The sequence below is a fragment of the Diabrotica undecimpunctata genome, chromosome 1 (genome assembly GCF_040954645.1).
Source record: "Diabrotica undecimpunctata isolate CICGRU chromosome 1, icDiaUnde3, whole genome shotgun sequence".
NCBI lineage: Eukaryota > Metazoa > Arthropoda > Insecta > Coleoptera > Chrysomelidae > Diabrotica > Diabrotica undecimpunctata.
In genome coordinates, this window is record NC_092803.1 from 66,580,223 (window position 1) to 66,641,170 (window position 60,948).

General features: G+C 33.5%; 1 protein-coding gene across 1 annotated transcript; it reads right to left on the reverse strand.

Moving 5' to 3' along the window:
* Window positions 1-11,878: 11,878 nt before the first annotated feature.
* Window positions 11,879-60,439, reverse strand: LOC140450315 (trypsin-1). The gene is made up of 6 exons (XM_072543883.1): window positions 60,185-60,439; window positions 42,343-42,502; window positions 39,768-39,930; window positions 18,470-18,675; window positions 17,763-18,014; window positions 11,879-12,023 (listed from the first exon to the last, which is right to left on the reverse strand). The coding sequence occupies exons 1-6, from the start codon at window positions 60,260-60,262 to the stop codon at window positions 11,905-11,907; spliced, it is 978 nt and encodes a 325-aa protein (XP_072399984.1). The 5' UTR covers window positions 60,263-60,439; the 3' UTR covers window positions 11,879-11,904.
* Between the last annotated feature and the right edge of the window lie 509 nt (window positions 60,440-60,948).

The window sequence follows — 60,948 nt, forward strand, 5'->3', positions numbered from 1 at the left end:
TCATTAGTAACGTGTAGGGTCACTCTCCTAGTAGACTTATTATCTACTGAGATCTTGGAAAAGTGTCTACCCCCTACCCATAAGTTAAAACATGCACATCAAATACAAAACAAGTTCATTGGACGATATTTTGAATTATCAACTTATAACAAGTTTATTCTATACCTAGTCTTGCCAGAAATATCGATAAAAGATATTTAACTAAAAAAATTTAATCTACTGAGTTGGTTTGCAAAATTTTTGCACAATTTATTACTAATATAATGAGCTACAAGCTACAAAAAAGTATTCAAAATGGCCACTATTTGTCTGAATACAGCGCCGAAGTCTCATAGGCCATTCGTCGATCGCTGTGCGGACGACATCTATAGACACATTGTCCACAACTTCTACCAAATCCTGTTTTAATCACTTGATTATGCTGACGTCTTGTACAGACCATGCCCTCTAAAAATAACCACAATTAGTAATCGAGTAGAATATTAGTAGTAGTCTGGGCTGGCTGACGGCCAATGTTCACTACTAATAAATTCGGGTATACAATTTTTAGCTACTATTGGCTGTTTTCGCCTTAGGCACAGATGCAGAGTCTTGTTGGGATATCCATGGTCTATTTTGGAAATATGTGGTTAAGAAGCTCTACTACATTTGGTAAAATGTCAGGTTAATAATTTGATAATTTCTTGCCGCTGTTTTTACACCCTTTTCACATAAATATAGATGTCAGTATAAAGTAATGCAGTCATGACACTCCACTCCAAATCATTACTGATTCAGGAAAATGTCCTCGTTTGATCCTTGGTACCAGTTCGTGGTCTTCTTTGGATGATCGTGCATAAACTACATCGTTTTGTTGATTAAAAGTTTTGCCCAGACTTAACTTTATTTTTATTTGTAAAGAGGATTTCTTTGTAACGCGCTTTACCGTACAACCACAACAGTCGTCTTCATTTTTTTCTATTTTGTTTTAATGCAACGATAAGGCGTTGTCTTCTTTATCGATTGAACACCACAAGTCCCAAGTCTTGTTTGATAATGGAAGTCATGGTTTTCGTCTCAATATTTATTTCCCGAGCAATATGTTTTGGGGCAGGATTTTTGTTAATCTGTGACTTAAACGGCGTTAATAACCTGTGACGCATGAGCCACGCAAGGCCGGCTTTATCTTTTATTGTCACTTACTCCCCCCGTATCCAAAATTTGTACTGTTAACAATTTAACAGAACAATATACATAAACATGCGTAATAGCTGTGTCTATTCCACACTTATGAAGAGCAATGACAGCAAAACGGTTCTCTTTGTCTGTCAACTCTATCGTAATGGCTCAAACTAGACTGTTGTGTTTATAGTGCACATATCAACAGTCAGAAATGTCAATCTAACTTTTAGCTGCGTTCAGGTTGACAGCCGAACAAGCTTCGTTTACAATTGTATTAATATTTATGACAGGACTATGTATAAGCACTTCCAATTTAAAGTTATCGTATATAGTTACGAGGCTGAGTCAACAAATCATTCAGACAATCCAATATTTTCAGTTCAAAGTGAATAGTTCATTTCCTTGGTATGTGCATAGAAGTTACTATCATCGTAATCTGAATATCTATATATTAACAGGTATACTCGTATGTGTGGAATATTAACAGAAGACTTAAAGGGATAAAATCATTTAATTTTGTTACATGTTCGAACACTATATGATTCCTTACAAAATACCTTGGTCTTAAAATATCTTTAAGTATGTTAAGACAGATCAAAAGTTAAATAAGTCTATAAGAGTAAATATATAAGCATGTAATAAGCAAGGAGCACTCCATTACAGATTTCCCATAAAAAACATAAAATAGTACCATAAAGGTAAGATGGTGAATCGATACTAACTCCGAAGCCAATAATCTCCTGTAAATCACAATTTACATTTATCATAAAACCTTTATGTTCTATAGATCTAAGACCCTTTCATTTTGTGTAAATTTGCAGAAATAATGCGCTTTTAAGATACTTTTTAGAAAATGATACTCCACCAAATTGGAGGTGATTCAGGATTGTGGGTATGCCCGCTATTAATTGTGTAGATTAGCTTCCATATTTTATAAAGTTGTTACATTAGCCAATATTATTGAATTCAATAATTTTTGTAATTTTCTTAGTTATATGCAATTTGGTCTTATTTACTGACAGAACCAGTTCAGAAATCATTTATTCTTCAACTGAATTACTTTCTACCGGACTATAAAAAATATATTGTTGTCTTGGTTTGTTTAACAGTTTTGTTTGGTCTTCGTTTGTTTTCAAGGCTTGCTTGCTTTTCGGAATTTCATAGTGCGTGTGGGCGAAGCGACGTTGGTACATTTTATTGACGACACGTACAAGTGAAAATTAAGGGAAAGTGGTCCCGATATATGTGACGGCAGGCAATGTTTGCATATAAAAGATGATAAAGTGTTGAATGTGAATGTAATTACTAGGTACCTTGTGGTGATGGTAAGACTGTTTGTTGGCACATTAATTTGGAAGCTATTTTGCAGAAGAAAGCTGAAAGAAATATTAATTTTTTTGATTATACGAGTAGTTTTCACTAAAAATGAGTCTTTTTTGTGGTCGTTAACAGCTAAAGAATTCGGTGTTTCTAAATGAAATTAGTGTCTCAGATAAAGCTAATCTACCACTTTCGTAAATATAAATAATCATATTAAGGATTTAGCATGTGTTACCAACCATTTAGATTTTAATGGTATTTTAGCAAACATTTTCTCATTATTGCTTTCACCATTCAGCAATTTGGTTTTGGTTGACAGATTGTTCCAGAAAACTGCCACGCTTTCATCGACACGTCATTTTCACTAAAAGCATGTAGGCATTTTTTATTAATGATTCGAGTCATCCAAAAAAGAGAAAACGTATTAAAAGAAATAAAATACGATAGACCAATTAACTTTCTATAAAACTTTCAGTCTTAGAAAATTCATGACAACCGTTATTTTTTATCGACAACATCATACACAATATAAATATAGAGTAGGATTACTTACGGAAGCTGATATTCGTTCATCTCGTGTGGAGTGCGTTCTGGAAAACCAAGAGGTGATGCTAGGTGAATTTCTTAATATAGAGACAACACTTTCTACGAATTAATTAATGGTAATTCGGCTAACAGAAATAGACTAAATAAGTTGCATGTGGATTCTGAGCGGCCGAGTGATATAAGCAACGTTACTGGGAATCTGGTCATGGATAAGATAATCGCTAGACTCAACAACGGGCGACATCATATTCTGGGTAATTCGGATGATTTGGCTATTGATAAAACATCTAATATTGAGGTCCCTCGCACTCAAATTTTTTCTAACCTTACCTGCACCATAGTATCATCATCATCATCAATGGCGCTACAACTGCCTATTTAGTTTTTTCAAATTTTTTTTATTGGATGAGCGAATCGCCCATTTCCAACACACTTCATTACTTTTTAATTCTTTATTCATTCCATAATGTTTTGCTGGCAAATAGTTATTACAAAATGAAAGTGAAAATAACTTTAAACTCAAGTTGGTTTTTCCAGAAATTATAATCTCCTGCTCGAGGACCAGTTGAGTGTTGTTATTAAAGTACTGTAATTAGCATCGGTAGAAATTAAGGGTAGGATAATTTAGTACCTACTCGGGGATGAATTAAAGGCCTACCACTAATTTATAACCCACTTTTTTGTTACACCTTACATATCCACTGTTACTGGCATCCATTAGGTAATAGTGACCTTATGGTATTCGAAACAGTAAGAATTACGGATAAATCTAGAATGTACATATATGAAAAAAATGATCAAAATAATAGAAGACCTAAAGATGGAAAACTTTATTTACAACTATAACCTCACACGTTAAACGCTACGAGGAGCAAGTGTGCCTCTTAGTCACTGAACCTACTGACGCCATGAGAAGCACCGTTGCATCTCACACCCTTAGTGTATTTCAGGCTGCGTGGTACATCCGTGCTTCACAATACCCATTCATTTATTTGGAATACAGTTTCTCAGTAGTCTAAACTCTTTTATATATTTAGCCTTCATTTGTAGGATACTAGTGTCTAGCAATAAAACAATATTTTTTTAATGCAAAAGATCAGTAGATGTTCTTTAGAATTAGCAATGCATGTTTGTAGTTAAGAAATAAATGAAAAATATAATATATGTGTATATACAAATGTCTATAGATTACATGAATACACCTCGTTTGCAAAAATACGTAACATGTAACACGTGATATAATAGAATTTATTGCACTGAATGCACCTGAAACGAGAAAAGGGAGTTTTAGTTTGTTCAAACTTTCTACCATTATCTGCTGAATTTTTTGCGTAACATGTGACATACCTTCTTGTGGTCGAACTTTGCATTTCCTCTTCAGGAGCATGTGGCATCTGTTGCTCTGGATTAGTTAGTCCAGAGAAATCTACCAGTTGACAAACCAACTCTTCCTTGAAAAATGTGATGGTCATGTTACTGTTGGTTACTTTTTGGTAAATTATATAGGCGTTGACAATTAATAGCTGACCCTAGAAGGAGCTCAATTTTGCTATTTTACGATACCGTTTCACTGATTTTTATAATGCTGTAGAATAAGACTTGTTGGTCGGAGATATCTACAAATCCTGTGCTCTTATTGTAGTTGACAACAGAAACTGGCTTTTTAAGTATTCGTCCCCTTTGATGGAGTCTACCATTTTAGCTGTATGCTTTGTACTCAGCCTGAGCACTTCCCGTTTGGCCTTCCACTTAGTTACTACTACACCTGTGTTACTCTCCATCCCAATAATCTCCCCTTTCTTTAATTTTGTACCTGTCACTTCTTTCAGATTTAGTTTTCTGTTTTGTATTTTTGTTTAGCAACCTATGTGCTAATATAATGCTAGTATAAAAATTGTCTGTGTGTATAGTATGTCTAAAATCTAATGGGTTATTAGCTAAAAGAAACACAACACTATCCGGAACTGACATATTTTCGGTTTTAACATTACCACAATAAATTTGTGATTGAATTCAATCCAGAGTTCAATGCCCAGCCTTATCACTCTTTAAAAATTTTATACCAACTTAGACTTTATACCATCTAGACAAGAATGGCCAACAATGTCTTTATTTCTTCGATATTTGTATCTACCCACTTATAAAGTCTAGCTTTTAGACCGTGACCACCTATATTAAACTTTTGATGTGCATATCGATTAGTTTCTTACACAATCCACTCAATATCGTCATTCACAAATGGTTAAAAATAGTCAAGGGGAGTTTTATCATAGATCTAAAAAAACTCAGCTTTGATACCCGAGTCTTGAACACTGAATGTAATATTTTTTAAGTTCGGACAATCTACATTGTTCCATATTAAGGGTTAAGGGTAGGGATGGCGGTTTTTGACAAAACACCGTATTTCGGTTATACCGGTTTTTTTTGCTTACGGTTTAACCTGGCGGTTATAACCGGCCAAAAAAAAACCGGTTTTTCCAAAAACCGGTTTTCGGTTTTTTTAATCCAATAATTACAAAGTTACATTTACAATGCACTTAAGTTTGCAATACTTCTGTCCCAGAAATGAACATATCATTTTAAAATATAAAATAAAAATATTGTTCTTTACACTTTTCTTAGTGTAGAATAAGTAAAATAGTCACTTTATGAAGTTTGCTCGGAATACCCGACTGGTTGGCGCCACCACAGCCTCTTAAATAGTTTTCACACCTAAATACAAGAGGGGTAATCTTCTCTTAAAGTTCGCATCAAGTAGTATTAGTTCAGTTTTGTTCTCACACGCCCTTGAGGCAACACTCTCAATTCACGTATAAAATATATCTCTACGCCGAAATCGGGTATTTTTCTCATAAATACGGTTTTCTCTTTTACGTGTGATAAAGAAAGAATTATTTGATACTGTATAGTCAGCTAGAGCCGTGTTGAGGCTTGTTTACTCTAAAAATAGTTAATTATAAGTCGATAAACTAAAGGTGATTTTATTTCTCTGGAGTTATATTTGCTCATATTAACAATCCTTATCCTTCAATGGTCACTGAAGAACCAAACCTATGGAGATACATCCATTCACAAGTCCTTTGAAGTAAGGCTTGGAATCAAAAGATTTCCAACCCTCGAATATAGGGAGCCAGTTAGAAGGCTCCCCACAACTTCATTCGACTCGATATCAATATGATCAAAATTAGTACTATCGAAAGAACATCAATATCAATATAAATAAAACACAATTTTTAATAAAACCATTTTATTCTATTAATTATTATATTTATTTATTATTTTAATATTAATATATATTTAGTGATTATTATTAAATATAATATAGCGTAAGATTAATATAGACATATTGCAATAATATACAATAAAAGAATATGAAGTCATATTTTAAGTAAAGAAGTATAGGTTAGAAGGTTACAAATAGGTTATATTATATGAAATGGATTTAGCATTATGTTGGCCAGTATTTTTCATGACGCCTATTGAGAAAACCTCGTTCATATATATGTTGGTCGGTTAAGTGGCTTCTCTCATCTGACACAATATCATTCAATGATGACACCAGTCTCTCTGATGCCACCGAACTTCCGACCAACGACATGTATTTTTTTAGCTATAAAAGCCAAGCCTGGTATACGGGTTCTGTTCTGATCCCAGAATGAAAACGGATCACTTGGCAGCAAAGGCCGCTGCAGATATAGAGTCAGTTCATTTGAAAAAGAACTTTGAATCTGTGTGTCCTGAGAATTTGAACTGAAACCACTGTTCACCAACTCCAGATCGTGTGAAGACCAAAGAGGGTTTGATTTTAAACTCACTTTGGCTTCTTCATTCTGGAAGGAGCAGTAAGGAGAAAGTTTTCCGATTTTGGTAAGGTACGTCCTAACTTCCGAGCCTAAATTGGATGTGACTGTCTCCGCTATATACGGATTCAGATATAGTTATTTTGAACCTCGGGTCCGTGATTGTAGCATGGCAAAGCAGGGGATTTCGTAAAAGCTTAGTGCCCCTCTCTTGAAGGCTAGTTATAAGCTTATGGCATAACTTTTGAGCTGTACTAAGGTTTGGCTTGAGATTTTTTAAAAATCTTTCGATAATAGACACAAGGGGGATAACACGGCTAGCAGTAATGTACTGGGAACCCGAGATCTCCTTTGTGGCCTCATCGAAAGGCGATAAAATGCTTACAATTTCAGTGATTACTTTTATATCTGAACCAGAATTCATCCTTGGTGCTTTTTTAATCCAGGGATCTGCCAATATTGCAGCTATATATGGGGACATTAGTGTGAATCTTTTAAGCATATGGTAGACAGAACTCCATCTGGTTGTAGTCAGATGCATAGAGCAGTAAACCATTACTACCAAAACCAAAATTATTATACTACTGCTCAACAGAGAGCGCTAAAATAATTCAGGTTCTATTGTCAATGAATATAATGAGAGTAGAATATAATATGCAATTATTGTATTTAATTAATGATGCAAATTTAATTTACCATTTAAAAATATAATCCTCTAAAATACCGACCAATTTTCCTCTCCTCCCAAACCCAAAAAAATTCCCCACCCCAACCATTTCAACTTATAAAAAATTTCCCAGACTCTTTCAAACGGGATTTTAAAAAAAAATAATATCAACATAAATAGTTTACTTAAAAATAAATTGAATAATGCAATTCATCTTTTATTTTTACTACCATCAGAAAAAAAATTATCATGTATTACTTTTAACACGTTTGTATATTTGTATAATAGGTACATTTTAACTCATTTAATACTTCCTGTATGGGTGTATCGTTTTGAAAACGTAGGGAAAGCCTTGGAGAGTCGTATTCGTAATCGGTAATTCGATATTTATTATATTTATAGTCAGAACATTATTTTTGGTAATCAGAAACAGCCATTCACCCATTTTCACTGTCAAGAGTCAAGTGTGAAAAACAGATGATGTACCAGATCATTTCTTATGTAAATATTATGATTACAAATACCTTTTCAACGAAATATTATAATAAAACTTAATTGTTTCTGGCTGATGAGAGTTTGCACTTTCAGTTTGCTTCTGTATTTATAAAATAAAATAAAATTTGAATTATGGTTTTGTTTGGAATAATTACTTGAAAATAATAATTATGATTGGGATCCAAAATAATACCTAACCTAATCCTAATCACCGTAAAAACCTAATAACCGGTTCTTACTTTAAAAATAAAAAACCGGTTATAACCAGGACAAAAAAACAACCGATAAAACCGGTTATTGCGAAGTAAAAAAACCGGGTTTCGGTTAAAACCGGTAGGTTTTTGTCATCCCTAGTTAAGGGTGTGTTATGATCAATCGCAATGTCTTCTGAAGAGCTTTTATCCTCTGGCAGTAGATATTGGGAAATAATATTTTCAATGGTATCATCTACTGTTCTTGAGTTTTGCGATGTTGAAGGTAAATCTTGTAAATTACTTTGCACTTTTATCTTTTGCTTTCCGGAACACCTTGATTTGACGAAGAACTATTTATTCGTCATAACTATCTAATTCAAAATTTTTATCATGTACACTGTCATCACTCTCTTCATTAGAAAAAAACTCCTCCACAAGCTTTTGTAAACGCTTTTGCTCATTTTCATATGACATCTTGAGAACTGATAATACACACTACAACGTCGTCTACCGACAACTAACTAATAAGTACCACTTAGTGCATTTGTCTAGCGGATGTAACGAATAAAATAAACAAGTTACGACAGGTCCAATCTTGTCTTTTACGAGAAGCATCACATGGCTCCAGGAATTCATAACTTAGTTGCGGCCTCAATTAAAATAATGCTAAAAAACAATAAAAATGTAAGATTTTGTACTCAAATTAAAGTATCACCATCAAAAATGCATAAACTATTACTGTAAATGTATTTAATATTTAGGCCCACATAACTTTTTTTTACTATGCATTGTGGCGTTTAAGGTGCTAAGCTTGCTTTTGAATGTACCTCAATAATGTTTTGGACTTTCGGGTCATACACACATGTCGTCCTTACATAGAAAATGTTACATAATTTCAAAAATTTTGTGTTTTGTATAAATTTTACACACTATGTTCATACCTCTTTTTTATAATTTATTACTATTATAAAAACCAGATACTCTTATATTTCAATCAATTGATAATTTCTACGAATTATATTTCTGTTTATTTTTTTTGTGTAGCTAAAGCGAATGGTCGCCAACAAGAGAACAATCAACTCAATTTGTACCTATCTTAAAAACCAGAATTTCATCTCCACAATATTAAAATGCAAATTGGTAAATCTGGTTGGTACAGATCATAAAAAATTTAAATTGGGCTGTTGAACTTATCCTCGAAAAATTTAATTTAGTCTCGTTGACAAACTGGTTAGTTTAAGTAGAAAATTGGTAATTCCTTAATAAAAGTAAACAGTAATAACTAATTTGTATAGCTTGAATTTTCTGTTGTAAAATCTGTTTTTCTTCGAAGTCTTGTTTACGAGTAAGAATCAATCAGCATTTTTATTTCAGAAGAAAAAAGGCTCAAAATGGTAAAATTAAAAGTAAAGTTTTTAAAATTTTTTTTGATAAGACAATAAAACGTAGTTGGGTAAAGGTTTCTAAAATATTGCTACATAATTTGGACAAATTCTTAGCTGAAACTAACGACACCAATGTAATATCAAGCAACCAGAATCTACGTTATAATGAACAAACTAGAGCGTTGTTTGAACTTAATATAAAAAATAATTTAAATATTGATGGAGCTGAAATGAGAAAAAATGTTGCAATATAGCCTTATATCACTATAGCCTTATTATATACATCTGTCTTAGTTAAAGTTAAAAATATTGAGGTATTAGTCAGGAACTAGAAATAAACACTATCAGAACAAATTAATCGAAAACCAAGAAAATACTGAATTTAACGAGATTAATTTCCAAGAAAGAGATTAGGCAACCAAATAGAGACATAAAATATATGTAACTCATAAAAAGTGCATGCTTATGTGGCAAATAGGGTAACTCCTTTCCCTACTGTTGCTACTGTAACTACTCTACTGTAACTCCTACAATGGGTGCGTGTGAAAATAGTTATATTGTGAGAAGTACCACACTTAACATAGTCGAAGTTTATTCAAAAAAAGAAAACCCTAATATACACAAAAAAATCAATTTATAACAACATTAATACATAATCTGATAAACACAATAATTACAGTTTATTTAAAATATCACTAACCGGAAACCTTAAGACTTCGAATAGGGAGTTGCTTTCCGGTTAGTGATCCATTTTTATCGGCATATTGCTGTATAATTTAATACTTTTAATTATGCTCTCTTCAATATAAACCCAACCACTGTTTGGTTTTGCGGTTAGTTACGCAGGAACTCAAAAAGTTCACTGAATATGGACTGATTAGTCCGAAAACGTTCTGAACTTATAGATAATCCATTTGGATTTTTTTATCTAATTTTACAACACTTACAACAGAAGTTTTTTACTTTAGTGTTCCAGGTTTTTAAGTAGTTTTATATTATTTTTGTTAATATTAAATACAGTCAAAATATTAAGTCCACGCCACTGTCATATGTAGATCTCTTACGTGAAAATGCTGTATTGGAAGAATACATGTTCTACAGTCCAGGTCAAATGAGGATATTGTTAAGTTGATAATTTTATATTTCAGATGATATTGTTATTCTAGACTTTGTACTTGTAATGCTTTGTTCGACAGGCAAGAAATACTTTTTTGTCTGTAGACATATAAGTGACGTGGCGCAGTCAGTAGGATTGACATAAGGGGATTAGCGAATATTATTACCGGTGCGTTTCTACGTTTTATTGGTAATTCCATCATTTTTTCTCCGCTAAAAAGTTCCATTTAAGTGAATTGAGTAGCTTAACGGAAAGATACGGAAAATACTTTCCAAGCGCATATTAGAGGATTTAGCTACTACTCTTCCCAGACAACTTCATGGAGTGGACACCTCTTCTTTTACTTTAAGTGCATTTATTTATGTCATATCGAGAGAATATTAATATTTTTAATTCTAATTATTCAAATAAATTTTAATTGATTTTCTGAGGATTCAAAGTAATAATAAATTTTATAATACTACAGATTTAAATGATTTTAAAAATTAATATTTGGGGCCCACGATTTTGTAAAGAAAACAAAAGCGTGGCGAAGTTTCAGGTGTTTAAAATAAAACAGGCGTAAAAATTATAAAATGGACTGATAAAAGACAAGTGGTAATGATGACCACTTTAAAAGGTCATAAAGGTAGAACCCCTCTGTGCTGGGAATCCAATAAGGAAACTAAACCATTTCATATAACACTGTATATAAGATCGGACATGGTGATTATGCTTAGGATCAGGAATAGTTTTATCTTCTGGATCTTTTGCTTCTTTGATAGCTCGTGGACTGTATATTTATTTTTTCTATAAGGTTGGTTAAAGGTAACTGCAGGCTCAATTGTCTAATTGGCTAACCTTCAAGGGTTAGTTAGTACAATACGTTCAAGGTTAGTTACTAGTATTTTGTCTTTCCTTTTAAGGTCATTATCCTTCACGCGTAAGCCAAACGTGGACAAACATTATATTATTATAAACAAATATACTACTAAAGACACGAGGCACTTGATCAATATCTGGTTAATATTTTGAACAACTGTCGGAAAAGGTGTAGATAAGTCAGACCAAGTTACTACTACATTATCGTTATAACAATTAGACGACGCCTGGAAAAGAGTACCATTATGAGAACAGGAAGAAGAAGAAGGAGCTGGAAAGTATTTGATTTTTTTAGGTAAAATAAAAAACGACCATAATCATTTATTTTTAAATAAATAAATAAATATCTTTATTTGTTTTAACTGCAAAAACAGCTGTCTTCTAAGGTTTTCCTAAGCCAATTGACATATTTGAAAACTCTTGTATATACACCAGGATATCCCGGTCTTCCACATCCAACACCCCATGAAACTATACCTGAAAAAATAGAAAATATAGTTAAACTTTGGTATGTTAAATTATTGATAAATGCGATATAGTTTTTAGTTACGTTTTTATTTTTAACTTCGCCTACATTGGGGAGATTGAGTTGTTCAAATATATTTTTGTCGGTTCTTAGCTTGGAGAAAGGATAAAAGTCTTTGGACATGGTTATCACCCTTAGTTAGGTAAAAACACGCTATCCTCTACCAGAAACCTGCATCAGAATACAACATCAACAACGATTTTTCTCCTTTAGGTGTCGTCTCCTAATCAGAGGTTAGATATCATCATTACTATCTTTACTTTATGTCCCGCTGCCCTAAAGTGTTCTATTAAACTGTCTCTAAACCAGTCCCTTAAATTTTTTAACCATGAAACTTTCCTTCTTCCTTACTCCTTCCTCCTATTATTCTTCCCCGTATTATCGATCTTTGCATTTCATATCGCTGTTCCCTTATTACGTGTCAAAGACATTGTAACTTTCTTATTTTTATTGAATTTATTATTTTATATTCTATGCCCATTTCTCGCAATACTTCTGAGTTCATTTTCTTCTTTGCCAATGTTATATTAAGCATTCTTCTGTAGCACCACATTTCAAATGACTGTAGGTTATTTATGTGTTCTTGCTTCAGTGTCCAGCAGAAGGTCCAATACTTTGATCGTATAATGATAGGACCTAAATATCGCTTACTTCGGTTAATCATTCTGGGCAAAATCGAAGGAAAATGCTGAGTCGAAAGTAAACAACTGTCCTGGCTGCGTAATTTAGACAATGGATAGGTCGAACAGTCGATGAATTGTTTCATCTAGCTGCCGACCGAAAAGCATTTCATCAGCTTCAACAAGCACGGCACACAAAGAAGATATTTATTAAATAGTAATAAAGATATAACTCATCTCTGCGTAATTCCTCTCCTAATATCAATTTCTGAACAGTTTTCGTTATCTACAATTGGTGCTCTTTGATTCCAGTAAAGGTTTTCTATTATTCTAAGTCCATTTTGTCTGGGCTTTTTGTCTTTAAAATTTGGACTAATATATTTTCATATAACATATAACATATATTTTCATTTAACAAATAAAGAAGGGAGTAAAGGAAGATTTAAGGATCTATAATGAAAACAAGGTAGAAAAAATAATAGAAAAGAACCGAGGCCTAAAATGCTTAAGGTCAAACAGGAAAGCCTATAATAATCTCATTTAAGGATAAAATGGAAAAGAAATAAGAGAAAAGAACGAAATCCTAAAAGTTACTCAGACATTTTACCGTGATTTATATTCCTCAAACAAGAACCCAGATAACACTTCAAAAAAAGATCTTAAGAGAAAGATAACGAATGTCAACTCAGAAATACTCCCTAACATAGAATCCTTCGTAATAAAACAAGCTATGGCACAACTAAAGAAAAATAAGGCGCCGGGCCCAGATGGAATACTTGTAGAAATGTTGAAGGAGGGAGGGAGAATATTACTTGAACTTATACATTGGCTTCGTTGATTATGCAAAGGCATTCGACTCCATAGAACTTTGGGCAATAGAGAGAGCTATGAATAACTGCAGGATAGACTCTTGATACAGAATGTTCATACATAATATTTACAAGCTACAATAAAAATACAAATAGATGCGTAAGCCAAAGCTATACCAATCAACAGAGGAGTCAAAATTTGAGGCAAACGTGCCTCAAAAGCATAAAACTCAAAAATCTATGAAAGACGCACCCGATCAGTCTAAATTAACCGCCTCATCTGTTCTCACAATCAATAATCTTTATCAAGAAAATCTAAACTTATTTTCCTTACCGGTTGAAAATTTTCTTGCCTTTCTAGAAAATTCATTCGGCAGTAATAACCCTCTACAAGAAACACAGCAGTTCACTCAAAATGTTCAGTCATTACTCGATATCATGTTCAAAATATACCTCTAACTAGAAGATAGAACAATCAAAAATGGATTTATAAGACATTCTAAGATAATCAAACAGGAACTTAATATAGACAATTTAGAAATTGAAAGTACAACATCGCAATTTACAAATAATGACAATGATTATCTTACCGACTCTACTCTGACCTACCAACGTTCTAAGTTAAAAATATTTTCTTTTCACGTTAGTGCAGTGATACTGTGATGGATTGTACCCTCGCTTAGAACGCTTACAACAATTAATCAACAATACAGAAGCAGATATCATCTGTCTTCAAGCAATCAATATTAAGGAAATATATAGACGTGAACTTAAAAATTTTGAAGGTTATCATTTTCTTACAACGCTTACAAGAGCAAGTGGGGGAACATCTATCTTTGTGTCTAAAGATTTATTTTCTTTACATTATATCGTAACTACCAATTTGAAGACCATAGCAATAACTGTCTGGTGTACCGACAAAATAACCATATGCAGTACATATATTCCACCTTATTACAACTTAACAGAGATCGAGTTAGATGATTCAATTCACCAACTACTCAGACCTTTTATACTGGTTAGAGATTAAAACGTTCATAATACTATGTGGGGCTCTAAGAAAACATGTGGTGGAGGAAAAACTGAGTATTAAGGTGGAATAATGCTTGTATGATGAATAGTGGAGCCAGTACATATTTTAACATTGCATCAGGAACTTACTCTCCTATCGATCTAAGTATATGTGATCCCAAGTCTGCCGATTCACTCTTATGGCATACTTTAGATAGCTTGTATGGTAGTAACCACTTTCCGATAGTCATAACATATAGCGATAAAAATTTTTGTACCATTACTAAATGGAATATCGTTGGAATAATTTTCAAACTAGCCGCGAAAATTATCTTTTATTACTCCAACAATCTGAAGATATAGACAGATCATATAAAAAAATAACAATATATCCCTCTAAAAAAGGAATACCATGGTGGAATTCAGAATGCGAACTGGCTGTATGTCAATGCAAAATGGCCCTCAATACATATCGAAAGAGCAGATGTCAAGAAAACCTGATCTTTTAAAAAAAAACTAAGAACCATAGCGAAATATGCCCCTTAAAAAAGCAAAAAACATGGCCATTCAAAATTTTGTTTGTACACTTACTAGTGTTGCTCTGCCATCTCAAGTTTGGACAAAAATAAGACTAAATGAAAGGTCATAAACCTCCTCTAAAAATTCCAGCAATATTACTAAATTGAAAAGTTATCAGATAACCAAACAATTGCTCAAGTCATGGCTGAAAGTTTTGCATGCAAATTTAGGTCTGAACTCGAACAGATTGAAAGTACAAATGACCAGAATATACAAATTTCTCTTGCTCCATAAATACACGACATTGACGCTATTAAACTTCCTTTTACTCAAGAAGAATTAGCACTTGCACTAGCTTCTTGTAAAAACTCCGGCGCTGGACCAGACAATATCCCAATTATATTAATCAAAAACTTATTTCATTCCAGTCTAACAACACTGCTGAATCTTTATAACAGGATGTGGCATACTTAGCAATTACCCGGAGTGTGGCTTGACTTAATTATTATAACAATAAAGAAACCCGATTTACCCGCAAACTTAAAAAACATATAGACCTATCTCCCTTACCTATTGATGATGTAAACTGTTCGAGAAAATAGCGAATTCGAGATTAATATGAATTCTTAAAAAATATGCAAAAATTGACGCAGCCCTATCCGGTTTCGTGCGTCACCATTCAACTCTTGACAATTTAGTGCTATTACAAATAAAAATAGCTTCGACTCTTTCAAATAAACAGGATCTGATTGCTACTGTCTTTGATATAGAAGGAGCTGTCGATACTATTTCGCGACCAGCTATTCTTCAAAAGCTTCGTCAATACAAAATAACAGGAAATATTTACTACTTCATAAAAAACTGTTTACAACAAAAAACGTTTAAAGTGAAAACAAACAGGGAAATTTCAGCGATATACGGGCAAAATAATGGGGTCCACAAAGTTCTGTACTCAGTACAACATTGTTCATTCTCACAATAAATGATATTTGTTCGAGTGTCTGTCCATCAGTCTATCACTTAATATACGCAGATGACCTTATTTTATATTGCCAGGGAAAAAATACAATCGCTACATGCAACGTGCTCCAGACCACCGTAAATCAATTTAGCGAATGGTCCAAAAAAACTGAATTAGCTGTTTTAACTACTAAATCGAAATTAATACGGTTTAGCAAAAGACTCTGCAGCCAAAGTCCAATTACCACCCTTAACGGAACTCCATTGCAACCCGTTACTCACCACAAAATACTCGGCTTGACGTTTGATAGTAGGCTAACTTAGAAACAGCATAATATTGCAGTAAAGAGCAATGCAATAAAGAGACCCAATATCATCAATGCACTACCACAGTACACATGGGGTGAGGACCAAAGCATCATAGAGCTTTAATCGGTTCAAAACTGGACTACGACAGCTTCATATACAAGTCTGCAATAAAATCTGCGAGGCTAATAAATCACCTCTCTGGATTCGACGAGATTATCTTCTACAATCTTACTTTGCTTTCATATCCGCAAATCTATCCACTTCAGTCTATCGTTTAATTACCTCCGAAGACCCCGCAAAAGATCTAATCAATAATAGATATCCATTAACTCTGTAAAAAATCATCGACCTTACTAAAACACATCCTTTACCAATCACGGATACTCCTTCTTAAAATAGATGAATCCCACATTCAATCACTTCTCTTTTAGCATACAGTAAACATGAATACTCAAGCCTTCTCATAAGACAACGCTTCGAAGAAATCATAAGCAGGAACCATTCCAAAAAATGTTGTATATAGATGCCTCCAAAAGCGAAGCAAGCGTTGGATGTGCCATTGCCACAAGTGATAAAATAATAGAATCATCTTTATTACCGAATTTATGCGACTTATACACTGGAGAACTCTATGCAATACTAGAAGTTTTTAAAAACCTAAAATCAGATAATAAGAACCAAGTAATATGCACAGACTCCCGCTCGACATTACACTCGATAAAAAGTCTATACGGTCAGCATCCCTTAGTTCGAGAAATTCATAGCACTTGCAGTATACTCACTTTTTCAGATGTACATGTCATTATCATTTGGCTACCATCACATATCGGCATCCCCGGTAATAAAAAAGCAGATTCAGTTGCCAAACAAGCTTGTTGCATAAACAGTGAACACTCAAAAGCACGACATATTCACAGTCACAGAGTGGATATGGTCGTTTACCCCATTTGTGCATCATGTAATCGCATCTGCCGTGTTGGGTTCTGATTCGGTTCAGCATAGTCCATGTGTTGCGTGGTAAGTCAAAATCTGGTGGTTTTCGTGTGATGCAGGGTAAGCTAGTGGGGTGTAGAGCTAGTTCGCGTCCGTAGTAGAATACTACACGTGCGCCCTGGGTAACACTAAATGAACTAGCAAATACTGGCGGTCAGATAATCTCAGGATCTCCTGACCAGAGACACATTGCAGACAATGCCATTAAACGTTATCAGAAGGCAAATTAACAATAATACAATTGACCCTTCTCAGGACCCAATGACTAGAAAACTCGGACCTATGATCCGAATTTGTCACTTAAATGTAGAAAGCATATGCTATTCAAAGAGCCAGTACTTATCAAAATTTCTAAAAAGACAGAGACCAGTGGACAAGACGGAGAAGCCTATGTCAAAAATTGGATAGAATAAGGATTGATAGCAATATAATTACACTATATTAAGAAAACATGTATTCTAATTTTTACCTGCAATTTCGTATTTATCTCCACTGTGTATTAGGAGAGGACCGCCACTGTCACCTTGGCAAGAATCTTGGGCTCCTTTTCCCGCACATAGCATATAATTCGTTATCCTAGAAGCTCTATATTTCATACTTTTACATTGAGTCTGTGTCAAAATAGGAACTTCAACTTCTTGTATTATATTGGGTAACATACCACCTTCTGAGGTTCTACCCCATCCAATCACTGTGCCTGTTTTTCCAGATGGTTCTCGAGCTAAAAAATAAGACGTAATTTTATATAGAAACTCCAATCAGTGTAGCGTATCTATAATTATGGAACATATTCCTTGTTAACCTTAAAAACGAGCTCTGATAAAAAGTTTAAGATCCCACAAAACTGCTGCTATTTTGAACATAAAGCATAAGACGATCTCGAACCCAAAATTGTCGTAAGAATGTGTATGAGAATCTTTTGAAAATTTTTGTTTCATCTGGTATGTAGATGGTGTAAAGATGGCTGAAAACTCTGGTATGGTATTAAAAGGATCTCGATTTGGTTGCTTCGAAGCAATAATAATAATTGGTCCTATTTTCTAAGCGGATGTAACAGCGCCAGCGTGTAGTGAAGCAATTAACAGTTGTATGTTCCAAAACAATAAATTATAAATTAACAAAACTAATAATTATGTAAAAATAACTAGTAAGCTTAAGAATAAAGTAAATAATTACTCTTTGGTAGACAAACTGGCCTTATTTGTTTGGTAAATTGGACTTTTTTTCTTAATTTTAGAAGAGCTATGTCATGATTGAATGTGTCACCGTCAAATCCTTTGTGTCGTACAACAGCAGATACAGCTCGCATCATTGCTGGGATTTCTGCTGTCGTTGAGACGTCATGGTCCCCAAGAATCACTCTAATTTTAGATCTCTTAAGCCTAAAACAAATAAATGATTATTACCATTTTTTTACGTATTCATAACATGAAAATTTAAACAGTTTAGTTCAGTTGCAAAGTAATAAACCATGGAATAGTTTGGTCTTTAATAATAATTTGATTTTATGACACGAAAACTCATACGAGAATATAAAGAATGGGGTTTAGAAGTGAGTATGGCAAAAAATAAATACATGTTTATTGAATGAGAACATAAAAAATGGACAGACAATTTAACAATGTGAGAAATATAATAACCTAGCTTTAAAAGTTACAAACGTACATTAGACGAAGCTATAAGGTACAGGAATACTTTTGGTAGGAGATCCATCCCACAATTAAATAGTATTTTATGAGACCAAATAATATGCAAGGACAATAAAAGAAGAATTTGCACCAAAGAAAATACTTAACAGAACCGAAATGGATTTCTGGCGACGCTCAGCTGAAAAATCAAGGCTAGAAAAGGTAACAAACTACCGCAGAAGAGAAATCATGGGTACAAAATATACATTAGCAAACAATGTTAAAAAAAAACAATTAAGATGGCAAGAGCGTATCGATAAAAAGAGGCGGGAGATGAATCTGGAAGAAGACATATGAGAAGAGAGGGATCAATGGAGACCACGGCTAGGACTAAAACTATATATAAATATATATATATATATATATATATATATATATATATATATATATATATAAATATATATATATATATATATATATATATATATATATATATATATATATATATATATATATATATATACATATATATACACTCGCGATCATAAAATCCGGGTCACCTTGAAAATCACCGATATTTCATTTTTAACGAGCTTTATCGTAAATAATAATAACACAAATACAAACTAATGCATGTTTCTGAGAATTGTTGCGGTTTCCTTTGTAACAAAGAATTCCAATAGTGCCGATTTCACGGTAAAGTGCACACTTACCAAAATGAACGCTACCTCTAACTCCGCTTGTTTTAAATGTCTCGTGTGTACTTCTACTTTCTGTTCAAATGCAACGGACAAAAGTTTATTATTGCCACCATTAGTGTTTATTAGTGCCATTATTAGTGTTTATTTTTTGACAAAAATGCCTTTGACTGTTGTTGAAACGGCACAAATTTTTGCACTTGTGGAAGACGGTTACACTTAATGGCAAGTCGCAAGAACTGTTGGCGTAAGCCTTTCTACGGTTCAACGAGTGCTTCAACGCTTTCAGGAGGCCAGTTTGCTAACCAGGCGACCTGGCTCTGGACGAAGAAGAACGACCAAGGCACTAGATGACCGTTTCCTTGTGTTTCAGGCTTTACGAAACCGGACCTTAACTGCGGTTATGCATCAAAATCGTCTAGAGGAAGTACGAAATTGCAATTTTAGTGTTGCAACAGTCAGAAGAAGACTTCGTTCTTCTTGACTATCTTCTCAGGTAATGACTAGAGGACCGCCACTTCGCCGGGTGCCTCGAGTTGCACGACTAGCTTTTGCTCGACAATACGCGCATTGGGGAATTAACGATTGTAGCAAAGTGTTATTCTCAGATAAATCCCGTTTCTGCCTAACTGGATCCGATGGACGTGTAAGAGTTTGGAGGAGAACCGGTGAACGATTTTCACAAGCTTGCATTGCTCCAAGAATGTCATTTGGTGGAGGCTCGGTCATGGCTTGGGGAGGTATATCTTCCGACTTCCACACAGAATTACCCTTCATCGAAAATGGGTCCCTAACTGGACGAAGGTACATTACGGAGATTCCGGAAGAACATGTTATGACCACCATGACAGGGCTTGGAGAAGACGCAGTTGTTATGCAGGACAACGTTCGACCGCAGGTTGCCAGGATCAGTATGCAATACTTGGACAAGGTTGGAATTACGAGGTTACCTGGCTAGCTACATCTCCAGATCTGAATTACATCAAACATCTCTGGGACGATTTGAAAATACGTATTCAAACCCATACACCTCCTCCTAACAACGCACAGGAGCCTAAGGATCTGTTAGTGAGAGAGTGGAATAACATACCACATCATGTAATCCGGAGAAAAATTGAGAATATGGCCCGTCGTCTGCAAGAGGTTATTAGAGCAAAAGGAAGCAATACACGATATTAGTCATTGAAATTCCACCGATATTTTACCACGTTCTGTATTTTTCATTTTTTCTTTCGTATGTCTGTTTCGTCAATTTGGTTTGTTTTCTGCTTTTTCAATAAAAACAATAAAAAACCCGTGTTTTCTTTCTTTCAGACAAACATTGATGACAAATAAAAAATACATTAGCCTAAAAAAAAGGTTATTACTGCACCAGATGAAAAAATATTCAAGAAACTTGAAATTTTCAAGGTGACCCGGATTTTATGATCGCGAGTGTATATATATATATATATATATATATATATATATATATATATATATATATATATATATGTATATATATATATATACATATATATATATATATATATATATATATATATATATATATATATATATATATATATATATATATATATATATATATACGCACCAGTGGATAGCTCCTCCTTATATAGGAAATTTACATATAATAGGTCCTCCACTGTGGTAGGTCCTCCGTATACGGAGGACTTATCGCAATCATTATAAAAGAAGTCTAAACGTCATTCTAAACCATTGAGCAAAATTTCAGATGGATGAGTTATTGCATGTTTTTGTACGTTTGAATACTTTAGTTCAATATGATCGCCACATTACTTGTTGTGTCGCCAGCGTCGGCGTATATTTCGTTACGTATATTCAAATTATAGTTTACCGACATTAGTTCTTCCTATTTTTATATTACGGTGGTTTAGTCCTCCTCTGGAATAATGATTCGAAAACTACTTAATAGTCTTCCAATCTTTCTTTAATATTTAAAGTAATATAATATATATATTTTAACAAAAAATCTGAATCAAAGTAGACAGTTTTTTGTTCACAATAAAAGTGATGGTGAAAACGAAAAATGAATTCAAATGTAATGTATTTGTTATATTGTAAACGAATCTGATTATTTAAGGGCTATATATATATTATTGATAATCATTTGTAAATTTTTAACAAGGTCTAACGAAAAAAAAACATGTATATATGTTCGTTATAAATATTTAATTTTAATCATTATTTATATTTAAAAACAAATAATAAAAATATGAACAAAACTGAATATATAAACACAAATAAAAATACTTAACGAAAACTCAGAATATATTGCAAAAACTGAATTTCGAAAAAAACTTGACATTTAACACTTTTTATATTCATTTTGAACGAAGACCTTTATTTTGAGCCAATTTTTATTTTTTAATATATCAGGATTTTTTAAAATCAGATCTTCACATTCCGATTTTTTGGGGAGCCTCTTTTGTTTAATGTGGGTTTTAAAATACATTTTGACTACTTTCTTCTGATTTTCTGTCCACGGAACTAAAACCCTTTTTTTATTTTTTGCCTTCATATCCAATATTCCCTTTTTTTCATTATTACAACTTTCTGAACCTTTTGATTCAATAACATCATTGGTTTCATTTTTTTGTTCCCCAAATACCTCGTTATTATGTCCATCATCATCTTCCATAATGTCTTCTTCCAAATTTATCTCTATTTCTTCTAAACTTTTTCCCTTGAATTGACCTGCTTTACCTTTCTCCATTAACAGGAGCAACTTAGAGATCTTTACAGTTTGATAAATGTCATCGGGGAGTCTATATGAAGATCGATGAATTCCTAATGTGTGCCCCATAAATGAAGCCAGTTGCTCCATGTCATTTTCCGACATGGTAAACAACTGGGTTAGCGTTGCTAGATGTTTTCTCAGCCTTGTACATGTAAGAGCACTAGGATTTTTAGCTCCGCATAATTTAGCATATTTTGACATTACTTCATACCCTCGAATTGGTTTATCAAATTTTGGATTAACAAAAAGGTAAATACTAGGTGTTTTTAAAAGTAAATCTCTACATTTTGTAATCATTTCTAAGTGTTCTTGTACATCCTTACTTACTAGGACGGGTACACCACGTCCCCTTTTACCTTTTATTACTATTCTTCTAAAACTTTTCATTAAAATTCTTTCGGTTTCTGAAATTGCTTCAGAAAATTCTTCATAACATTGATTATCTTTAGCGCTAATGTAACTCTGTATGGTCATTCTTTCTAATTCACCAGGGCGCCTTCTATTTAATAAGATAAGACGGCAATATATAGTTTCTAACAGAAACACGTAAGAATTAATATCATTATTATTTTTCTGTAATTTATCACAAGATTCATTTGCCCTTCGCACGAGATAGTTTTTCAATAGCTTAAGGTCACTTGCTAGTGGTATTAACGTCACTTTGTTCCATTTTTCATGTCTAAATCATTTGCAGCTTGACTGGAAATATCATATTTCCAATTTCCTTCTATTATTTGTATTAAAGATTTTAAGTAAGCTTTAGCGCTGGCACTTCTAAATGTAAACTCAGACTTTTTCGCATTAAGCATAAGTGCTATATCACAACACTGTTTTAATGTAGTGCCAATATTTTTAGCAAATGATGGAGCTTTAAAAGTTTTGCTCTCGTTATCATATTTTGAAACTATTTTAGTAGCAAAAACTAAAGAATCGTAATATTCTGGTTTCAACGAGTCAAAAAGCGTTTTGATTGAGGAACTATTTTTTCTTAGTTCGATAACAATTTTAGCTAATTCCCTCATTTTTCTTGACGCTACTGGTATAAAGTGTTGTTCTCTATGGATCTTCAAATATCTTGAGCCAAACGCACAAATGAGCGGATCTTTTATAGCCACGAGTGATACATTGTCTGCTCACATTCGAGGAAAAACAGTTTCTTTTAAATAAGTGTCCAATTTAAGGTGCCTTAATAAGAAATTTTGTGCTTGTGATTGGGAATTTCTGGTTATTGAATCAGGATTACATATTTTTCTGTGGCGCCATAAGTTTTTTGCCGAATACATGCCGAAGCAGTGGTCACACGGTAGGTAGTTTGTATCTGCAGATCCTTTCCTAACTGGTTTTAAATTTGCAGAACCTAACAAATAGTTTCCCTTTTTTCTCAAAGCAAATAACAATTGCTTTCTCGTTTTACTTCTTGGAGGGTAAACCAAAATTTTTTGAACTTCTAATTCGCTTTGATGATTTCGTAGTATATGTCTAGGAAAATTTAATACAACTGATTCACAAAAGTAACAAAAAACAGATTTTTTTAAAGACTTCGTATTTATATTGCAAGTTTCTTCCACATGTTGATGGATATTTAGGCTGACAGAAGACGAAGGTGAATTAGATTGTTCCTAAAAAGTATGTGCTTTAAATTATATTGCTAAAATATTTGAAATAAACTTACCTCAATATTAAACTCATCTTTGTTAACTTGTTTTGGACAAAAGTGGGAAGAAAAATTATTTATTTCTGGAGAACCTGAAGACTTTTCCTAAAAACCCAATTAAATAAATATTATATTTTTTCTGTTATCCATTTCAATATTACAGAGTACACAACACATTTTATTCTTTTAAAAGTTTTATTGCACTTACTGAAGAATCATCGAAGGGAACATAATTGGAATCTAACATTTCATCAGAAGCTGGTGATGGAGTTTCTAAGTCTGGAGAATCTGTGTTATCTTTATCACTTTCTTCAGGTGTGAAGATACTGTCAGGTGAACCATAAAATTGAGGGGAACTTAAGGATATTTCCTAAAATTATTTTTCATAGTAAAAAGTGACTGAAGTAGGAAAATACAGTAGGCGGTAAAATAAACAGTACTGAAATGAATATTGAAATGTATATGAATATCTATATATTTAGTATACATGATATAGCCTTACCAACATTATTCACGACGACGTTTCCGATAAAATAGATGTTAAAGATGCCCTCTGGCACTAAAAAAATCTAATTGGAGTTTGTTATTCCGGAATGTCAGACATTGTATCGGTCTGCCTCCTTCAGCATTCCCCATATGTACGTATCATGTGGTGTTAGTTAGGTTAGGCCTGATAATTGCGATGGGTATGGAAAATCACTGAACAGTATTCGAAGAGACTCACTGACCGTGTGACAGATTGCCCGTCCTGCTAAAACTATTGTCGATTTTAAGCTTTTTGGACCAATTTCGCGACCTTTTCTGTATGATCGAAAATAGTACTCCACGATAAAAAAAATTTCTGCAAAACTAAGAACCATCCTGAAGCACCTAAAATTATCATGACATTCACATAAGTTATAACGTCGTTCAGAAATCACTTAATACGTTTCGGCGCATGACACATACAAATCTGAGGCATACGCATTTTAGTACTGTTTATTTTGCCGCATACCGTTCATATTTGAGAATAAAATGCTCTTAAATGTTAAACTTACGGAAGAAATGTCAGATGCATTAGAATTTTCAATCGGTAATATTTCATTAGCGGTTTTTTTACCAACCGCTATACTGATCTTCATCTTTGTTATGTTGTTCTTGTAGTGTAAAATTACAAGGGAGTATATTTTCTTTAGATCCACTATAAAATCAAGAGCTTTTGATCTACAAAATATTTTTTTTATTTAAGTATAAGCAATGTTTTTTTAAAAATCTAACTGGAACTTCAGTTGAATTTACTTTCTCGCTTGCTGATTGGTTAATTTTTACGGGACTTAACGCTCTGTTACAAAAACGAATTGGTTTCATCCTAAAAATATACTGGTGATAAAATATCTAAGTATTGTTTAACTGAGTGGGCAAAAATTTGAACCCTACTTTTTTTTATACTCTTATACTTTTATACAAAATTTTTATGCTCGTATTGATGTTTTGGGGTCCCGGCCTGCTTGATCTGAAAATAATTTCAAGCACATGTTTACTTTTTAAAATTCAAGTTGTCCGTGACAGTTGAGAAAAAAAAATTTCATTTCGGTCAATAATACGGCAAAATTATATTAATAAAAGTTTTTCAAAATATGAAATTATGTCAAAATACAAAATTTCACAAAAATCGGATCAATTTCACTAAATCAGATACACTTGGTATTATAAAAAAACTATCCAACGGATTTTTTGCCGTAATCTATGCAACATTTAAATAAACAAAAAAATGATATCGTTGACAGAATAGAAGGCATAAAATTATCACCGATAAAATGAAACTTGCTAAGCAGGCAATTTTACGTGTAAATGAATCATTTTCTTGAATTTACGACTCTATTCTGACCTGAATCGAATTTTTTTATCTAAATTGGCATCTTAATATTATTTTTATCTTGAAAAAAAAAGTATATCTACTAAAATAAATAAATTATTTTCAAACTCTTTCAAACTAGTTTAACAAACAGTTTGAATTTTCAAAGCCTTAACCATTGACCAGTTTGACTTGACTTGAATTATTTGCCAAAGTTTGACAGAGTACGCCATGATAAGCTAAGCGATATTCTTGAAAGAGAGGACATAGATAATAAAGATCTGCGAATAATTCTCAATATAAATATATTGGAATCAGGAAAATATCATAAAAATAGAAAATAAGACATCACAGGCAATAGAAATACGTAGAGGAGTATGACAGCGAGGCATCTTGTCACCGCTGCTATGTAATGTTTATAGTGAAAGCATCTGCCAGAAACCCCTTTTGCAAGCAAACGAATGAATCGTAATCAGTGGAGAGGTTATAAATAATATTGAATACGCGGATGACACTGTATTAGTTGCAAGAACAGTAGAAGAATTACAACGATTACTTACAAACATAAATATTGCTTGCAACAATTATGGCATAAATATCAATATAAAAAAAAACAAGTATATGGTCTTCAGTGAAAACATGACACAACCAGCATATATTAGTATAAACAGCATTCAAATTAAAAAAGTATCAAGTTACAAATACTTGGGAACTTATTAAGAAGGAAAGGAAAAGACCCAGAAATTTTTACCAACGATAAAATGAAGCAAAGAATATTTGGGTCACCTAATGAAAGGACATAAATACTCATTACTTCAAAATATAATTCAAGGAAAAATAAAAGGAAAACGGAATCTGGACCGTAAAAGAATGGTTGCGGAATTTGAGAGAGTTTTTTGGCTGCACCACTAATGAACTCTTTAGGTCAGCTGTAAACAAGGTCAGGATAGCCTTGATGATTTCCAATCTCCGATAGGAGTGACACAGGAAGAAGAATTATTTGTCAGAAGGATTGACTTGAGTTTGACTGGAAATTAAGTCAAACTCAAGTCAATTTCAAACATTCAAGTCAAACTTGTGCAACTCTAACCAGCCGAGACGCCAAAATATCAAAACGAGATTCAAAAATGTTTGATCCATTACATGTATAGTTAAATCAATCCCTTGATACACTGTATAATATGTGTTTATAAATGTAGTTCAGATATATTTGTAAAGTGTACAAAAATATCTGATGTGTAATGTGGAGAAGACAGAAAATATATTATTTTGCATAATTATCTAGTAGTTTTGTTCAATCCAACTACCTATTAAATTGAAACAATATTAAATTGTATTTATTACCCGTTCTGTAACAAAATAAAAATTATATAAGTACATACCTAGAGTTTCCAGTGCACTACACGTGTAATATGAATAAAGAATATTTTATCACTGCAAAACAAAACGTTAGAAATAATCGTTAGGCTTACAGATTTTTTCGCGCCAAATATACTCTAATATATTATTTGGTTTACGTATCCACCGTCGTTTAGTCTCTGATTTATATTTGGAGGAGTAAACCACTGTAATGTAGTTTTGACGTATATTTTGAATAGCAGAAAGATTTATTTTGTTAATTTAATATACATTGGAGGAGGTATGTATAGTAATTTTAGATGGAAGACCAATTGATTTTAATTTGATAATTGTATAAAAAATTATAATGTTTTTATTTTCGATACATTATAAGAATTGTAAAAAAATTAATATACACGAATAATATTTTAAAGATATGCACTCCTTCTAAAGGACGACTTATAACCGCATTTTGAAAAGAGGAGCTATAGTCGGGTCGTGTAAATATATATATATATATATATTGTTGTGAATTTATTAAAAGGTTCAATATTTATAACACTTACGGATTTAATTTATTTCTTTATTTATATTAACTTATCTGACAATAATTTATATATCCGTACGTACAAATTCGCGAGCGCGGGTCTTGAGTATTAACTGTCTCTCCATATAAAAATGTTGTATTTATATACGAAATCCTGATATACTGGAATAGTCGAGAACATCAAGTTGGAGAATTCACCATAATTTGAATCTAGACTTCCACCGAAATTTCTACAATAAAACAGAATAATTAGTCATAAAAGTTAGGCCAGTATATTTATCGTAACATTGCCCCCCTCTTAAAAGATGGTTCCTCCTGGAACCTTGTCGGGACTGGAACCGGAACTGTATGCTGGTATCGGCAACTGGACCCTCTTTTACAACTTCCAGTTGTATAAAAATGACAAGGGACGGTTTTCTCTCCGCACCAGTAACTATGCGGATTGCAACAGACTAACACCTGGACTTCGGTGTCTTTAAAGATCTCCTCCACCATATTTCGGATAACCCTCCAATCTAATTGGCGGCACTCCAACTTTGGCATGGCTAACTTTTGCACGTCGGACTCTAGTACGTGCTCTCTCAATTGAAGTAAGGCTTCCCATACATCTCGGTAGGTAGGTTGGTCACGGGCAGTGTCTTTTGTTACCAGGTAGAAAAGGTAACGTGATGCATCTTGGAGTTTCAAGGTTTTACCGGGAGCTGGCACCTGGCATTGAAGTTCTGCAACTCGACCAAACTTCCTTCGAAAGACGGATGCCAACCCTGGTGCGTCTTTGATACTGGCCGGGATGGTAAGGGCCAGCGAGTAGTCATCGGGGAGCGCGAGTAGATCTTGCTTTTCTTCAGTGGTAACACCATGTCTTGCTTTACCGGTACCTCCATAGGCACCCATGAATTCCTCAAACGTGAGGTCAAACACATCTTGGACTTGGTTTACTTCCACTTCTTCATCTACGTCGTGGTCACCTTCGAAAGATGCCAACCGGTTATGGTGTACTATCATCGGCTTTCCCCTCGGAATCTTGCTTATTCGGTAGATGACATCGTTGATCTTCTCCATGATGAGGTATGGACCTTCCCAAAACTGCTGCAGTTTGGGAGAACAACCTATTCGCTTCTTGGGATTATACAGCCATACTTTGTCGTTCTTCTTAAAGCAACCCTTTTCGGCTTGTGTATCGTACCGTTTCTTCATTCGGTCGCTAGCGATCTGAAGGTGGGAACGGACCAACTCATGTACATCGTCCATTCTTCTTCGTAATTCGATCACATAATCTTCACCTGCTACATCTTCTCCAGGTCGACACCCAAATTCTAGATCACAAGGTAGTCGCATTTCGCGTCCGAATAGGACTTTGGCTGGTGTCTGGCCTGTTGATTCGTTAACAGCAGATCTGTAGGCCATTGTGAAGAACGGAAGGTATTGGTCCCAGTCTCGCTGATGATCGGACACCATCTTTGTCAAATACTTGCCAACTGTCCTATTCATTCGTTCTACCATACCATCCGATTGCGGATGATACGCGGTAGTTCTTGTTTTCTTCATGCCTAGTCTATCACATATTCCTTGGAATAGATCACTTTCGAAGTTCCTGCCTTGATCACTATGGATCTCCAAAGGCACTCCAAATCGGCTGATATATTCTTGGATCAACTTATCTGCAACGGTGGCGGCCTTCTGGTCTGGAAGTGCGTAAATCTCGACCCACTTAGTGAAGTAATCCATTACTACCAACATGTACTTGCCCCCATTTTCACTTTCTGGAAATGGCCCTGCAATGTCCAAAGCTATTCTTTCAAACGGGCTTCCAACATTATATTGTCTCATAGGAGCTCTCCTTTTCCGGTGAGGCCCGTTACTCGTAGCACAAATAGTACATTTCTTACACCAGTCTTTTACGTCGTCGGAACTGTTCATCCAATAAAACCGTTCCCGAATTCGCTGAAGGGTTTTCCTTACACCAAAATGCCCTCCCGATGGACTGTCGTGTAACTGACGAAGTACTTCGGCTATTCTGCTCTTTGGGATCACCAACTGTCTTCTCTTCTCTGAACCGTCATCATTTTCCAGGACTCGTTTAAGCAAGCCATCTTCGATGATAAATGAGTCCCACTGGGCCCAATACGTCTTAACTACTGAGCATAGGTTTGATATTTCCTGCCAAGGTGGTCGACGGTTTTCCTCTTTCCATTTTCGGATTTTCTGTATAACTGGATCTCTCTCTTGTTCTTCCCTTATCTTAGTAGGCGTCCAGTCGTCGTTGACAATCGTCGTTCTTAGCACTGCTGCTTCCTTGGATTCCGTTTTGTTGCAGTGGGAACACTCTGCGGGGCATGGCCTTCTGGAAAGAGAATCAGCATTTCTGTGGCTAACTCCGGCTCGGTGCTCAATCTTAAAATCGTATTCTTGGAGTCGTTCGATCCACCTGGCTATCTGACCCTCTGGATTCTTAAACTGCATCAACCACTTAAGGGCGGCATGGTCGGTTCGGATTAAAAACTTCCTTCCATAGAGGTATTGATAGAAGTGCTCTACTGATTTAACTACTGCTAGAAGTTCTCTTCTCGTGACGCAATAATTCCGCTCAGGTTTTGAAAGAACTTTACTAAAATATCCGAGGACTCGTTCCTGTCCTCCTTGAATCTGAGACAGCACTCCTCCAATTCCCATATTACTTGCATCCGTATCTAAGATGAACTCTCCTTCTGGCAGTGGATACCCCAAAATTGGTGCTGTTATTAAATGCTTTTTCAACGTTTCAAAGGCATTTTGGCAGTCTATATCCCAGCGGTATTCTCTTGCTTCCTCTGTAAGTCGCGTTAATGGCTTAGCGATATCTGCAAACTTCTTAATAAACCTCCGGTAGTAAGTACATAGTCCAAGAAAACTTCTCACTTGATGTTTGTCAGTTGGTTTTGGCCATTCCTTAATGGAATCGATTTTTCCCTTATCCACGGCCACTCCTTCTTTACTGACTATATGACCCAGATAATTGACTTTACCTTGAAATAGCTGGCACTTCTTGGGGTTTAACATCAATTGGGCAGCTTTAAGTCGATTAAAAACGTTTTCTAAATTCCTCAAATGATCTTCGAATGTCTCCCCCAAGACGATTATGTCATCTAAATAAACCAGGCATGTTTTCCAAGATAACCCTCTCAACACATTTTCCATAAGCCTCTCAAATGTCGCAGGAGCATTACAGAGTCCAAATGGCATAACGTTGAATTGCCACAATCCAGATCCTGTGGTGAAGGCTGTCTTTTCTTTATCTACTGGGTCCATTTCTACCTGCCAGTATCCAGACTTCAAATCTAAAGTAGAAAACAATTTACTTCCAGCCAATGTGTCCAATGTGTCATCGATCCGAGGCAGAGGATAACTATCTTTCTTGGTAACGTTGTTCAGCAAACGGTAATCCACACAGAACCTCGTCGTTCCGTCTTTCTTCTTAACCAGGACCACCGGAGAGACCCATGGGCTCGTAGAAGGTTCTATCACCCCGTCTTTCTTCATTTCCTGAACAATCGTTTCAGCTTCCTCTCTCTTCGCCTGTGGTAATCGTCGAGCTGTTTGACGAATTGGCTTAGCATTACCAGTATCAATTTTATGCTTAACAACGGTAGTTCTTCCCGTCTTTCCTCCTTTCGGTACGAAAATATCACGATACTGCCGCAGAAATTCCCTTAATTTCCTTTTCTCCATCTGATTTAGAGACTGTCCTGCAACTGCAACCATTTGGTCGAATTTGTCGTTGGAATTATCAGATGTTGTCGCCTGACGGATTATGGATGTCACAGGTACACAAGTTCCTACTTTTGTCTCTTTCTTTATGGTCACTGGGTAGTCGTTGACATTGATAAGTCTCACAGGAATTTCCTTAGCCGAAGTCACCAATTCCTTTCCAATTATGATTCCACGGCCAACCTCATCGTCGTGGTTCCAAGGCTCCATCATAACAGGTCTCCCTTCGTCTACAATTCCCTGTAGTCGCGCTACTATGATCGTTTCGCTTCTCGCAGGCACGACTGTATCTTCTGTAATGGCTGCTTGCACAGTGTTGTCATTATGTGGATGGAGAAATACCTCCTCGTTGCCAACTTTGATTACCTTATTCTTAAAATCCAATTGGAATCCATGCATATTCATTACGTCCATTCCTAATATAACATCCTCTTCGATGTCAGCAACTATAACAGTATGGACAAACTTTTCTGCCCCAATTCCCAATTGTACCTGGATTTCTCCATGAATGTTGGCATTTTCACCTGTAGCGGTCCGAAGTCGTAACCTCGTTGGTAACAGTTTCTTTCGGCTGTTTATAACTGTCGGGCGTATAATGGTTCTGGTCGCTCCGGTATCCACCAACAACGTATGCTTTTTACCATTTATGTCTCCATCTACATATACACTATCTTCACGACATTTCAAAGAAGCTATTAGTATAAGAGGGTCTTTGGAAGAGTTCCGGGTCGAAGCTGCCCCCCTAAGGTTGACTCGTTCTGGTTTTCCTGATGGTGAGTTTCTTGATTTTATGGTCTTCTTTTTCTTGCATGTCATGCTTTTCATCAAATTAAAGAGCTGGTCAAGTTTATCTTCATCTCCTTCCTCTTTTACAGTCCTAACTTTACTGTAACCGCCAGAGGCCTGCGTAGCTGACTCGTATTCGAGGGCGGCGGATAAAACATCAACCAGCGTCTTGTGACGAGCTAATCGTAGTGTTCTCTGCATTTCATGATCACGAAGACCATCAATAAACGTTTGAACGGCCAACTTTTCCATCATGTCTTCGGGAGCTGTTGGATAAGCATATCGTACTAATCTGGCAATATCTACCTCATATTCTTGAAGAGCCTCATCTTTCTTCTGTCTACGATTTTTAAGCTGTGACTGATATACATGCTCCAAATGTTCGTGGCCATATCGCATATTTAACCTCTTCTTCAGTTGTTCGAAATCATCGGTCTCCTCTACGGCTATGGTCTGAAGCACATCTAAGGCATCTCCTCGAAGAGCGATAGTCAGGTTTACAGCCTTTTCTTTTTCAGACCATCCATTTGCTCTTGCGGCTGATTCGAACTGTTTCATGTAGTTGTTCCATGATGATTTTCCGTCGAAAGTTGGGACTTTAACATGAATAGAACCTCCACTTCCTTCAAATTTCGGCCGTGTCTCCAACTTAAATTTCGTCTCGTCTTCTTTTATCTCCACTGTAATCGGATTGTTACCTCTCTCTGCTGTCCCTGTTTCTTCCATCTTCCTTTCCATCTCTTTAATCTTTTCTTCGAAGGCTAACATATCGGCAGCAACTTGGTTTTTTAACGAAGATATTCTATCGTCCAGGGCAGACATCTCAGAAGTGACTTTGCTTTCTAAAGAAGCGATGTCGCCGGAAACTTTCGAAATATCGCCAGAGACTTTGTTCTCTAATTTCGAAATCGACGAGATGACAGCATCATGTTTGTCTTCAAATATATAAGTCTCTGGATCTAGTCCTTCTTCTAGCAAAGCGTTCTTTAGTCGTTGGACTAACTCAGCCTTTTTTCCGGTAGAAGCTAATTCTCTGTCTTCTAGATGTCTTCTTAAAGTAGTCACTGTCAGCTCATAAATCGTCGTCATTTTCACAATTTATTTTATATTCACTTGTATTATTATTATAAGTCTAATTTATGTTCGATCTCACTCTGACACCATTTGTTGTGAATTTATTAAAAGGTTCAATATTTATAACACTTACGGATTTAATTTATTTCTTTATTTATATTAACTTATCTGACAATAATTTATATATCCGTACGTACAAATTCGCGAGCGCGGGTCTTGAGTATTAACTGTCTCTCCATATAAAAATGTTGTATTTATATACGAAATCCTGATATACTGGAATAGTCGAGAACATCAAGTTGGAGAATTCACCATAATTTGAATCTAGACTTCCACCGAAATTTCTACAATAAAACAGAATAATTAGTCATAAAAGTTAGGCCAGTATATTTATCGTAACAATATATATATATATATATATATATATATATATATATATATATATATATATATATATATTGTTATGATGTGTTTTTTGTTTGAATGATGAGCAATGAGTATTTTAATAATATATAGGGTTTTTATCGCGGTTCTCAAAGAATTAGTTTGTAAGTACTTTTTTAAATTATCTTTATTATAACTATTATGAAACACACATATATATCTAACCTAGCCAATGTAAATTTAAAATAAACTATCTTTAAATTGATGTTCTTATAAAACTAATTAAATTCTATAGACAATGTTAAATTTAAACAAACTATCTTCAAAATTGAAATTGTTATAACACTAACTAAATTATATTAACAAAATTTTGTACCTTTCTTTCACTGAATGCCTAAATGAACTGTTTTCCACTATATAGATTCTAATCACCACTGAATGTCTTCGTACTTCGGTTATCCTTGTTTTTGTGAAATTGCTTTTTCCAATTATCAGCTTCTACCAATTTAAGATATAGTTTTCTTCACCAGCATTTATACACCACCAGCAAACACCATTTATATTTATTCTTCTTTTCAATATACCAATATCCAATTATTATAATTTGATTTATACTAATCTCCAATCATAATATAATTTTAATTCCTTGCAATGTCCATCCAATATTCTTCTAATATACTTTTATAATCTTCAATAATTATTTGTGTATAATTATAAATGTGCATTAAATATATGCATAATTTTTTATCTTCATTTAACTCACTATATTAAACAATTGGACTATTTGTACTTGATTCACTGACTCCAACTAACTTTCATATTTCTTCCTAAACTTTTCTGACTGACTTCTTGAAAATTCTGAACAATTTACTTCACTAAATGTGTCTATTAACTTTCATAATGAACTGGCCTGACTTCTGACTAAAAACTTAAAACTGCCATCTTGAATCCAAATCACGGGTATTTATATCTTTTGGATATTCTAGAACCATCTCGTAAGATATCATGTTCTATTTAGTTCTATTAACTTCTATATAGATGTTCTCGAAAAAAATATCTGTTCGATCCACCGCCATAATCATTATTTCGAGAATGTTCGACCGTAAACAATATTCAAATTCTGCACTCTGGAGAATTCGTTAATGTTCCATTGATAATTTTGTTGACATTTAGGCTTTTCAGATCAGAATAAACATTCAAATTAGTAACTAACACTCTAATTTAATAAAATACACATTTCAAACAATATATTATTATAACCCCACTTAATATTCGTAAATATTTCCTAAAATGTCAACTTGGAGACAGAATTTGTATAGTTGGTTGCCTAGTCACATGGCTCACTTAAATGTATCTACCACATTATAATTACTAAAATACAACTTTTTACACTTATTATATGCTAATTTATTAAAATGCCCTCACATAAATATATTTTTATAAATTCTCTAGTATATAACTTATTTAAAATAATCAAATACTTTTTTATATCTAATATTATGTAGTATATAACTTATAAATTATTTTCTATAAACCCTAATTGTCACAATATATATATATATATATATATATATATATATATATATATATATATATATATATATATATATATATATATATATATTTATATATAGTTTTAGTCCTAACCGTGGTCTCCATTGATCCCTCTATATATATATATATATATATATATATATATATATATATATATATATATATATATATATATATATATATATATATATATATATATATATATATATTTATATATAGTTTTAGTCCTAGCCGTGGTCTCCATTGATCCCTCTCTTCTCATATGTATATATATATATATATATATATATATATATATATATATATATATATATATATATTGTTGTACTTTTGAATGTCCATAAGCAATAAAAAACCGATATACAAATTTTATTACTTAAATAAAAATTAAAATTATTGATATTTCATAAAGACACGGGCATATAAATTTTCAAACATCCTGTATAAGACAAAATATGTATTTTAAGTTGTTCGAAGAATTGTTCATTAGGCCTCAGAGACAAGACTTTCAAATATTATCGATAAGAAATTTAAATAAGTCGGTTATTGTGGAATGGATTTACCCGGAATAAAAGTGTATATAGAAAGTGTTGAACAATAGACCGGGATTTGCGGTGGTTTTCTCCCCGAAAGATTATATCGGTAAAAGTTTATTAACAAAAGACATTGAATTGAGAAACAGGTATCGTTTGTAGCTCATAGTAAGAGATGTTTGTAAAGCAGATAGATTTAGTTAGAATAATTAAAGAAGGTTGTTTTCTGGAATTACCCGAATGACGTTTTATAGAGAGAGTTGTTTGGTAACGATATACGTCAGAGAGGTGGATGATTTTTATTGGTCAAATTTTGAATGCAAGGAGGTTGGTTTTGGCTATGAGATAGGAGAGAGAAAAAAAAGTTAGTTAGTCAGTTTTGGTCGTCCAAGAAGGAAGGAGCTTTGTGATTTGTGTTTGTTTGAAGTTCCGAAGACGTAATTTACCGGGTGTGTTTATTTGCTGTGTAAAAGCTGACCAGTGTGAGGAACGGGGTACAGAGAGATAGAAAACCAAAGGGTATAAGAATTTTAATAGCAGACTAAGCCGGAAACATTTGGAGTTGTAAACAGGCGCGGAGATTGGCTCAAAGGGAGGCTGCATAGACTAACACGAGTTGTTGGGTTGCAGATACAGTGAAAGATAGGAGAAAGGTGTACGTCATCTGGACCACAATAGGAGCAGAAGCAGAGAAAGGATTTTTTTGTTGTGGCGTGGCCATAGAATTGCAACGGCAGAGAAGGAAAGGTCAGTCAATTTTCATTAGAGCCGGAGTGTGATTTTCATTTATTAATTAAATAAATTGAATAAATAATAGAGACAGTTAATTTTACAATCACTTAAAAAAAAAAGAATTATAAAAAGAGCTTAGTTATAACACATATTAAAAATCAATGTAAAATAACATTTGGGTCCATGATAGAAAACAACTTCTCATATATTTAAAGTTAGTATATTGCAAATATTACAGGATTGATTGTTATATAAAATTTCATTAAAATAAAGGACATCTCACATATAGTTCAGTTGAAATTCTATGTATTTTATTCAGGTTATATTACCTATCCCGATTAGGAAGCCAATTGGAAAATATTTTGAATCCACGATCAAAGGTTAAATAGTACAATTTAAATAGCCTGAGATTGTAATTAATTAATGCTGATTTATTGTGATTAATTGGAGATTAGATCATTTAATAAATATAGACAGGATTTTTCCTAAGTAAGCAATATAATACAATTTAAATAGCATAACAATATATATATATATATATATATATATATATATATATATATATATATATATATATATATATATACAAACAACACAGTTTATGAGGGCTGCAGTCAGTAGGTTTGGCCGGGATGTTATAGAAACACTCTTTTGACTTTTGGTCGAGCTTTCGGAATTCTTTTATTCCTTCTTCAAGACACTGTAATTAGAAGAAAGTGTAAATATTTACAACATATCTCAAATTGTCATTACAACTTACTAGTCGTTGAGATTATTTTTCTAAAGCTACGACACTCAACATTAAAAACACACATAAAATATAACATTTAAAATAATGGACAATATACATTTTAAAATTTAGTTGGAAAGTTAAAATTTTGTTAGTGACATCTTTTCATGGTGTGTTTTGACTGATCCATAGAGAACAGAAAAAAAACAAAAATAGTGTGATTAAAAAGTAATTAGGAGTTCTTGCTATTATATTAATGGAAGTAGTATCTTAAACCTGTCTTGATAGTATGCAACATGTTTTGTATGCAGGTGTATTACGGTGTGTATATGTAAAAGTAAATCTTTATTTTATTTTTGATGTTTTGTCAGTAAGTAACAATAAATGTTGCTCAATTTATCTATGTCTGACTTTTTATTTATACAAGACGTATTAGATTTTATGAAACACATTTCCAAGAAAACACGTTTTGAATGGTTTTTTTCCTTAGCCAGAATACAGGAATCCTCGAAATTAAATTCATGTTTTAAAGTTAATGCATGTTCTGTGAGCGCATATGCGTTTATTTTTTTGGTTTTTATGTCGCTGCGATGTGATATTACTCTATTGTGAAAATTACGAGATGATTCTCCGATATACACGTTTTTACAGTTGGCACACGGTATAGAATAAACAACATTCGATGACTTCTGTATTGTGAAAGGATCCTTTGTCTTTGTGTACAACTTCGATACCGTTTTCACATTCTTAGTTGCAATTTTTAAGCCACTAACATTTTTGAAAATGTTCAATAGCTTAGGTGTGAGAACTGGAATATAGGGTAGGCAACCATATGTTATTTTAGATTGTGGTAGCTCTGATGTGTTCTGTGTCAATGTCTGTGTCAGTTGTCGGACCTCATTTACCTCATTATTATAAAAATTTTGGTTGTCAGAAAATTGCAAAGGAAAAGGAGAACCAAAAATGAGTTTATTCAAAAGCCCTGTAGGATAGGAGTTCTCTTGTAGTATAGATCTCAACTTTTTTACTCCCTTGTCGCTGAACTCGATGTGTGATAAGTTGATAACCCTAGTTTTAAGGGCAAAAACCAAATTTGTTTTCATCTTAGATGGATGTTGAGTATAAAAGTTTATGAAACGGTTACTAAAACAAGATTTACGATACCACTCCGTCCTTAGCATGCCATCACTGCCACGATGTATAAGCATGTCTAAAAACGGGATCATACTATCAGCTTCTCTCTCAACCGTAAACTTTAAGTGTTCACACTGGGCGTTAAAAGTGTTTAGAACATCAGTTACTTTGTTTTCAGGGACCGATAAGACCAAATCATCTACATATCGTTTGATAAAAGGTAAAATTAACCACGGAGAAAGCTACGGCTATCTGGGGAAAGGAATGTCAAACGTTGAAACGTTTAAAACAAATGAAAAAGAATAATGCGAGTGAATAATAAAAGTAAAATGTAATGGCATGTCTCGCAAAACAGAAAACCAAAAAAGGTATATCGATGAAAGGCAACCGTATATACGTATTTCTGATATAAACTAAATAAACAAAAATAAACAAGAAATATTGTTGCCGCAATTTCCATCACTACGTTCTCACGATTATTAATGTGAAAATTGAAGTGAATCTTAGGAGGGCTATGATAATTTAAAATTTTCGTTGTTTGTGTAGAATGTAACTTTTCGTTTGCCATCGTTATTATTTATTTGTATTTCTTACATTATTTTGACAGTGTTCCATGAGTTTATAGGTAGTGTATATTATTTAAATTATTTTAACAAATTGCAAACTGCCACATCAATTTTTAATAGCAGAATTTGCAGATATAATTTTTGTTTACTGGTTTTGTGGTAAAAATTCAAAGCTGACAGCAGAGTGTATCGAAGACGATTTCCAGAACGTCGAGTTCCGAATCATCAAACGTTTGGATCAGTATTTAATTATTTAAAAGAAAAGCCTTAGATCGTTTGCAAGAGGACCATAATTATCCTTGCAGTAGAAGCAGATCCTAAAATAACTACCAAGTAACTAAGCAGATTCAATCAAACGTTGACAGAGTATTAGAAATATTAATTTACGCCCTTATCACATTCAACCAGACCAACGATTGCATCTAGGATATGAAATCCCATGATTACAATTTGCTACGTGGATTGCGATTAATGATCGCTTATTGTATATGACAGTATTTACTGACTAAGCCCAATATACGAGCAATGGAATAAATAACTGGCAAAACTCACTCAGTATAAATTTTTAGTGAAAGTTTGGATAGGAGTAATAGACAGACAACTAATAGGCACCCATTTCTATAATGCACAGTTGGAAGGTGCTGTGTACTGAGGTGCTGAGTACTAAGTAAATACTACTTTATAAACTACTCTAAAATAAACTTTTAATTTAATTGATATATACTAAATTTAATAGACAGTTAAGATTGGGATCTGCGAACCGACGTAACTTACTTTCTAACACAATGAGCTGCAGTAAGAACGTATTCTTCTGTTAACAATGAAGCTCCACAGTGATAGTGTCCATCATATACTATTCTTGCTATCCAAGGATATCGATTAACACCAGTTGGACGACCACCTACTATTCTGTTTTCCTGATTTGATACCCCGCACTCTAAAATATATATAGAGCATTATTGAAAGTAATGTGGAGCATATAAGATAAACACACACATATATATATATATATATATATATATATATATATATATATATATATATATATATATATATATATATATATATATATATATATATATATATGAAGTTAAATGTATCGATAGCAATTAAAGTAAATTGTATACCGAAGCTTAATCAAGCCTTTCAGAGCGATACTGGGAATATTTATATTCCACTATGCATCAACAATTTACCCATATAAATTACCATCATTCTTGTACTCATTGCGTCGAGTAAAAACGATATATATATATATATATATATATATATATATATATATATATATATATATATATATATATTTCTGTATCTGTATATGTAACAATAAGTCAAGTGAGTAAATAGCACCTACATATTCGAAAAATAGAAAAGCTATACAAAATATGGCAACAAAATTGATTTTTTTTATTGGCATATTTGTATTGTGGTAGTTACAATTATTGATTTAATTACCTAAGGCTATTTATAATCTAAATTTACATGGGAGTAATATGTTCGTATACACATTTTTTCAGTTTTCAAAATTGATTTGACAAAGATCTTAAATATTATAATTTAGATCTTCAAAAAAAAAATTAAACAAATCAATAGCCCACAAAAAGAACATAAAATATACAGTAGAAGAAATATTTTAATAGTCTATCAAAAGAATAATTTTACAGAGATCAATAATAATGAGCAGATGCAGTTACAGAAATGGTACCTAAAATAACAAACGAAAAAGTAGGTCAAGCACTACACGATAAAAAAAAATAGATCCTATGATATCTCTAGATAAGTATCGATAGCGTTAAGAGAGATAATAGGAAGATGGGGCAAAATAAGAGAGAAACCAGCTGGCTTACAAGCTTGTTTAATATAATTCGGAAAGTGAGATAAATAAATGGAGAAGCAACATCTTGGTAGCTTTGTACGAAAACTAAAGGAATGTTTACCGACAAAAAACTATTTTGAGAACGATTTCCGAAGTGGAAATTGAAACGTCAATAAACGTATTTTAACCTTTAATTGTGGCTTATTCCCATTTAAATAATAATTAATTTAAAATGCCACAAGAAAATAGCTTCAGAACAATGTTTTACGCACGAATAAATTCTAACACAATCAGATGCACAGTATATACATGTACGAATACTCGTATCCAGTCTGAGCTCTCCCATTACATTTCAAGAGTTGAAAAGTTTCGTGCGTATTCGTACGTATACGGATGACTTGATTTCATACGAAAATGGATCTAAAGTACGCTCAGCCTTAAGATGTTATCATACATTGCGTCAAGTATGCCGAAAACGAAGATGGGGCACAGAGGGCGCTGAAGAACAACAGAGTGTCAAGAGTGTCGCCTAAGGTTTATGGCTCTTAGATACCGCTTGTTCACTACTAAGTCCATTATTTACAAAACTAACGGTTTAGTAAACATAGAGGACTAATTGGCATTCGAACAATTTATCATCGAATTCTGGTTTTGGCCTTTATACACTTCGGCTACACTTAGTGCTACCTCTTACTCTTTAACATCGACGTAATCGTCTTGAATGGTACAGGGAACTATTGAAATATGATCAGGAATGAAATAAAGTTGTCATTACTGCTGAATCTCGATTTTATTCAGGCATGCATGATTGTCGAGCCAGTGTCAGAAGACGATGCGGTGAAAGACAAATTCCACAATTTTTGCCGAACGGCATGTGTACTGTTGGGGTACCATCGCTTATAATTTAAGATCACCTTTAATTTTCGTCAGAGAGAACATATTAGCTCAGCAATAAGTAGAAGATATTCTGGAACTTCATCTCATACCCTACCATCAGACGCTCAAACATCCCATTTTTCACCAGGATAGGGCAAGACAACATATTACGAGAGTCACCATAAAGTTCTTTAAACAGGATGGAGTCATTCTTTTGCCCGGACCCCGAGATATATACCGCATTGACCACGTGTGAGACATGGACGGATCGGAGACTTCTTAATTTAAAGCATCCTCCCCAAACTTTGAGAGCACTTTGGGAGAACTTAATTAGAGTATGGAACGAGATACTCCAGGAAAATTTTGACCACCTAATCAAGAACGATCTTAGGCGTATCCAAGAGTATTGTCCATCGAGGTGCATTAACACATTAATAATTGTTTACCCCTCTTTGTTGTAACATATTGAAATCCTGATCTTTTGTTTATTTTGCGACTCTGTACAAGTATATTTGTACAAAATATTTTCTAAACACAATAATTTATAATGAGTGTTTGGATTTCTTTGTTACTTAGTATATTTATAATGTATGTACGTGGATTAAATCATAACTAACTCAAAACAGTAAAAAATCAAATTTGTATTCAAATACTCACCGCATGAACAGTTCTTGGATTTGATTTCATTGTTTCCGGTGTCAACATCATCGTCGTAACCACCAAAATCGCCACCTCCTCCGAGAAGTCCCGCAAAGCTGAAGATTTGGTTGAATAAGAATCTACCCTTTCTATCATAAGTATAGCTTACTGGAACACTCTAAAAATGAATATTTATTAAATATTAGTGATTTTTTTTATTTTTATAGAGAGTTTCATAATCTGCAAATATACAGAATTCTGTCAGATCTCTTGTAACTGTCACGTTTTGTATGTCACGTTTCCATAAAAATAGATATAAAATATATAAATGCAGGAGTTAATTCTCGAGTATTTACAACTAAAAATAGAAGAGTTTAATTTTAACGCTTAACTTATGCCGTTTGTGAGACTGATGGATATTTTAATTTTTTTTTTTTTTATTTGAACTTCGTTTTAACATATCTCGAATTCTTAGTTGTATTTAAAATATTTATTCTGTTGTGTGTTGTTATTTTCTACTAAAGATGCACAAAAAAATTCTCCTGTCTAGATGGCACATAATTGTTTGCGTACTTTTTGTTGTTCTTTCAATCTTCTTCTTTCTTATAAGGCAGTTGATTGAAAAATACAGGAATAAAGAAACAAACGAGTGCCTCGGGAGTGCTTAATGTTTACGGTAATATTCCGTAGTGCTTAATGTATACTGATGATATAGTGTTAGTAGGAAATAATAAAAGCGACTTAAAACAAAAACTGAAACAGTGGAGACAAGCTCTTGAGAAAAAAAGTTTAAAACTTAGAAGAACAAAAACAGAGTATTTGGAATGTTCATTTAAAGATGGAGTACAAATAGAATAATATATTTGGATGGTAAAATTATTGTGAAAATTAATAGTTTTTGGTACGTAGGATGGGTGTTACAGAGTAATGGGGGAATAGATGTAGATGCATGCAGTAGAATTAGGGTTGGATAGATGAAGTGTAGGAAAGCGAGTGGTGTGTTGTGTGACAGAAAAATTTCAATAAAGCTGAAGGAAAAATTCTATAAAACAGCCATAAGACTAGCTATGATGTATGGAATTAAATGTTGGGCAGTTAAAAAGAAAGAGGAATAACAAATGCATGTAGCGGAAATATGAATGCCTAGATAGATGAGACGACAAAAAAGGATTAAATTAGAAATGAGTATATTAGGGGAAGTCTAGGGGTAGCACCAATTGTTGCTAAGATGAAAGAGCATAGGTTAAGAGCATAATCAACGTAGAGACATTATTCACCCAATACGAAGAATTGCTGATCTGGTGGTTCCTGGAATTAGTAGTAGAGAAAGATCAAAAAAGACCTGGGGAGACGCTTAGGCATTACATGTCGGTAAAGGGTATTAATATTGATATGACCCAAAATAGACACATATGGAGAAATGTAATTAGGGAAGACGACCCCGCATAGGGATCAAGTAAAAGAGAATGATGATGAATTTTCTTCTTTAAGGACTATGTTCACGGCAACCTTTTTATATCATCAACGCAATCTGTACTTTCTAAACAGATTTTTTAAAGAGAGTCGTTGTGCTGACTCCATATATCATTATCTAAGGTTGAAGACCTTCTCATTTGTGACTCAATGAGTCTATGGGATTTTAAGTATTCTCCGATATAGCCACATCTCAAGTGATTCCAATCTTCTACACATATCTTCATTCAAGGTACACGATTTAACACCGTAAAAAAAGAACAGAGGAAAAGTAGCATCACAGCATTCTTATTTTGATACCGAGAAAGAGGTTGCTGGTCTTGAAAAAGGCCCCTATCTGGTTATAGGTGGATGTAGCTTTTCCGATGCCCGCTCTTATCTTCTGGTTATTTGTCCATTTTTCATTTACTATGGTGCCAAGGTAGTTGAAAACGGGTCGATTTTTACTCCAAAGAAGACATTATCTGACCATATAGATATCTGTTAGTTTTTAACCCCCAAACCCTTCCAGAAGAGTATCAATTTATTGAAAGTGTTGCACCTCTTAAAAACTAAACGTAACATGTATGTTCTGTTAGTGTCAACTTCAAACGTTTCCTGTCACAACAAAAACTGCATTAAAACTACATTAATTTAGACAGTTTACTCATCACTTATAATTATTTAATGAAATATTCAAAATGATATCCACTAATGTCCATAAATTATAAAGTCGCTGTTCAAAATCATGCTTTTTATTTGAAACTTTTCAGTGGTTACCAGACTACATTCATGCACTATTAGTCGTCTTAGTTCTTCCAATGAACCAGAAATAGTATTATAAATCAGGCTCTTTAAATAAGCCCATAGGAAGAAGTCCAGGGGAGTTATATCAGGGGATCTTGCTGGCCATTCAATAAAACCATTATTGACTGAGATAACCATTATTATTGGAAATCATTGATTAAAATATCACCTTACGTTTATGCTAAAATGCATTGGTGGGTTGTCTTATTTAAAAAAAAAATCATTTTCTGAGTACTGGTCATTATTTTCCAAAAATGGCGCAGTAATACGATTTTTATAAATTACTGTCCATCCGTATAATTCCAATGTCAGTTGGATATGTATTTCATGGAAAACTCTAGGATTTTCATTAGTCTAATATCGACAATTGTGTCGATTTACAGTACCATTTAAATTTAACATTCCTTTGAAAACCAAATACTAAATAAAAAGTTTAGATTACTATTTAGTTATAATCTAGTCATAAACTCAAAAAATTGTAATGTTTCAGTAGTATGCGGACAGTGCGCGAATAATCAAATCTTGGTTCATTTTTTTCACCAAGAATCACCAACAATCGTATCTGTATTTATTTTTCAAGCGAAGAAATCGTAGGTGAATTTTTTTCAAACAATGGACGTTTCATCACTATAAACAATATACAAATTTAAGTCCATAAACTAATTACCCTAAATGAAAGACTCTTAATATCCAATGTATCTTTTACTATCCTATATAAGATAATAGAAAAAGAACTTTTATCTTTAGGGCTAAAATTAACTTCATTAATGTCTTGCGAATAGGAATCACAAATTAGGAATACAGACATATACTTAGTTTCCGTCGATATATTTACATGTCCACACCCACAATCCCAATTCCCGATTCCATTATTATAACGTATGACTACATCAACAATAAATTTTTTTTAACACTAGACAATATATGTTTCCATTGGAAACAACATGACCACATTTTCAGTAGTTACTCCGTAACTGTAAATACCAGCTGTCCCGACTATTACATTTTTAAACAGAAATGAATCTATTACAGTATCTTCAGCAGCAACGACTGCTATGACACCTTCAATAATAAATATTTTTACAAATATATCAAATTCCTCAACGTCACCTTCAAAAACAATATTATGCAATATTAGTGCAATGTAAGTACTACCCAAAACAAATAAATTTACTTGACTAACCACATCTTCCCACACAAGCATTACTAGTCTTCATCTTTCAGTCTACGCAACAATTCTAGCGCTCTTAATCAAAATAAAGACTGTCCAGCACCACAAGAATTTAGCATATCCAACGAGGATAATACCTCAAAATCATTCCCCAAATGAACTATATCTTAAGCACACTCCCTTGAGACATTAGCTAGTGACAATGTATTTTCAAAGCCAAGCCAGAAACAAAGAAGAATAAAAACGAAAACATCTACAATGCCTTTAGAAATCCTAATGCAATTAATTAAAGAATTATTCGATTCCGAAAAACAAATATTAATCTTCGAAGAACAGTTGATTTATTTGAAAACATTCAAGAAGCTAAAGATGTTATCAGTGTTACAAATAAATATACCTTAGTCACTCAAGCATTTATACAACTCCATACAAAATCCATTCATTTTCCGCTATCCGAGCGTCCACTAAAATTAAAACAAAGTTAAAAAAGAAACTGACGAAACAACTCAAAAAACTCAAATACGAGGATGAAGAACTAAACACGGATACGTCAAGTGAATTATCCCAGAAGCTTAACATTTAATTAAATCGTGGGTATACTGCAAAAACTGACCAAGTCAATTTTTATCGATTTTTCGTTTATCAATCCAAGTCACTCGAAAGACGTAACCGAATACCTGGAAAAGTGCCCAAGTCAAAATATAAAGGCACGATGCCGCAACACACATAACATCCAAATGTCTATGTCTTGGTATGCGTATCAATAGACTGGAAGAAATGATCATGTTGACTTGGTCACTTTTGCATGAAATGTGATTCACATTTCATATCAACATTGAACTGCGACAATTGGCTATTACGACTTGGTCACTTTTTGATGTTTTAGTTTTACCTACACGTTGTATGTTTATCAGTTGAATTATCACGTGTTGGAAAAGGAAATATTAAGTTTATCTTTCATTATGACGTCCAGGGGAAAGTTTTTAGTACAAATGTGTTTAGATGAAGGCGAAGCTAGTACTTCACATGAAAATAACGCAGGTGAGTGTTGTAATTTCGTAATATTTATTGAAAATAATTTTGAGGTTATGATGAGGACAACAAATTATAAAAGTATCTATTACTTAGCTCTTAGCAGATAAACGTTTTCCTTAAAAAATAATATTTATCGCCCCACTTCCTAACCATCAACAGTAAATGCCGCTGATACAAAGTTAATATTCTATGTAGATTTTTGTTGTTGATCATTTTGCTGTTTTAAAATATAAAACATAATAATGAGATCAAATTAGGGTGACTAATAATAAGTAACGGTTTCAGAACTATGGTCTTCTAAATCAACATCACAACACATTCCTATTTTGTCAGCTGGAACCAGCACTACGGAAGGTAAATATACATTTTAAAACTGATCTTTTTATCCTAAACTAATATTTTATTAGGTTCATTCAATACTACTCTAATGCAAGGATGTTCAACTACCACGTCTGATAATGAAAAAGAGAATACCAAACATTGTGAAGAACATAATAGCTCTATTGAGGTGAGTAATATACCTGTGTCACCTACGTTTGAAAAAATGGTTGATAGTGGTTCAGATTTTTCTACCGGCAGTAGTGATAACTATATTCCGAGTGATGATGATGGTTTATCAAATGTTGAATCAACTGATAGTGATGTACCCTTATCAAAACAAGAATGTCGTTGGAGAAGAGCTAACCCTTCCCGATGGAAAAGAAATATTAAAAAGAAAAATAGAATGTCAAGTTTGCCTTACAAATCAAAAGGAACAGTCATTGCAGCAAAAAAACCAAAATTGATTAATTGCAACTCTTGTAAATTCAAATGCTCTCTTAGTTTTAATGATGATTTCAGAAACCAGTTATGCTCGGAATTTTGGAGATTAGACTATAATCGTCAAAAAGATTATATTCTCTGTTGTGTTGCGAGCAAAGAACCTACTTGTAGAAGAGTTCGTTCTGGAACAGGTGCTCTCAAAACTGCAAGTAGGTACTGCAGTGGATAAGGCATTTTCTGGAGCAAATGATATAGGAATATTTGCAGCTAACGACAAACGTGGCAAAAAGGAACCGGCTAATAAAACCAAACCTGATATTATAGCGTCAATCAAAGCGCATGTACAAAGTTTTCCAACCATGGCATCTCACTACTGTAGATCATCAACTAAACGAGAATATTTAGATTCTAATTTATCTATCGCAAAAATGTACGAACTATATGTGGAAGATTGCAAGAAAACGGGAAAGGAATACGCATCTCAAATAACTTACCGTCGCATTTTTGGTACCAACTTTAATTTGTCCTTTTTTAAGCCTAAAAAGGATCAGTGCCTAACATGCACGAACTACTTGTAGACAAAAGCTGCAGATTTAGAAGAAAAATATCAGAATCACATTAAAAGACGAGACGAAGCAAATTTAGCAAAAAAATCAGACAAAGAGCGCGCAATGACTGATAATAGTTTTTTAAGTGTCACGTTTGATTTACAAAGCGTTCTGCAAATACCTTCTTCAGATGTCTCACCAATGTATTACAGTAGAAAGCTGTGCGCGTACAATCTCACAATTTACGAAGCAGCTAGTCAAAAAGCCCACTGCTACGCATGGACTGAAATTAATGGTCAAAGGGGCAGTTCAGAAATAGGTACATGCCTGCTTAAGTTTATAAAATCTTTGCCACAAAATATTATCGAAATAAGTTTGTTCTCTGATACCTGTAGCGGTCAAAACAGAAATCAGTTTATTGCAGCATTATTTCTATTTATCGTACAAAACAGCAATTTAAATATTGTACAGCATAATTTTTTGGAATCTGGGCATTCTTATATGGAAGTAGATTCCATGCACAGCGCCATAGAAAATGCTAAAAAGAATGTTCCAGTATACACTATGCATCATTGGTTAAACATTTTTAGACTGGCACGCTCCAAAAGAGGCCGAAACAAAAGAAGTGATCCATATAACGTACAGGAATTAAGGTATAATGATTTTCTTGACATAAAGACCCTAGCTGCTAATACTCTTAAAAATAGAACCATTGATGAAAACGGAAATCGTGTTAATTGGCTAAAAATTAAATGTATGCGATATGAAGCAGATAAACCGCAATATATACTATTTAAGTACAACTATAGTGATCCAGAATTTCTTATGTTCAATGTAGTTGGACGTACTAAACGAGTTATAAATCCTATAAAAGAAATTCAACTATTATACTCTAAAGAAATTCCTATTTCTAAACTTAAAAAGCAGGATCTTCTAAAATTATGTAAGACAGGAACAATTCCCTCTGAATTCCATGCTTGGTATCAGTCAATACCATCAGAGAGTGGAAAAAAAGATGTTGCTCCAGAGCCATCAGTATTGTCCGATTCGGATTTGGATTAGTTCTACTTGTCCGATTCGGAGTCAGATTAATTCTAGTATAGAAACTTTTACATTTTTGTTATCATTTTCCAATTTAAAAAATAAAGTAAATGTTTTTATTTGAAACTTCAGCCTTACACTGTAAATAAATAAAATTAGACATAGGTATTTTCTTTGTGTTTTATTATTGATCAATAATTATCATTTTGTGGCCATAATGTCAATATGAGAAAATTTCTACATCAAAAAGTGACCAAGTCAATTTTTTTTGCGAAAAACAAAAAGATTAATACAATCTTTAGAGATACTTAGAATCACTAACTTCAACCATTTAATACCTGGAAAGAAAAAATACATATCCTTTTAAATTGATTTAGAAATAAACTCAAATAAAATTACAAAATATTCAACATCAATTATCTCGAAAGCATCATATTTGACTTGGTCAGTTTTTGCAGTATGCCCACGAAATACAAAATAAACATTCAGTTTATTACAATGGAATATAAACGGGTTTTATACCCATTATGATATGTTATAAAATTTTAGTTAATTATCTTTCACCTGCTATTATTTGTCTTTAAGAAACAAATTGAAAAGACCAACATTGTTATACTTTTAATATTTTGTCAACTTTTTATAAAAATAGAAACAATTAGGAAAAAGCAAGTGGTGGAGTGGTTATTTATGTTAATAACACCGTTGAAGCACAAACAATTCCTCTTAGAACAGACATTGAAGCTGTAACCATCTCAGTTAAAGCTTCCCATTGCATTAATGTATGCTATATTTATGTTCCACCAATGGCAGTTCTCTCCATAACCGACTTAAAAGCACTAATCTTACAAATACAAACTTTAATCTCAACAAATTTTAATACCAAAGACAGACTAATCGAAGACTTTGTAACAACAGAAAACTTAAACATTCTCAATGATGGACGATCAACCAGATTTAATGTACATAATAGTACAACATCGGTAGCCGATCTATCGATTTGTTACCCAACTCTTTCAATCGCACTTAACGGGGATCCTCTACCCTTTTTATATGGGAGCGACCATTACCCAATAAAAGTATCAGTATTTTCTAATAACATTACCTCTGAGTACTAACCAGTTCGAATAGTGGAAGCTGAAAAGCGCTAAATAATAAATAAGTTAACACTTTTATCTACAGTTTGGTGCAATATTCGTAAAATAACAGGAAAATACAAATTTTATTAAGTATCTTTTATTACTCAAAATACTAATGTAACAACAAAACCCAATGAAATAGCTAATGCTTTTATTACATATTTCCAAGCAAACTAAAGCAAAAGCAAATATTCCGAAGAGTTTATAGCACACAAAATTATCCCAGAAAAACAACTGCTTGATTGTGGAGATAAAGACAATAGTCCTTTCAATATCCCTTTAACCTTAGATGAACTTAACTTTGCCATTAATACCAATAACAGCTAATAATATACCTTTAATATACTTGGAAAAAATGCCAGACAACGCTACATGTGTTCTTCTAAAAATTTTCAATCGAATATGGTTAAAGAATGCCTTTCCAACTTCCTAGAGCAATTTAATAATTATGCCTATTCTCAAACCTAACAATGCACGAACTGAAATTTCCTCATATAGATCCATCTATCCATTACCAATGTAATGTACAAAGTCATGGAAAAAATAGTAAACAAACAAAAGATTGCTATGGGTATTAGAAGAAAATCACCTCCTGGTAAACGAGCAGAGTGGATTTCGACAAAACCGAAGTACTACTAATAACCTCATTGATTTAGAGTCTGAAATTCTGGAATCGTTTGCGAACAAACAGGAAACTATTGCAGTGTTCATAGATATTACCAAAACATTTAATACAGCATAGCGTTTTGATATTATCAGATCAGTATATACATGGAATATTAGAGGTAATATCAATAATGACATTTCAAATTTTCTTAAACAACGGAATTTTGAAGTAAAGGTTAACCACTGCACGTCTTCAATGAGACATCAAGCAAATGGCACTCCTCGAGGGTTTGTAATAAATGCAACGCTATTTTTAATTGCCATGAATAATAATATAGAATCAAACTTTAGCTTGGTTCGTGACAGATTGTATGCAGATGATCGGGTATTAATATCTTTAGGCAAAAATATCTCAGTTCAGCTCACTTACAAACCGCTCTTCACTAACTCGAAAACTGGTCGGAGAAAACACAGTTTTTACTCAGCAAATCAAAGTGTTAGTTATTTACAAAGAAACGTATCGTCTTCTTCATACTTTATTGTCATTCACGGTGCTTTTAGTTGCTTTATATTATTATTACTATTTATTATTAGTATTTTTCTTTCGAAACATCCCAACATGTTTTCATTACTTTTTGTCCATGTCTCTGAACTTAGACTCTAGGTTGGGACTGGGCGTATTATTGTTTTGTAGAGTTTTACTTTTGTGCTTCTCAACATATTTAAGGGTTTAAGATGGAGATTAAGCCCAAACTAGCACCTGTAAGCCGTGCAAATTGTACGGTTTATGTCTGCAGTAGTGTTATTTTCAACGTTGACTAGCGCTACCAGGTTTTTTATACAAATTCGTTAACTGCTACGATGACGTCGTTGTCTATAACAAGTGGCCGTAGGATTTATAGTTGGCAAAATCTCTTAATAAATGGCAAATACTTCAGTTATGAGACTTGGATAACGGACAGATAAAAGGTAAAATGGCGCAGAAAGCGGTCAATGAATATGAGTATATGCCATATATTAGTTAGGTAGACAATTTTAGGAAAAATAAATATAAGTTGTAGCAAGTCTAAATAACATGAAAAAAATAATTATTGTACGAATAGGAAAATCTAACAACGGTAGTCATAGGTATGTAATATAATTAATAATTTTAATTTAAAACATGTTATTTTAAAAGTTTTGAATTTTTAATCAAAATTTTAGTTTACTCTATTTAAATATATGTAGTACACATTAAATAATAATTTTCCTAGTAAAACACGAGGATATATACGGAAATAAGATATAAGCAATGATAATGGTGCTAGTTTGTCCTTCAAAGAGTGAATATTTTCGTCACATACAAATTTATTAAAAAGATTTGGTGACAATGACGTGAGGTTAATAAGAGGGGTGGAGGTAATGTGGATTAGAACATTTCATAGTAAACGTCAATAATCTCTTTCTATATCGCAAACTGTAAGAAGAGTTTGCCATAACCAAGCTAAAGAGAAAATGACAATCATCATCAGCCTCTCCACTGCCTATGTCCACTGCTGGACATAGGCCTCCCCTGTTTGTCTACAAAGTATTCTATCTTGTGCTTGTTGTATCCAGTTTTTTGTTGTCTTTCGTAAGTCGTCTTGCCATCGTGTTGGTGGTCTTTTTATGCTACGTTTATCGGCTCTTGGTCTCCATTCAACTAGTTTGTGAGTCCATCTTCCGTCCTTCATTCTGGCAACGTGTTCAGCCCATTTCCATTTTAAGTTACAGCTTCTTTCAATGACGTAGTCTATAGACATATTTCAGTATCGTCTGCGTAGCTTAGGTGGTGTAGCATCTCTCTGTCCACATTTATTCCTTTGTCACCCCATTCGAGGATTTTGATCGCTTTTTTTAGAGCCGATATGAAAAGTTTAGGTGACAACGTGTCACCTTGTCGGATACCTCTTTGGTTGCTGTTAGCGTGTAGTTGTATCGAGCTTGTCGCATTTTTATATATATTACATATTAGCCTTGAATATCGGCTGTCAATGCGGCTCTCGTTTAGTGCTTCTATAACACTGTTGAGTTCTACTGAGTCGAATGCTTTGTGGAAATCTACGAATGTTAAAACTAAGGGCTTGTTATATTCTATAGATTTTTCGATGAGTTGTTTTATTGTTTGGAGGGGATCGTTGGTTCCAAAGTTTGGTCTGAATCCAGCTTGTTCTCTACTTTGATATAGGTCTAATTTGTTGTCTAATCTTGTGGTGATTACTCTCGTGAAAAGTTTATAAAGATGGTTTAAAAGACTGATTGGTCGGTAATTTTCCAGATCAGTTTTTTCTCCTTTTTTGTGCAGAATAATTGTTTTGGTTCTATTCCATTCAAATGGTATGGATTTCTTGGTCAAACATAAATTAAAGAGGTCTTTTATTTTCCTCATTAGAGGTTCACCGCCATTCTTAACATCCTAGATCACAATTCCATCGTCTCCTGGTGACTTATTGGATTTCATTTTATTCATCGCTTGCTTGTCTAATTTCACTGAGAGTTATTTCTGGCATGAGTTCAGAGCCTTGATTTACTATTGCTTTGCTTATTGCATCTTTTAGCTGTGTTTGGTTCATACGTCTCCTTTTATAAAGTTCTTCATAGAAGTCTTCTACTATTGTTAAAAGCTCCTCTCTATTTGTTGTTATTTCACCCTTTTTGTTTTTTAATTTAATAATCTGACTTTTTCCATTATTTAGTTTTCTTCGCAGACTTTTTAGGCATTTATTATTTTCTATGGTTTGTTCGATTTTTAGTGTATTGTGTTTTCTTAAGTCTTTTCTTATTGCTTTCTTGACTTCTCTGTTTATCTTTCTTTTTTGCCCTCCATTTGGATAATTTCTTTCTGTAATAAGATTTCTTTGTTTCATCAAATTTCTAATGTCAGTACTAAGTTTTTCTTCATTCTTATTTCTGGGACAGTGTTTTCTCATGCTTTCTCCAATGGCTTGCGTAATATGTTGGTTTAGTACATCTATGTTTTCGTTGAGAGTTATGTCTGTGTTGTTTCTCAGTTTGGTTTCGATGTCGCTTTGATATTCTTTAATATCTCTAGGTTGGGACCATATTGGTATTGGTTTCGTATTTACTAATTTCCGTCTCTCTTGTTTTGTGCTTATTTTAACTTCTGCTCTTACTATTCTATGGTCGCTACCAGTGTTGAATGCATTTAGGACCCTTACGTCTTGGATAATTTCTTTTTTGTTTGTAATTATGAAGTTAATTTTGTTTTTTGTTTTATTATCTGGGCTTGCCCAGGTCCATCTTCTATGTGGTTTCTTATAGAAAAAGCTATTCATTTGGACTAGATTATTCTGAAGGAGAAAACCAATTAAAGTATCTCCTCTTTCATTCCTTCCATTTACTCCAAATTATCCAAGTGATGTTTCTTCTGGACATGCTTTGATTCCTGATTTCGCATTAAAATCACCACATATTATAATGTATCATGTGGGTACGTCGTTTAGGGCTATTGAGATATCGTCGTAGAATTCTTCGACTTCTTCATCTGAATGGGTGGTTGTTGGTGCATAGACTTGAATTATTTTGATGCTGTATCTTTTATTGAGTTGTAATGTTAGATAGGCAACTCTGTTCGATATTCCCTTAATAGATGTAATTTTATTGCTACGCTTTCTATGTATAAAAAACCCAATGCCTCCCTCTGATGTTTCTTTATTACTCATACTGCAGAAAAGATGCCCCGTACTTCGGGTCTTCAGACTTTTCCTTCTCACTTCGCTGACTTCTACCATGTCCCATTTGATATTTGACATTTCACTCTCCATCTCTGTAAGCCTTTCTTCTGACAACAGACTTCTCGCATTGTAGGTAACAATATGTATCAATATGTATTTTTTGGATTTTGTCGTTTTCGAATTTTTGCCTCCCCCAGAATCCTTGAGGTAGACCTTATGAGATGTGGGACTTACCATTACTGATCTACCCACCTGGGGTTCACTATTCACGATTCATTTGAAATTCACCATGGCGGGGGTAAATTTGGTATTTAAAACACCGCGCTTGCCTTGCGTGTTGGTGAGTTTCTAAATCAGCTGCCCAATCTGGGTCAGACGCTGTTTGCAGCCGCCCATTCTGGATCAGACGCTGCATGTTTGGTTTGATTCTATAGTAACCCTAAAATCGAGGGTTGCCACTTCCGCCATCCGTACCGTACCGAAGCTCCGCTTCTCCGCCGTGGCTGCCGTTGTGGACTTCATCCGTAACCCAAGGAACCCTAAACAGGTACTAGTTTCCCTGGTCAGGAAACCCCCGGAATCTGCGGAGGGCAGGGATCAATCCAATTTCCCTGATAGGACTATCTTCAAGAGTTTAAAAAGTTTCTACCCGCTACCCTCACCAAATACAATAACGAAATTTGACAAAAAAATCAGTACAATTTATTATAGAGATTGGCTGCAAAATAAACAAAGACGAAAACGTAAAAATTTTATTCAAACCCATCCATAATATAGCAAACGAACTATATTGACATATTTCATCACGATGAAAGAGAAAATAAAACGAAGAGAGGATAACCAAGAGAAGATAAAAATTATCCTTAAAAGCAAGACATGGAAATGGATGGGCATACAATAAAGAAAGATTAAGTTAACATTGTCAGGTAGGTAGTCAAGTACCAATCTGACGAAAAAAGAAGAAAAGGAAAATCGAAAAATAGCTAGCGAAGAACCACAACAAAAAAACATAAAAGAACTGGATTGAGTAGGAGAGAAGTCAAACAAAGAGCGAGAAATATAGAGGACCAGGAACGACTTGCACAGGAAATTTCAATGGAATAAAGTGGATGCGCTGATCTAGACAATCAAACACCTTAGAAAGAGCCGCAATGCGAAAGACGTTGGGGAATTGGCCACATGAGAAACTTGTGTTGAAAACCGTAAATTGCTTTAAATGTGCCAAGGAAAAGACAAAATCACTCAACCGACTAAACTACGAATTAGAATAACTCAAGCAATAACACTACCGCAACATCCATACTTCCAAATTACCATTCACGTACAATCAATCAAAACTTCTAAGTAAATTGGAATACATAATAGGAAATCTCACTTAACAAATAGGTGAGATACTCAATATGTTAACCATGGTCATCAAAAAACGTGTAAAATGGTAGTACCATATAAATATAAAAGAAGTCAGGAATTTTAATGATATCCAACAGCATGTGGATGAAGTTAAGTTGTTATAAAAAATTAAAACCTTGATATAAAGATTATCTATTAAGCTCATTGCACTGAAAAACACTGATTCCGTATACTAAAATAAAAAACTAGCATAACAAAAAATTAAAGTAAAAAATACATATAAAAACTGCTGAAATCATATGTGATACCACTAATCACTTTAAGAGCAAAAAATTTGTAGAGCAGCAAAAATATACTAGCGTAACTATAACTCCGGTCTCCGCACTCTGGTCCAGTACCCACCTTGGCAGTAAATTGCCAGCCCAATCACAACAATAAACGAGAACAATATAAAAAATATTTCAAGATCTTAGAGAATAAGATAATAATAAGAGACTACAATGTCAAAAATACCACTCGCAGATCACGTATTCTTCTTAAAGTGCCCTCTCCTCAATGGAGGTTGGCTACTACAATTTTAAACTCTTCTCTATCTTCAGCTGTTCTTATTAGCTGTTCAAAATTTAGCCCTGTCCATTGTCGGATGTTTCTGAGCCACGATAGTCTTTTCCTTCCTAGGCCTCTCTTTCCCTCGATTTTTCCTTTCACTATAAGTTGGGCATATTGGTACTTATTATTTCTCAGTATGTGCATTCGATAGCAATACACTCCCAGACTTATGAGACCTTCATATCTGAAGTAGACGGTAACCTCATCTTACGAATTGTTCTCTGATCACTAGCTGAGAGTAATTAAAATACATTCAAAAGTTGTAAATCAAGGAAAGCCTCCCGTAGTACATAACCATAAAACCAATTGGGATGTAGACAAAAATACTTTAGATAACTTAATGTCACTAAATATACCACTTAAAACAGAAAGTATAAAGTCCTACGAAAACAAATCCAGCGAGCACCGTAGAATGCAATCTCTACAATAACATGCGAAGGAAAAGCAGACTAAATATTTCTATAAGTTAAAAGAAAAGCGGAAACATTTAAGCGAAAACTAAAGAAAACTAAGGATGCCAAACAATAACAATAGAAAATAACATGAAATATATAATAAGCCTACTAAATACTTAAAACAAATACTATAAAACACTAAAAATGACAATATTCAAAAATACTTAGAAAATCTCTAAATCCAGCGGAAGCAACTTGTACATCTTATGGAGGGCGACAAATAGGGGTTCAAACGCCAACAATAATGTATCCAATAAGAAAAGAAAATTAGTGAGGAAGGAATAAGAAAAGAAAAATGGATGCTTTCACTAAACATCTAAAAAAGTCTTCCATCTCTACTAAACAGAACAGCATTCAGATAATAAAGAAATAAAAGACGAAATACCTTTAAGATTAACTTACCAATAAAAAAATTTTTCTCAGTAAAACTTAAAATATCATTATAAATAAAATTAACATTAAGTAAGCCACAGGAGATCTTATCACTCGTAAAGTGTTTTAAATTAATGACATATATGTTCAACGTTGTTGTCAACCTAAAATACTTTCCAAAGATTTGGAAAGTCTCACTTATATTAATGATCCCCAAATCAAGTAAAAAATGAACAGAAGTTATCTCTTACCGGCCAATTAATCTGCTGTCAACTATCGTAAGTAAAAGACTTTATTGTTACCATAGGGTAAATACACAGAATTTTATTAGACATGCCAAACAATCTAGACTCATCAAAGACAACATTCTGGTCAACTAGCACTTTTTCCTCGTATGGATTCTAGAGGCGACCCATTGTTTTTATATCCTACAATATACGTCTTTGTTAGATAATTTGTTATTTGTCAAAACTTGTTATTATCTAACCTAACTTTCTTTATATATAAAGAAATTACATGTAATGTGCCTTTATAATTTTCTCTAACATACTCTCCAGCCTTTGCAACCTTTATTAAGGGATTAACCTGTCTTTTATTCACTACAAATTGCTTAAATTGCTCAGTAACTAACTGATCGGTACACTCTGAATCAAATACAAATCTAATACTAGTATTCTGACTGTTGTTTAAGTTATTTGCTTTTTCTTTCGGAAAAAAGCTTACCCCGTGACTTTTTTTTTTCAGCAATGTTCACCTTTGGAATTTCTCTTTTATTCTTAAATGAGCCCGCCTTCAGTTCTGTCAAATTCTACGCTATAACTACTAAAGAACTCAGTTGCCTGATACTGCATGTTCCGTAACTTTCTCTGGTGCTTTATCTAGAAGGCTACACCATTATTGGCAAAAGTAACTCTTAAAGTATCCATTATTTCCTTTGCGTTGATTATCCTGATTATACTGTCGGAAATATACCATACAATAATATCCCTGGCTTTTAGGTTACTCTTCTTCCAGGCAGCTCTTGTTAGCATCTGCTGTGAGTTCCTCGGTTAAAACTTCTAAAACCTAATTTTGCTTAAATAGAAGTTTAAGTCTAAATTCCCAGTTGCCTAATCCGTTCCCGTCGAATTGTTTAAAGCTTACATTGGAGACAGTTTTAGTTTATTTTGGCTTTTCAACTCATACTTGTATTTACTAACCTCACAATATTTTCTGATTTCTTTTTAGAAGTAACATTATTAAATACGCGTTAACAAATATAAGAATTGTATACATCAACAATTTCTAACAGAAACAATATTATTTTGCAATCTTTACTGATATGGCAAAAGCGTATACTGGACTCTTCTACAAAATCAAGAAGTTACTACCATAGCCTTACTTTTTTTTACTAAAATCCTACCTAATAAATAGATCCTTTTTTGTCAGGGAAAAACATGAATACTCTCTCCCCAATTACAATAAACCAGATGTACTACAAGGCAGCTTAGTTAAACAAAGCTTGTATCTCTTATATACAAGTTTTGTTCCTACTATTTCGATGATTGCAGTAGTAAAGTTTGAAGATAGTACAACCGTTCTGCCTTCACACGAAAAGCAAAAAAATGTATGCTTCACAAAATACAAAAATGTCACTTAGACACTAGACTAACTTTACAAAACACAAATAGTTTGGACAAAACTAAGCTAATTTAAATGGATTATTGGGAGAATTTATATTACCAAAAAGGAAAAGAGTTGTTAACCACAATAAAAACAGCCAAAATCGAATACCTCGGTCACGTCCTGAGAAACAGCGAAAGATATAGGTTACTGAAATTAATTATACAAGGAAAAGTAGAAGGAAAACGAGAACCAGGAAGGCGATGGATTTCCTGGCTGAAAAATCTACGTACGTGGTTCAACACAACATCCACAAATCTTATCAGAGCAGCAGTTCGCAAAATACAGATTGGTATAATAGTCGCCAACATTCGAAACGGATAGGCAATAGAAGAAGAAGAAGATTGGGAGAAAATACAAGTTGTGTTGACAAAATAAACTGTTGATTTATGAATCCATTTTAAAGCCTATTTAGTCATAAAGTATCCAGATCTGAAGAGTCGCTTCTAACAACAATCTAAATATAATACTAAGGTTCCAAAACAAGACAATGAAGATGATTCTTGGTGCTTTGTACTACATACCCAACACGATGGTCCACCGAGATACGGAAATCTCATCAATAAGACAAGCAATTACCCCTTATAGTGTAACATCTAGCAAATCAGTCTCTGTGCGTTTTAATGAGATAGGTAAATGATTATTTGAAATCTCGAATGATGAAAGGTGAGTACAAAACTCAGTAGAAGTAATACCACCATGTCAGGAATAGTAGAACAGTAGTAGATCAACTAAATGTTGACAGATTGCCGAGTAAAGAAGTTAAAAAAAGGATTGTATAATAAATCTGCGCAACCGTGTACTTAATGTGAATCTGAATGACAAAGATATCAGTGATAAACTTGGTAGCTTAATTTTATTTCAAGGAATTACATGACATTGGTATCTATCGTATAGCTAGCATATTAATAATAAATGGATTTCACTTTGTTGGAATAAAATTAATTTTTTTAATAAATTCTCCCATTTTAAAAAATATTGAGAGATTTGTATAATAATATAAAGTTTAATAAAGATATTTTATTTCACCAGAGAATCACCTGGATATTTATTATTAATAAAACGGTTTTAAAGGGGTTTATTTTTAAAAATAAATAAATTTTAAAGCAAAAAGCATGAATTGACATAAGTTTATACTTACATTATTATGAATCAAAGCAAATCCCCAAATAACATCTAGTAAGAAAAACCAACAAACACAAAATCGGCCCAAGAACATGTTCAACAATTATTTCGAAAACCACCACAACAGTCACTTCATGACAATGGCTACAACTCTCTAGCACTATTGTTTCATTAGGAGGCGCATGTTAGTCCTTTCAACATTCATAACTCTTATTAAGTCAGCATAAAACAAAAAGCGAAGCAGTACCACTTTCACTCTCTTGCTAAAAGTGAGTAATAAGAAATTCCTTGGCCATAACCTTCGGAAGAAAGTAAGTTAAGTGGAGCCAATTCAAATAGTGCGAGAAATTTGAATTTTAGAAGAGAAAAATTATTCAAAAGTAATTAATTGTATTGCTCTAAAAGCCAGACGAACATAGTAATGTATTAAGAAATAAGTAAATTACTAGCGGTTCGTGATATATATTTTAAAAAGAAATTTTCAAAAAAACTTTTAATAAGTCCAAATTGAGCAGTATAAGCCATTTTATAAAACTCAAAGATTATTTATCATTCATCAAACATCATCAAATTAAGCTGTAAGTGGCTTGAAAACTGGTTTTATTTATAAATGACAAGCTATATAGCTTAAAGTCCTTGTCTGGCCAAGTGTAAAAAAAGATACAATTGCTGTATTTGTGCAATTGTTCAGTATTTTTCACATTTAGTAGTGGCTTGGGAACATGTGATTCAATATGTCTGGACATTATAAATGTTTGAACAAATTATTAATGCACTGAG

Bases quoted from the DNA above. Each gene is read 5' to 3' on its own strand.
- LOC140450315 (XM_072543883.1), bottom strand. From the start codon at position 60,262: ATGTTCTTGGGCCGATTTTGTGTTTGTTGGTTTTTCTTACTAGATGTT. The intron at 39,931-42,342 runs GTGAGTATTTGA...TATATATTTTAG, and splicing joins ATCCAAGAACTGTTCATGCG to AGTGCGGGGTATCAAATCAG. The intron at 18,676-39,767 runs GTAAGTTACGTC...TATTTGTTTTAG, and splicing joins GCAGCTCATTGTGTTAGAAA to GCTTAAGAGATCTAAAATTA.